This window comes from Aegilops tauschii, chromosome 6, assembly GCF_002575655.3.
Source record: "Aegilops tauschii subsp. strangulata cultivar AL8/78 chromosome 6, Aet v6.0, whole genome shotgun sequence".
In the NCBI taxonomy this organism is placed as follows: domain Eukaryota; kingdom Viridiplantae; phylum Streptophyta; class Magnoliopsida; order Poales; family Poaceae; genus Aegilops; species Aegilops tauschii.
Genome location: NC_053040.3, coordinates 104,022,727 through 104,094,303, shown reverse-complemented (window position 1 = coordinate 104,094,303; position 71,577 = coordinate 104,022,727). Strand labels below are relative to the sequence as shown.

Sequence of the window (71,577 nt, the reverse complement as noted above, 5' to 3'; positions counted from 1 at the left end):
TCACGAATTTGGCACACACTTAAGGAAATGTGGAATAGTTTCACAACTCACGCCGCCTGGAACACCTCAGCGAAATGGTGTGTCCGAACGTCGTAATCGCACTCTATTGGATATGGTGCGATCTATGATGTCTCTTACCGATCTACCGCTCTCATTTTGGGGCTATGCTTTAGAGACTGCCGCATTCACTTTAAATAGGGCTCCGTCGAAATCCGTTGAGACGACACCGTATGAATTATGGTTTGGGAAGAAACCTAAGCTGTCGTTTCTAAAAGTTTGGGGATGCGATGCTTATGTCAAGAAACTTCAACCTGAAAAGCTCGAACCCAAGTCGGAAAAATGCGTCTTCATAGGATACCCTAAGGAAACCATTGGGTATACCTTCTACCTCAGATCCGAAGGCAAGATCTTCGTTGCCAAGAACGGGTCCTTTCTGGAGAAAGAGTTTCTCTCAAAAGAAGTAAGTGGGAGGAAAGTGGAACTTGATGAGATGACCTCTCTCGAACCAGAAAGTAGCGTAGCGCAAGAAAATGTTTCTGTGGTGCCTGCACCGACTAGAGAGGAAGTTAATGATGACGATCATGATCAAGTTATCACTGAACTTCGTAGGTCCACAAGGACACGTTCCGCACCAGAGTGGTACGGCAACCCTGTCTTGGAAATCATGTTGTTGGACAACGGTGAACCTTCGAACTATGAAGAAGCAATGGCGGGCCCAGATTCCAATAAATGGCTTGAAGCCATGCAATCCGAGATAGGAACCATGTATGAAAACAAAGTATGGACTTTGACAGACTTGCCCGATGATCGGCGAGCGATAGAAAATAAATGGATCTTTAAGAAGAAGACGGACGCGGATGGAAATGTTACCATCTATAAAGCTCGACTTGTCGCTAAGGGTTATCGACAAGTTCAAGGAGTTGACTACGATGAGACCTTCTCACCCGTAGCGAAGCTGAAGTCCGTCCGAATCATGTTAGCAATTGCCGCATTCTACGATTATGAAATATGGCAAATGGACGTCAAAACGGCATTCCTTAATGGTTTCCTTAAGGAAGAATTGTATATGATGCAGCCGGAAGGTTTTGTCGATCCTAAGAATGATGACAAGGTATGCAAGCTCCAGCGTTCAATCTATGGGCTGGTGCAGGCATCTCGGAGTTGGAACATTCGATTTGATGAGATGATCAAAGCGTTTGGGTTTACACAGACTTATGGAGAAGCCTGTGTTTACAAGAAAGTGAGTGGGAGCTCTGTAGCATTTCTCATATTATATGTGGATGACATACTATTGATGGGAAATGATATAGAATTCTTGGGAAGCATAAAGGCCTACTTGAACAAGTGTTTCTCAATGAAGGACCTTGGAGAAGCTGCTTACATATTAGGCATCAAGATCTATAGAGATAGGTCGAGACGCCTCATAGGTCTTTCACAAAGCACATACCTTGACAAGATATTGAAGAAGTTCAATATGGATCAGTCCAAGAAGGGGTTCTTGCCTGTATTGCAAGGTGTGCAATTGAGCACGGCTCAATGCCCGACCACGGAAGAAGATAGAGAAAAGATGAGTGTCGTCCCCTATGCCTCGGCCATAGGGTCTATTATGTATGCCATGATGTGTACCAGACCTGATGTAAACCTTGCCGTAAGGTTGGTAGGAAGGTACCAAAGTAATCCCGACATGGAACACTGGACAGCGGTCAAGAATATCCTGAAGTACTTGAAGAGGATTAAGGATATGTTTCTCGTTTATGGAGGTGACGAAGAGCTCGTCGTAAAGGGTTACGTCGATGCTAGCTTCGACACAGATCTGGATGACTCTAAGTCACAAACCGGATACGTGTATATTTTGAATGGTGGGGCAGTAAGCTGGTGCAGTTGCAAGCAAAGCGTTGTGGCGGGATCTACATGTGAAGCGGAATACATGGCGGCCTCAGAGGCAACACAAGAAGCAATCTGGGTGAAGGAGTTCATTACTGACCTAGGAGTTATTCCCAATGCGTCAGGCCCGATGACTCTCTTCTGTGACAACACTGGAGCTATTGCCCTTGCCAAGGAGCCCAGGTTTCATAGGAAGACCAGGCATATCAATCGTCGCTTCAACTCCATTCGTGAAAGTGTTCAAAATGGAGACATAGATATTTGTAAAGTACATACGGACCTGAATGTAGCAGATCCGTTGACTAAACCTCTCCCTAGAGCAAAACATGATCAACACCAGAACTCTATGGGTGTTCGATTCATCACAATGTAACTAGATTATTGACTCTCGTGCAAGTGGGAGACTGTTGGAAATATGCCCTAGAGGCAATAATAAAATGGTTATTATTATATTTCCTTGTTCATGATAATTGTCTATTGTTCATGCTATAATTGTGTTATCCGAAAATCGTAATACATGTGTGAATACATAGACCACAACATGTCCCTAGTGAGCCTCTAGTTGACTAGCTCGTTGATCAACAGATAGTCATGGTTTCCTGACTATGGACATTGGATGTCATTGATAACGGGATCACATCATTAGGAGAATGATGTGATGGACAAGACCCAATCCTAAGCATAGCACAAGATCGTGTAGTTCGTTTGCTAGAGCTTTTCCAAATGTCAAGTATCATTTCCTTAGACCATGAGATTGTGCAACTCCCGGATACCATAGGAGTGCTTTGGGTGTGCCGAACGTCACAACGTAACTGGGTGGCTATAAAGGTGCACTACGGGTATCTCCGAAAGTGTCTGTTGGGTTGGCACGAATCGAGACTGGGATTTGTCACTCCGTATGACGGAGAGGTATCTCTGGGCCCACTCGGTAATGCATCATCATAATGAGCTCAATGTGACCAAGTGTTTGGTCACGGGATCATGCATTACGGTACGAGTAAAGTGACTTGCCGGTAACGAGATTGAACAAGGTATTGGGATACCGACGATCGAATCTCGGGCAAGTAACGTACCGATTGACAAAGGGAATTGTATACGGGATTGATTGAATCCTCGACATCGTGGTTCATCCAATGAGAACATCATGGAACATGTGGGAGCCAACATGGGTATCAAGATCCCGCTGTTGGTTATTGACCGGAGAGTCGTCTCGGTCATGTTTGCATGTCTCCCGAACCCGTAGGGTCTACACACTTAAGGTTCGGTGACGCTAGGGTTGAAGAGATATTAGTATGCAGAAATCTGAAAGTTGTTCGGAGTCCCGGATGAGATCCCGGACGTCCCGAGGAGTTCCGAAATGGTCAGGAGGTAAAGATTTATATATGGGAAGTCCTATTTTGGCCACCAAAAAATGTTCGGGATTTTTCGGTATTGTACCGGGAAGGTTCTAGAAGGTTCCGGAGTGGGGCCCACCTGCATGGGGGGACCCACATGAACGTGGGTAGTGGGGGCAAGGCCCCACACCCCTGGTCAAGGCGCACCAAGATCCCCCCTTAGAAGGAATAAGATCATATCTCGAAGGGATAAGATCAAGATCCCTAAAAAGGGGGGATAACAATCGGTGGGGAAGGGAAATGGTGGGATTTCTTTCCCCCACCTTTGCCAACGCCCCAATGGACTTGGAGGGTAAGAAACCAGCCCCCTCCACCCCTATATATAGTGGGGAGGCGCATGGGAGACGTACCCCTGCCCCTGGCGCCTCCCTCTCCCTCCCGTGACACCTCTCCCTCTCGCTGAGCTTGGCGAAGCCCTGCCGAGATCCCCGCTGCTTCCACCACCACGCCGTCGTGCTGCTGGATCTCCATCAACCTCCCCCTCCCCCTTGCTGGATCAAGAAGGAGGAGACTTCTTCCCCAACCGTACGTGTGTTGAACGCGGAGGTGCCGTCCGTTTGGCGCTCGGTCTAGGTGATTTGGACCACGACGAGTACGACTCCATCAACCCCGTTCACTTGAACGCTTCCGCTCGCGATCTACAAGGGTATGTAGATGCACTCCTATCCCTCTCGTTGCTAGAAGACTCCATAGATTGTTCTTGGTGATGCGTAGAAAATTTTAATTTCTGCAACGATCCCCTACAAAACATTCTCTGAGTGGACATGGCAAAAAGACACAACGAACCATAGCAAAAATTGCATTTAGTTGCCATGGAAAAAGACATATCTATAAACAATACTGATGTTGGTTGCCATGCCACATTTGCCATGTTTTTAAACATCTACTGACATTCCATGTTATTTTGAACATCTTTAGTTGCCATGGCAAGTTTGCATATTTGTGAACATGTTAATTAAAAAGAAGTTTGTTATGTTTTTGAACAAACTTAATTAAAAGAAGATACCATGTTTTTGCACATATTAAAAGTTTGCCATGGCAAGTTTGCCATGTTTTTGAACATTTTAAAATGCCATGGCAAATTTTTCATATTTTTGAACATGTACAAAATGTTGCCATGTTTTTGAACATCGTAAGTTGCCATGGCAAACTTTGCCATGTTTCTCAACAATTATAACTTTGCCATGGCAAGTTTACATGCTTTTCTCCAAAATCTCAAAAAATAACTAAATAAAAGAGAAGGTGAATCTTCCATCACTCTGTAAGCCAGCTATAAGCGGTGCGGTCCTTAATCTGTGTGTGTGCTGAACTATGAGCAAGTGCTAGTTCACCATGTGGAACGATTGCATATATATAGATGGACTCCGGACCAGCGTAGCATCTGCGCGCGTACATGCAAGACGCATGCATTCTAAAAGACTAAAACCGAAGTAAATTCACATATTTGTGGTGTGGGCTGCACAAAACACCAATGACCCATCCACCCAACATCTAGTTTGCATGCTGCCCTCGCTCATCCGAATGAGATGTCAAGAAAAAAGTGCTTTCAGGTTTTCAGCGAAGGGGACATTGCAATGCTTTTTTAGGGAAACTCTAACCGATCCCCAATAACCGGCTTTACTCCTCTAACCGGTATCTAACCGATCCCCAATCGGCGTTAGCGAAGGAAAATTTATCCTCCACCGCTCGGCGGCCGAGTAAAATTACATGCTCTCTAGCCGCCTTCTTTGCCTCTCATTCTCCCCCTCCCCGCCGCCGGCGCGCGCCCCCGCCGTTCCCCGGCTGCCCCCTCCTCCCAATGGCCGGACCTCCCGCCACTGATCCGCAGCTTGGATCCACGCAGCCGAGCCACATCCTCGAGCCGCGCCCCGCAACCCGAACATCTCTGACTGCCCGGACCTTGCTCTACCGCGGAAGCCGCAGAGGAAATACCTCGGCGTCCGCCAGCGCGCGTGGGGGACCTGGGTGGCGGAGATCACCGAACGGGAGACCCACACGAAGAAGTGGATCGGGTCATTCCACACGGCGGAGCTCGCCGCCCTGGAATATGACCGGTGGCAGGTATGGTTCCACAGCACGGCGGCGACGCACAATTTTCCGTTTGAGAAGGCACTCGTCCACCTCGTCTCGTTGGCGCCGGGGGTGGTGGATGCGGCGACGGCTCGGGGGGACTCAGAGGTGAGGGAGGGCCTCACGACGGAGGCTGCCGATGAGGAATACATGGCGGACCTCCGTCGCCAGCACCCCGAGCATGTGGAGGCAGAGCGGGCCATCTTCGCGGAGCAGGCTATCGATGGCGAGGTCATCACCATCTCCGATGGCGAGGAGCAAGGCGGCGGCGACGACGGCAGTGCAGAGAAGGAGTTCGACGCCGAGGAGTGGCGGCGCATCTTCCTCAACTCCGGCGACGACGGCACCGCCCGGACCCAATGGGTGGTGGCATGTTGAGGCAAGATTGGCTCGATCTCTACTATGGCAAGGATGACGATGAGTATGAAGATTAGATTAGTTTTAGTTTATGTTTAGTTCTAGTTTTAAGTTTAAGTTTAGTTTAAATTTTGGTAGTTAAGACAATGAGTTAAATTTCGGTTGTTTAAATTTGATTGTTAAGACAATGTGGTCAATTCCGGTTGTTTAAATCGAAAATAGGTTGAACTATTGTGCAAATTTGAATTTTACTTCGTTATGTATAGGAGATCGGCTAGGTCCGGCCAAATCCTAGTGGAGTAAAAATACTTCAGTAAGGTTTTGCTCCATCGAATCCTCTGTTATATAATGGGGATCGGTTAGAGTTGCCCTTATGGTGTGTAGGAATTTTTAACCACTAAAGCATTTTAGTTAGAGTGATTGACAGTAAGTCATTTATTACTGTTTAATGTTTGAGAACATGGAAAAAAGAGAAGGGAGCTGTTGGGCCCGTTGAGCTGAAAATTGTTGACTCTGACGCCATGCTCGCTGGACTTGGCACAAGAACATTCACAAACAAACCGTCAGGCCAGATAAATGTCCACACTGTGTGGATAAACTAGCTGGCTGGTTCAAGCGATTCATCTAGGCGAGTATATGTAAGCTCAGGATGATGACGATATTCTTGAGAACAACAGAATCATACAGATCACTACCATGGTCTAAGAAGTGTCTGCTATGAACTGTATATATACAACGTTGGTTTCTGCTTAGAGGCCCCCGCATTGCTCCTGCAGGGGAGACACGGGCGGCTCCTAGCCCTAGCCGCCGCCGGCCCTTCCCCTCCTCCCCATCTCCCTCGTCGCCTCCGGAGGGGGCCGCCAGCTCGCCGCGCAGCCGCTAGTGAAGGGGGCAGCGAGGATCTACCCGATTCGCTCCTGCTGGTGACGAAGGGTCGGGCTCCAAGGCGACTTCCTCGACAGTGAGGGCGGCGTCCTTCCTGCGGTGGGAGGCGCCCGCCGGGCGGCTGGCTGTGCCCTTTAGTGCTTGGGCTTGTTCTTTTTGGAGTACATTTTTTGTATATGTGAACAATATTTTTCTAATACACATCTAACATTTTCCAATACAAATTATAGATTTCTGTAATACATGGTCAATATTTTTTATACATATTTAACGCTTTCTAATTGATTACATTTTTTAAATACTTGTTCAACAATTTTTAAATGCTTGATTAAATTTTTTTATATACGTGATCAACAAAAATTCATCATTTCTCAATACATGGTCATCATTTTTCAATACAGGGCCAACATTTTTCTATACACATTTAACATTGTTCAAATGCGTGATCAACATTTTTCAAATACTTGTTGAACACTTTTTTTCAAATGCTAGATTAACATATTTATATACATGACTAAAAAAATGCACCATTTCTTAAATGTGTGGTCTGTATTTTTTTTCTATAGACATTTAACATGTTATGTTTTGATCAACATTTTTCAAATACGTGTTCAATACTTTTTCAATTGCTTGATTAACATATTTATATACATGATAAAAATAATTCATCATTTTTTAGTACATGGTCAACACTTTTTCTACACATTTAACATTTTTCAAATACTTGATCAACATTTTTCAAATGATTGATTAAGATTTTTATATAGTACATGATAAACAATAATCTTTTTTAATATTTGATCAACATTTTTCAGTTGTTTGATCAACATTTTTCAAATACTTAGTCAAGAAAAAAATCAAATGATTGATTAACATTTTTTAAATATATGATCAAAAAATTTATAAACATTTTTAATACTTTTTTCATATATGTGACAAATATTTTCTCTATACACATTCAACATTATTCAAATGCTTGATCAACATTTTTTCAAATATTTTTATAAAGTATTTTTTGTAATATATATATTTAGAATTTAAAGTATATATATAAAAAAGCAGAAAACGTAAACAAACCAGAAAAGGAATGATCTTGCATCCCCCGTTCTTGGGCCGGCCAACTCACCCTCCCCTTCAGCGAGGTTGCCTGCCCATGTCGCTGAAGGCGAGACATAGTCGCGCCCGAGGTCCTCGGAGGGGGAGCTCCTATTTGGCGCGTTCGACGCCGTGGAAGCGAACGGGCGCCTACAGGCAAAGCTAGTGGGCCGGCCCACCGACGGGAGTAAACGTCTCGCGAAAAAAACATAAGAACCACGACTCGTACCCACACCTCTTAATTACAGGATTGCTCAGATAACCACTACACCACATGAAGATTAGCGATTTATTCCAAACACGAACGCTTTAAGAACCACCAGAGCCGCGCTATTCATTACGCATTTGTGAACTATTTGTTTTTTTTTTGGAAAAGTCGATTTTAATGAAAATAAGTTCATAAATTTTGAAAAAAAGCTCATCAATTCTGACAAAGTTCATCAAATTTGAAACAAAAGTTCATCGATTAGAAGAAAAGGTTCATCAAATTTGTAAGTAGTTCAATGATTTCGAAAAAAGTTCATCAAATTTGAACAAAGCTCATAGATTTTGAATTTTTTTTATCTATTTTCAAGAAAAGCTCATCGAATTTGGAAAAAAGAGTTTATTGAAACTGAAAAAAGTTCACCAATTTTTAAAAAAGTTCATCGATTTTGGAAAAGTTCATCAAAATTAAAAAAGTTCATCGAAATTGAAAAATGATTATCAAATTTGAAACAAAATTCATCGATTTTTTAAAAAAGATTTAAACTTTTTTAAAACAAAATAATCTAATTTTAAAAGTTCATCAATTTAGAAAAAAAGGTTCACAGAATTTGGGAAAAAAATCGAGCATTAAAGAAAACATAAAATAATGAACAGATAAGGATAAAGGAACTAAACGAACTAAAGAAATAAATAAAAGAAAGAAGGGAAGTAGATTTGCACATGATGGGTGGTGGCCTGGTGGTTAGCGCATAACCCTCGCAGCGAAGGGGTCGCAGGTTCGATCCCCGAGAGATCCTGTTTGGCGCCTTAAGCGCCCGAACACTCGCATCGCTTGCAAGTCAAGCCTTGTTCGAGCTTAGCTAAACACCACAACAATTGGACAAATGTGATTTTAATAGCGCTAGCAGTACATAAACTAGTATAACTGCTATTTATTTATCATTTAGATTTTTTTAAATCGTTCATTGATTTTGAGCCAATGTTTCACAAACTTAAAAAACATCATCGATTTTGAGAAATAGTTCATCATTTTTGAAGAAAAGTTCACAAACACAAAAAAGTTTAAAGATTTTGGAAAAAGTTTAAAAAGTTCATCGTTTTCAAAAAAAAGTTCATCGGTCTTGAAAAAAGTTCATCGAGTTTGAAAAAAATATTCACAAATTTGAAGGAACAGTTCATCAATCTTGAAAAAAGTTCATCGGATTTGGAAAAAGTTCATCAAATTTGGAAAAAGGTTTATCAAATTTGGAAAAAGTTCATTCAATTAGAAAAAGTTCATCGAATTTTAAAAAAGTTCATCTACTTTTAAAAATGTGGATGGATTTGAACAAAAACATCGAACGAGGAAGAAGGAAAAATAAAACAGAAGAACGAAAATAGAAAACGAAAAAAAAAGGAAAGAGAAGATGATAAGTAAAAGAAGTGATGGAACTTAGCACATCAAGGTCCTTTGGCGGGGTAGTTACCACTGCGCGCCCTGAACTACCGAGTCGTTGGTTCGATCGCTAGATATCCCGGAATTTTTGTGCTTTGAATTCGCGAGCGAAAGAGCCAAACGGGCCGAGCCCACGTAAAGCGCCTGCAGGCTTGGGATTCATTCTGCACTTGGGCCAAGAGTGAAGATGTGGGCGACCGAGCGAGGACGCGTTTGTCTAAAGAAATCAAAAAAGAGGGTGACTCTACAAAACATTTGAAGAAAGCGGATGAAAATTCAGAGAAAAGGATGTGCATGCACGAGATCAGAATCGAATTAAGCATGTAATGTGTGCCACAACAGCTCAGAGGTCAGAGTGCAAGTACCAGATGACTCACGTACATGATTTTTCACAACAGAGAAAAAAACATCTCAAGGAGAACATGACACAACTCTATATATCCTTGGCTTCTGACGGATACCATAGGAGCATATTCTCCTCTACATCACCAATTTTTCTTTGTGAATTGATACGCAACATGTTCTAATTCAACATATTACATATATTATAATGAATCTGTGATTCATCCAAAAATATGCAATGTAGTGTTTTTCTTCTAGACCTCCGTTCATCATTGACGGGTAGTTTTTAACACTGACATAGACACGATTGAAGCATCTTCTTCTTCTTCTTCTTCTTCTTCTTCAAAAGGAACATTGAAGCACCTGCTGGTATCCTTGTTGCACACATGGCATTTCTGTTTCAAGTTACAAGGTACACAAAATATATCAAGATGGCAATAATTACTCTTATAAATATTAATATAACTAAGTACCTCTAGATTGTACAACAATGGAAAAATATATGTCACTCAAAATTCAAAATTGTGCATTTGTTCTAGAAAAGGAGATTAAACGCTCCAAAAATATACTTTTGTTTAGATCTACGCTTTCATATACAAGAAAACATATGTAACACAACTTCTATATATTCTACTAAAGTAAGTATGCGGCTACATGCCAACCAAGTACAAAGCCAATGATAAAGCACAAAAACTCACTGATATTTGTTGTGCTGCCGGATTAATTTGGATTACAATAATGCTAGACATGTGGGTAGTTTCTTATGGATTAAACTTATGGTCGCGTAGAGAAGTCATATTGAGGGGAACAGAGAAATAGGACACATAGGGTCCATAAGTTTAATCCATAAGAAGCGTCTATAAGTCTATTATTATTGTTTGGATAATGAACACGATATATTGGAGGAAAATTTAATCATGATATAAGTAGATGGTTAGGAAATAAACACAGTGCCATGATTAAAATTATGAAATTTGTTAAGAACCATGAATAGTTGTGAGGTTCGCAGTAAAAAAGGAGCAAACTCATCATGTCGGCATCATAATCATCATATAATGTAGCTAAATATGGGTCTGGCGACTCTAACAACATAATGAGATAAAGGTACAAAAGAAATAGCATCTTCTAATTAAACCATGTAAACTAGAATTACTGCTTTCATTCTCAAAAAAAAAAATTTACCGCTTGCACTAGCTAGCAAGCATCAAATAAAAAAAATTGTAAAGAGCACCCAACAAGCAATGTGATAATTACAAAGGAAGGTGATAATATAACTAGGATGTAATAGAAATGTTTACCACTTCATATTTTCGATGGTGATAACAATGATGGTGGATAATTAGTATATACGTGTGTCCAGGATATGCCAGAATCGGTTTGTTTCTTCGTGCACATCCTGTCAACCTGCAATGTCTTGACATCTAGTGCGAAACATTCATAGCCCGGGCACTCCAATGATGAGCTGTCATATGATTTGTTTTCTTCCCCTATCAATAACATGTACTCCCTCCGTTCCCAAATATAAGTCTTTCTAGAGTTTTCACCAAATGACTACATACGAAGCAGAATGAGTGAATCTACACTCTAAAATATATCTACCTACATCCATATGTTGTATTCCGTTTGAAGTGTCTAAAAAGACTTATATTTAGGAACGAAGGAAGTACCTCTCAGTTGCACCCACGATATACTGTTGGCACCTTGAATCTACTGAGATTGTCTTCTCCAACCGCCACTCGTTTGATGTGGAATCCTCACTTTTACTTTGCCTAATGCTATAACAGAAGTCAGATGTGCTGTTCCCTTCATAATTGAACATTCCAAGTCTGCCTTCCCCCGCCTCCACAATGGTATACCCAATGGTTTCAGGTGGTAGTCCAATCGTGGAGAACACCATACCTTGGGTGTTAAGCACGAGCATGACATTCCAAAACTCTATCTTCCAGGAGAAGCATCCATAAGCGTAGTGGCGCAGGGATAACATAGGAGGTCTTGAAGTTCTCAAGAGCACACCTTTGTGGACTAGCAAATCGCTCCAAGCATGGCCCCTAGCCGCTCGCCATTGCTGGGTGCTCGAAGAGAAGACGAGGGCAACTGGTTTAGTCTGGCAACTTGCTAACAAGATCACTTGGAATGAAATCTTTTCATCTGCCACTGCTGCCAGCTCCTCCTTGTCGTGGGGAGCGAGGAAGGGATCACTTAGCACACAAATTGGATCCTCCGGCGATGCAGGTAGGTTGTCGGGAATTGGAGGAAGCAAGATGTATCGCTGGTGCAATGGGTCGCACACCACTCGATCGTTGAATATTTTGTGGTCTTTCTCACCAGTGTGGCGGCGGTTGAGGAGGACACGGCCATCACGGATGTCCTGGACAATCCAGCGGGCGGGAGGAGGGAGAAAGGAGAAGGAGGCAGTGAAGGCGATGCCCCGGGCAGCACATGCAGAGGGGTGAGGTGGGACGACGGGGTAGAACCCGGTCTCATCTAGGAAGCCTAGGATGGACGGGGTGTGGAGCTTGCCGAAGCGCCGAAGGACAGAACGGTCGGTGATTAGTCGGTGGAAGGACGTACAAGTGGCGGATGCACGGACAAGATCGGCTGGGGTTGGTAAGCGGAGGAAGATCTCCGGCAAGAGGTCGGCCAGGCGGTCATCGGTGATCTTTGTCGCTGTAGAGACCACCATTTTGCAAGGAGGAGAAGGGTTTTGGTGATCATCCATGAGTGACCACTTCATGCGGAGGGAATTAACGGGGTTGGATGATCTCGATCGAAGCAGGCAGTTGATGTTTCGTTGGTTGAAGAAATTTCCCGTGTTGCAAACATATATAGGCACCAGTAGCCAGTAGATGGTTGCTCCACATCGAAATGCAGTCAGCCCAGCTGTCGTTTAAATTGGAGGTTTTCTTGTCAGCGTGCGCTTGTATTTCGATATAACCAAAGAGTGCAAAATCAAGTGGCAACCTCCGCTTGTCTGCCCGGCCGGCACAATAGCGACGTGTTTACTGCTCCGTATTTTCTAATGAACTCATACTCGATCCGTCTCCGGGCAGCTCGCGGCCGGCGTCGACCGGCGCCGGCTGCTCCTCTCCGCTAGTGGAACCATTTGTTGTATTGCATGCAGCGAAGAATCGTTCCTAGGTCTGTCCTCTTTTTTTATTCTACGAAAGCTTCCTCGGACACAACGAGCAGTAGGAAATAGCACTGTAGGCTGAGGTAATAATCTATATATGTGTTCACATAGATATGCAGAAAAAGATTTTAAAACAGCTACGGATAGTGTCACAAAGGTAAAAACACAAAGAGACAGCGTGCTGACGGTGGAGGTTGGGCCCTCCCGCGTGCTGACGGTGCTGCTGCTCCGAGTCCCGGCTATTCTTCTTCGTTATGCAGGTCCCACTTCGGGGTGTCGTGGTGAGACAGCGTGGGAGACTCAAGACCGTATTGGCGCAGGGTGATGGACGGTATGGTGGCGTGCTCCGGAGCGCTCGGGGTGATGGTTGGGATCGGAAGAAATCCCTGTCGGCCTGGCCGACTCCGACGCGGTGGCGCCTGAGGATGCTGCCGGACCTTCCTGGAGGGCGTTGGGTGTCACCCTTCCTTTCTCCTTGCCGTGTACTGGGGAAAACCCTTGCAACAGCCTCGTCATCGTCGCGTTCTTTCTTGGAGGTGTTGTGTGGTACCGGCGCTTCGGAGTCGGAGCTTGGTGGAAGATCCCCGGTGGGCGCAGCGGTCGCGATGATTCTTCATTTTTGTTGATCCGTCGTTGTCGGCATTTGTGTGTTTTATATATTTTTTCGTTTTTTTTGGTGTGCATGTGTTGCTTCCGCCCCGGCACATATCGTGGGTTGTATCGGTGATGGTTGCTTTTATATAATACAAAGCGGGGAAAACCCTATTTCGACAAAAACACAACGGACAAAATATTATATAGTATATTATTCAGTTTGTTTGATGAGTTTCTCTCTGTGTGTAAACTGAATTTTGATTTGAAATTCTGTTGGGTTGTAAACACATAATTTATTGACACATATTTCTTTATGGATTCATTTAGAACTTAGTGGCGTGTGCAAGATCTGCAAGATCTGCAACTTCTGCGAGGATCAAGCTAGCAGCTAGTCCCGGTAGCACTGCAACTTCTGCGAGGATCAAGATCTAGTAAGCAGCAACAATACATGATATTAGGAGTATTCTCGGCCCCAAGATCAGCTGGAGATTAGGCAACTTCGCCGCCGATCAACTAAGCGCTCGTAAATGTTCGGATGGTCTAGGCTTTTAGTCATCCAACATGGCTTACCAAATCCGTCCGGACCAGAGTCCACCAACTCAGGCTTGGACTCCACCACAAGCCCACTTTTTCCGAGTAATTGACAAAAAACTACCACATTTTACATTAGTGTCTCACAGAACTACCACATTTTAAAAACTGATCAAAAACTTTAATTAGTGCTAATTTCGTGACAAAATACTATTTGAAGACAGATCTAACTGGTTTAAACGCGATTCTCACAGAGCTGGCCCACCGGTCATGACGGCGGCCGCGCTAACGGCTGACGGCGCTCGCCTGCCGCCCGTTAGCGACCGCGGGGCGGTGTCCACGAGCAGCGCGCGGAGTTCGTCGGCGCCGGCGCGGGAGAGGTCGATGTCGTAGATGTCGTACCTGAGGAACCTCGCCATCGCAGCGGCGAACGTGGACTTGCCTGTGCCGGGCGGGCCGTAGAGCAGGTAGCTCCGGCGCCAGACGCGGCCCAAGCAGTGGTAGTAGGCGCGTCCCTTGAGGAAGCTCTCCAGGTCAGAGCGGACGCGGGTCTTGAGCTCTGGGTCCATGGCGACCGCGTCAAGCGTGGCCAGGTGGGTGAAGAGGGCCGACGCCCAGCGCGGCGCGAGGGCGCCGGTGTTGGCGTAGAGCCGCAGCTCGCGGCGGCACAGCTCCATCACGTCGGCGACGGACACGACGTGCTGCAGGTAGGGGCGCAGCATGCGCGAGCGGTCATGGCGGCGCACGCGGAGGACCAGGCGCTCCCCGCCGTTGGTGCACGCGAGGCACGCGCCGAGGAAGGCGTCATGCGCGGTGTGGCCCGGGCCGAGCTGGAGAGAGAAGTCGTTGCTCTTGCGGGCGGAGGAGAGCACGCAGGCGACGTCTGCGTCCTCGAGCGACGGCAGCGACGCCACGTAGGCCGCCGCCTTGCGGAAGAGCGGGTTCTCGGCCCCGTCGCCGCCGCCGAAGCACGGCACCTTGTAGTACTGGTTCGCCTGCGCCCACTCGTCCGCCCACTGCCACAGCCGGCGGGCCGCGCGCGCCACCAACTTGTACGACCGGGTCCGACCGACGCGCGTGGCTAACGGGCGGCAGGCGAGCGCCGTTAGCCGTTAGCGCGGCCGCCGTCCTGACCGGTGGGCCAGCTCTGTCGGAATCGTGTTTAAACCGGTTAAATCTGTCTTCAACTCGACCTGGTAGTTTTTTGTCACGAAATTAGCATTAATCTGGAGTTTTTGGTCAGTTTTTAAAATATGATAGTTCTGTGGAATGGTAACGTGAAATGTGGTATTTTTTGTCAATTACTCACTTTTTCCTCTCACTCCGTTTTCTCTCCTCCATCTCCTTCTTCATTGGACAAAGGCATTTAGCAGATATGGTTATTCATTTGCTAAACTGTTTTAATATTTTGCGGGGAATGCTAAACTGCGTTGGAGATGCATGCCAACAGCCAACCTACATGTTCAGACACCCCAAGTGCAAGAGCATACCGGGAAAATTCCCTAAAAGAAAAAGGAAGAAAGCCATGTCTCAAAGATTCCGAGGTCCCTGCGAACCAACATGTGGTTTTGGTTTTGAATGATTAGATGGACTGTGGTATACTCAGCCCACCAAGGTTCAAATCCTAATGCTCGCATTTATTTCTGAATTTATTTTAGGATTTCCGACGACGCGCATTCAGTAGGAGGAGACGTTCACGTCGACGACGGGGTGTTCAGTCTTTCGAAGATGCTCATAGGGATAGGGTGTGCATTCATAGGGGTGAGTGTATGCGTGTGTATATGACCACTCGTATTTGTACCGTGTTAAAAAAAGATTCCAAGGTCCCAAAGATAATGAACTTGATTAAAAATTTGTGTATATAAATTCATTCTTTTTAGATAAAAGTTTGAATTTAATTTGGTTGGTGTGCGCCAAACCTAGGCTATAGTGCAACGCCTAGACGACACATGGGAGCCTCAGCAGCAAGCCACTGTGATGGACTCTTCCCCACAAAAAATAAATCTAATATCGTTGTGAACATATAATCCACATATCAGATATTAAACTGATAATAACAGATAGAGGTAAATACACCACTGGTGCTAGAACTTGCCATGAATGTGCACTTTAGTGCCTGAACTTGCAAAATACATTTAACTGGTTTCATAACTTGGCATGGGCGTGCATATACGGTTCAAATGGTGTTAGTATACGTCCGCGAAGCTGAGGAGGCACGCTAGCATCCCATGGGGCCTGCTGTCGATGCCAAAGGTGCGTGCCCTGGTATTTTTTGCGAAAAACCTCTGAAATTGTTTTCTTTCAATAAGACCCTCGGGGAGAATCTGACAAATTATAAAATAAAAATTAGGTGTATAACTATAAGATAAAAATTACAACTCGTGTACTCGATCGAACCAGCAACGTACCAGTCGAGTGCATGCGGCTAGCCACTCGACAACTTCCCATTTGCTAATATTCAATGAATCATAACCTTTATAAACAGTTGGCCGAACAAAATAAATAAAAAGAGTTTAATAATTCAGCAAAAACAGCACCAGATCTGTGACCGAACATGGGACCAAAGCTTGTAGACCAGGCACGGATGCCACTCCAACCAATGAGTTGTCATGTATCAAAAGTACAAGTACTTTTTATGACGGTATAACAAACATAATTTCAAAAGAATGCAAAAATCTTCATGTCATTTTAAAAAGAATTCACGTGTTATTTTAAAACATATTCATAAAATTGGAAATATTTATGAATGATTAAAATAAGATTCCATATTATTCATGTGAGTATTTCAAAAAAAAAGTATTATTCATGTCAGGATCCGCAGTCTAATGGCGCACTAGGCTTGTATTTTTTTATAGAAAAGACACAAACTTATATACTATATACACTTTTCAAAACAACATAGTTTTTTGCTAAAGAATGAACACATTGATATACTAAATAAATAGTTTATTAAAAATGTAGAAATTTTAAACTTATATGAAAATTTATTTAAATATATGAACGTTTCTAAAATTACTTCCATATTTTTTTAAATGCGAACATTTTTTAAATTATAAAATATATTCTTAATTCATAATTTTATTATGTGTATTTCTGTTAAATTATTGCATAGGTATTTGATGAAATTATATGAAATTTTTAGCGTAATTTGTTATATATATATATGTACATTGTTTGCAACGCGATAATAATTTATGTATTTTTTAAAATGAAATAAAAAAGAACAAACCCGTTGAAAATTGAGCCACACTGTGGTTTGTTTTAGCCACACGGGCTCGTTATGATATAAAGCTAAATTTATCATTTTGCCATTCGGTGTTGTCGGTTGGAGTGGTATGTGCGGCCGCCATATAGCCCCTGGTTGCAGGTTCAAATCAATGCCACTATTTGCTGGAATAAATATTTTTAATTTATGTTGTTCTTTTTTTAGAGAAAATTTCCGATCTATTCATCTTCAATCAAGGAAGTACAACGAATACCAAAAATAAGAAAAAATAACATCCAGATCCATAGACCACCTAGCGACGACTAACAGCACTGAAGCGAGCCGAACGCACGCTGTTGTCATCGCTCCTCCATCGCCGGAGTCGGGCACAACTTGTTGTAGTAGACAGTCGGGAAGTCGTCGTGCTAAGGCCCCGTAGGACCAGCACACCCGAACAGCAACCGCCGCAGATGAAGAATAACGTAGATCAGAAAGATCCAATCCGAAGACACGCGAACGTAGACGAACAACGATGAGATCCGAGCAAATCCACCAAAGATAGATCCGCCGGAGACACACCTCCACACATCCACCAACAGTGCTAGACGCACCGCTGGAATGAGGGCTAGGCGGGGAGACCTTTATTCCATCTTCAGGGAGCCGCCGCCGTCTCGTCTTCCCGAGCAGGACACAAACCCTAGCAAAACTGAAAGAAACGACTAAAAACGAAGCCCTCCTGCCGACCCTTACCGAGATCCACCGCGCCCCCATGGCCCTAGGGCCACCGAAGAGAAGGCGAACCTGCGGCGGCGGCGGCGGGAGGCAGAAACCCTAACTTTTTTGTGGAGGAACGAGGATAATCTACTATTGTGAATTTTAATTTATGTTGTTCAACTTTATGTTTATAAAGTATATGAATCCTTTCTTGACACTAAATTTGAACGGGTTGACTGGCTAGCCATGCACACATGTGCGTGTGGTTTGAACCCTGGACCAGTTTTAATTATTAATAGATTAATAGATACCACATGACACATGTGATAAGCAATCCAATCAATTCAAAAATATATATAGATTAATATTTTTTTTCAATTTAACAATTTCTCTTTGAGGGCCTTTTTGTAAGGACAAATTATTTTAGGAGGTTTTTCAAAAAAACAGGCCACACGCCTTATCCCTTACATCCTGACGTGCCTCGTGAGCGTCATGGACGTATAAAAACGAGATTTGAACTGTATATGCACGTCCGTGTCAAGTTATGAAACCAGTTCAATGTATTTTACAAGTTCAGGCACCAAAGTGCACATTCGTGGCAAGTTCAAGCACTAGTGATGTATTTACCTCTAACAGATACTACACTTGATCTTAGCCAAAAGGTCGAGAAAGGTATACTTTGAAACGATGGCTTCTGCCTTGTTTTATACAGTAGCTTCCCTCACCGCCTCATCCACGCTCCATAAACGAGGTGGTACTAAACCCAGCATGATTTTTGTTTTGTTTGGGTCACAACCATGATTTTGGGCTGAGCTTTCACCAACCGGCCTCCTTGTGCGACCGTGTTGTTTCGGGCTCCCAGGCCCAACAAAAAGTAGCAGCTCCAGGGTTTTTAAATGGCCCAGCAACGTGGCTTGGCATTCATGACTGTTGTCTTTTTTTTTTGTGAATCATGCATGACTGTTGTCGGCCCTGATTGTTGTAACCCTGGCTTCTCCATTATCTTTCTTGATCTGAATTGATCTAAAACAATAATCTTCTCACCCACAAAAAAAAAATCTTCTGATCTAAAAGAGATGATAAAAGAAAGAAAAGAAAAAGGTATCTTCTGATCTAAGAAAATTGCTAGCTGCTGAGCGTCTCCTTCAGAATCTGTTTGGATACATTTTGGTAGGAGCTGCACATCTTCCAAGGTAAGCGAAGATACTCACCTCGCAACTAGAGTTGTTAGGAGTAGTGCTACTTTGCTGACAAGAAAAAGACTAGTGTGGTATTCTCGAGCTCTCAACGAACTTTAAAGGAAAACTACTTAACGCGGCAGAAAAAAGGAAATCAAGTCATTGTTTAATTAACGTACATATAAATAATCATGTGATTCGATATGATTACATTACCTAACACAGATTGTAGACATGCTGATTTGCTTCGTTGCTGTTGACAAAACCTTTTCTCTAAAACTGTTGACAAAAAATATCCCAGCAAAGTTCACCAGTTGAGTAAGAAACGCATGGTATGTATGGTGTTGTATAGTATACATTAGTGCTCCTATCAGCAGCAGACGCCGACCGGGTTGGTCCGGAAAATCAAGGTAGTTAGGCATTTTCCGGCAGCTAGCTAAATCAACCCTTTCAATCCCCCCTTTAATTCCTTTCCTAATCACAAGCAAAGTCAAGTTGGAAGAAGAAAGAACGATGCAATTAATCATGCACGCAACACAATCATCCATCCCCAGGTAAACTAAGTGGAGTAACTGATTAAGTGGTAGTAGTAGCCAGAAAGGTGATCCGTGTTCAACCTTTGTGTCCTCCCTTTTCTCACAACAACCCAAACTTTGGGGTTTGAATATGCACGCACTCATCTGTCTCTCCGTGTGACCATACACGCATACACTTTCCTTTTTCTCTTCTTTTTGGGACAGTGTGATCGACCATACCATACGCTTATACTGTACTAGAAACTTCTCCTACGTGCACGTACGTGCAAAGTCCCAAACAGAGGAGTAGTAGAAGTACTACTAGTAGTGCTCCTGCTTTGTTGCCATGGAATTCAAGCCAATTCAATCAATCAGACGCTTTGCTTCGAGACTCCGTTTTAGAAATTGATTGTAGCATTTATTTCGTTGTTCTTCTTTCTCTTTATCAAGCCATATGACCACCGTACTATTAAGAGGGGTATAGTGTTTGAAACTTTGATTATCTGATGCTAAACCCAATCCTATGTGAGTTGAGAGAGAAATCTCTTTGTGTTCCGAATGAATACTCGCCAGCCAGAGACGTCGTTCTTCCTTACTGCGAGAGATTCGATTCAGACCTAGGAGTTAGCATTACTTTTTCCTCAAGTAATGTTACCGTTGCTTCCAAAATTCGACCGTTGTGAACGTGTCGATTGGCCATTGGCTGGACCACGTGTTCAAAATGGTAATTTCCCATCAGGGAAGGCTGTGGCTATAAATAGCCATCCCACACCAACATTGTCCATTGGTTGCTCCGTTTGATCCCGAGAAGTTTGTGTGAGCAACCCTCTCTCCTGAGTGATTTGAGTTTAAAATCCACCGAGAAAAAAAACCCGGAGCCGAAAAAATAGATAGTGGTTTAGCATCACTCGAATCTAAGTCCACTATGCTCCATCTAGTACTCTTGAGAGCTGCAAAATCTCTAGATGGTCAGGTGTCAATTTCTTCAGAGACCAATAGTGATTGTGGTTCTTGAAGAAGTTTGTAAATGTTCGGAGATCACCTCAAGTATCTACCACGATTGATCGGCATTGGTTGACAAACCAATTGTCGAGGAGAATAGGGCGAAGAGAGTTTATCTTCTGTGTTGAATCACAACCCCTCCAACCAGACGTAGTCCTTTTGCAGAAGGGCAAACTGGTCTATCAAATACCTTGTCGTCATCGAGCATCACTGGTCACCTCCACTCCACGTATTTACATGTGCTTCAATCATGTGATTCCTTTCTATGCATGCTCTTATTTTTTGTTAGCTACTTTGTCTTCGCTCATTGTACTCTGTTTTTATTCGATCCGCTGTTGGGTTCCGAGAGTTTTGAAGTTTCCAAAAGAAATTTTAAAACTCCCTTTCACCTCCCCTCTAGTAGACATACTTCATTCCCACAACAACAATACATGATATTAGGAGTATTCTTGGCCCCGAGATCAGCCGGAGCTTAGGGAAAGTCCAACGCGGATCACCTACACGCAAAATGTCCTGGCACTTTTATTCATCCAACACAGCTCACCAAATCCGCTCAGACCACTCCGAGCCTTTAAAATCCTACATGTTGTCCTCGAACTAGGGGCGGGGGTGGGTGGGTGGGGGGGGGGGGTTGGGAGAGTTCAAGCGTCCGCGGGGAACGTCATCTCAGCCTCACCAAAAAACCATTTCCCCCTCTCCCCTCCTTCTCTCTCCTTCCTTTTCGGTATTGGACGCATCTTCCAAATCACACATCAACCAAGGAAGACCTAGTTAAGTGCTAGACAACATATTAATACTACATGCATGGCTCTCTCAGCCCTTCATACATTGGTTGATTCTACATTGAAAACATAAACTTGGCATTAAAAGAATATGGACATAGCTATATTTGCATGTTCCCAAGACAATGAGCCTTGCAAATTGAACTTTTCTGATTTTTGAGGTAGGCCCTTTAAACCATAAGGGATGGAGTATGGTTGTTTATTTGGTGATCCGCGCTGAAGATACCCTTACATGACAACTCATATGCAAGGCAACATACGAGAGAGCCAATTTTATCCATCTAAAATCTATATCTATATCTATACCTACTAATAAAGCAAGGTGCGTTTCGCCAATTTTTTCATCCGTTCACCATCAAAAATAATTTTTTTCTATCCGAGGTGCTACTAAATTCTTATGTGTTTGTCTGCTAGAAAAAGAATTTTCGTACATGGGCCGTGCGTTGTGGCCCAGCGATGCAAACCCCTTATTTTTCTGCCCACGCAGCTGAGAGAATTCTATTTTCCGCACAGGGCGATATATAGTCGGAGTTTCGCACTGGACAACCTATAATGGGTTGGCCCATTTTTCTTTATTTATGTGTTTTACTACTATTTTTATTCTCCTTTCTCTCTCTCTCTCTCTTTAGCTTACAAGTTTATTTTACTTTTAGAATTTATTTCGTAAATTAAAAATTCTCAATAAACGTTCAGAATTAAAGAAAACAGATTTTGGAAAATGTTCAATTTCAAAATTTTGTTGCTATTTTGAAAAATAGTCGAAACTTACAATAAGTTTTCAAATTTTCCCAAAACATTTACTGTTTTTCAAAATTATTCGAGATTTCTAAAAAGAAAATGGCATTTCAATAAATGCTCTAGATTCCAAAAATATTCCTGTTTTAGTGAAATTTTCACAATTAAAAATAATGTTTGTGTATAAAAGATACACATTTCTAAAAATCTTATGAATTTTCAATACATGTTCCCATTTTAAAAAATTGTTCATAAATTCAAATACTGTTCATGTCTTTATAAAAAGGTTGGTGTTTTCAGAAAAAGTTTGTGAATTTTATAAGATGTTCCCTTTCATATTTTGTTCGCGTTTTTCCAAAAGTGTACATAATTTTCAAAGAACTATTCAGGATTTAAAAATTTGTTCATGTTTCCTAGAATGTTCAGAAATTTTATACCTTAAAATCACCTCGATTGAAAGGATTGAAAGAAAAAGTAGATTAAATAACTCATGAGCCTTCTCTGGCATACGATGATGTAACAAAACTCTTAAATGCCCTCGGTCAATGACTGAAAAAATAGCAGGTTGATTCCTTCACACACTCCAAAACCGAGAAGCTAAATATTTCTTTTTTGTGTGCACACAGGATTTTGCTTGCGCATATAATTCTTCCTGACTTTAAATGCACATTATTATATCTCCCGTTGCAACGACATATGTGTAAAAAGAAACAAAGTCATGTATTGAGATTCCAATGTAAAAAAAATAACAACCTTGATTAAAAATTTATGGATACAAATTCAAAGAAAAAGTTCAAACTTAATTTGGTTGGGGCGCGCCAAGCCTAGGGAATAGTGCAACACTTAGGTGACACGCAAGCGCCCCAACGGCAAGCCATTGTGATGAAACATTTTCAAAAAAAACAAATATAATACCGTTATGGGCATATGACCCACATATCAGATATTTAATTGATAAGAACGAATACTAGACTTGATCTTAGCCACTTGTTTTATAGCTTTCCTTGTCGCCTCTTCCACGCTCCATAGACGAGGTGGCACTAAATAAACCCAACAGGAATATTTTTGAAATCACTAGTTAAGGAGTACTTGTTGAAAAGATCACTTCCACCTTTCCAGGTTGCGACAAGTGACGCGCTGCATGTGCGCCACTTGTCGCAACCTGGGAGTTTTTCCTTTTTTCGTAGATTCGTTTATTCAAAAAGTTTTATCTCTTAAACTATGCGTCCAAATCTCGAACCGTTTTCACCACTGGATTCCTCGCGTCTAGATCTTCAAAACTTGATCCCATGTTGATAGGTAACCGGACGAAAAAACCGAACCAGGAGCACGGGGTTTTTCCCTTTCCGAAAGAGGCACGCGCCCGTGCCTCTCGCGAAATCACAACCGTGCCTCTCGTGGAAGGAAAAAAAGAAGAGAAAACACATTTTTTTTCGTTTCCGAGGAGGTACGGTCATGCCTGTGGCGAAAGCACAACCATGCCTCTCACAAAAGCAAAACTGTGCCTCTCGCGAAAGAAAAAAACGCGTTTTTTCCGTTTCCAAGAGGCACGGCCGTGCCTCTCGTGAAAGGACAACCGTGCCTCTCGCGGAAGCAAAACCGTGCCTTTCTCGGAAGGGAAAAAAAACAGAAAACACGTTTTTTCGTTTCCGAGAGGCAAGGCCGTGCCTCTCGCGAAAGCACAATCGTGCCTCTCTCGAAAGCAAAATCGTGCCTCTCGCGGAAGAAAAAAAAACAGAAAACACGTATTTTTCCGTTTCCGAGAGTCATGGCCGTGACTCTCGTGAAAGCAAAACCGTGCCTCTCGCGGGAGCAAAACCGTAACTCTCACAAAAAAAACACGTTTTTGGCGTAAAAAATTTTGAATTTTTTTTTGTTCCAAAAGGTAAGGAAGACCCGTGAAAAACCGAAACGTCAAAAAAAAAACCGTTTAAAAAGCCGAAAAAGTGTGCGGAAAAAAAATCCAGAGGGAGCACCTAGAGCGCGAGACGTGGCGGGCGGCTGAGAGCGCACCAAATGACGCTGATTGTTATGAGCCTCCCGAAAGAAGCTCTCGTTAACTTGTTGCTCTCGAATATTTTGATGTAGCGTAACCATGATTTTGGGCTGAGCTTTCAGCAGCCGGCCTGCTTGTGAGACCGTATTGTTTGGGCTCCCAGGCCCAACAGAACGTAGCAGCTCCTGGGTTTTAAAACGGCCCAGCACCATGGTTTCGCATGCAGGATTGCTGTCGGCGCTGATTGTTGCAATCCCGTCTTCTCCACCATCCTTCTCGATCTAAATGATCTCACAAAGAAAAAACTTCTGATCTAAAAGAGCCACAAAAAGAAAGAAAGAACAAAAAAGATATTCAGATATAAGGAAACTGCTTGCCCCTGAGCGTCTCCTTCAGAATCTGTTTGGATACATTTTGGTAGGATGCAGCGGCACATCTTCCAAGCTAAGCCAAGATACTCACCTCGCAACTAGAGTTGTTAGGAGTAGTACTACTTTGCTGACAAGAAAAAGACTACTCGTATGGTCTTCTCGAGCTCTCAATCAACGAACTTTGGGTGGCATGGCAGGCCGGCTGAAAGGAAAACCACTTGACGCGGAAGAACAAAGTAAATCAAGTCGTTGTTTAGTTAACGTAATTATATATAAACATGTGATTCGATGTGATTACATTACCTAACACAGATTGCAGCCATGCTGATTTGTAGCCTGTATAAGTTTCGTTGCTGTTTTTTTTTGAAAAGGGGGATTCCCCCGCCTCTGCATCAGAACGATGCATACGGCCATCTTATTGAACAAATAAATAGGTTACAACAAGATCTTAAAGTCTCCAAATGAAAATAAAAAGGAGCTCACACAGAGCTAAAAGGGCTAGAAGCCAAACTAGCCAAATAAAGGATGCCACAACCGGCTGGCAAAAGAGAGATAGGTAAACTAATTGCCTATCCTATTACATGACCGCCATCCAAACCGGTTGAAGATATCCCGAGCTACCATCTCCCAGCGGATAGATCCAGTAACGCTCCCTGGCCTCCGTCGGAGTGAGTAGCGACCATGAACGGATCAACGCCGTGGCTCGAAAAATAACCTGCAAAAAATGAATGCGTGTTGTCATGTTAAAAACCAAATCATTTCTGCAATTCCAGAGTGCCCACAACAAGGCACGGACTCCTACGCGAATATGTCTCGCTAATTCGGGCTCTATCCCGTTAAGCCACATTCCAAATAACGTGTTGACAAAACTCGGTGGAGTAATATTAAAAGCAATATGAACCGTCCGCCATAAAACTTTGGCTAGCGGGCAATCAAGAAAAAGGTGTTTGATCGTCTCATCCCGATCACAGAAACTACACCTAGTAGGTCCTGTCCAATTACGCTTTGTCAAGTTGTCCTTGGTTAAAATAACTTGTTTATGGACAAACCACATAAACACTTTGATTTTCAAAGGGACTTTGACAGCCCAAACATGTTTGGAACTAGGAATCGAGCTTGAATTGATAACATCAACATACATTGATTTAACTGTAAATACTCCAGACCTAGTAAGCTTCCAGCGTAATTCATTGGGTTGTTGAGAAAGCTGAACCTCCATCAGTCTACTTACTAGAAGGAGCCATTTTTCCCAACGATTCCCCACTAGCGCCCTTCTGAACTGAACATTAAGGGGGATAGATTAAAGTACCGTTGCAACAAACACCTCACGTCATTGAACAATGCGATACAAAGACGGGTATTGAATGGCTAAGGGTGTCTCTCCGAGCCAAGTATCCTCCCAGAAACGCGTACTAGCACCGTTAACAATAATAAACTTTGTCCTATTAAACAGGGACAGTTTGACTTTCATAAGCCCTTTCCAAAAAGGTGAGTCAGTCGGCCTTACTGTCACCTGAGACAAAGTTTTGGTTTGAAGATACTTGCTACGGAGGATTTGCGCCCAAGTGGCATCAGTCTCACTTGATAACTTCCATAGCCACTTGCTGAGAAGACATCTGTTCTTAACTTCAAGATTCTCAATACCAAGACCCCCTTGGTCTTTCGGTCTACAGATGATATCCCATTTGGTAAGACGGTATTTTCTTTTAAGTTCATCACCCTGCCAAAAGAATATAATCGATAAAAGTCCATTCTTTTCCTAACTCCAACTGGGACTTCGAAGAACGACAAAAGAAACATAGGCATACTCATGAGAACCGAATTTATCAGAATTAATCGGCCTCCGTATGACATGAGCTTGCCCTTCCAGCAACTCAGTTTCTTTTCAAATCAGTCCTCGATGCACTTCCATTCTCTGTTTGTCAGCTTATGATGGTGGATTGGTATTCCTAAGTATGTGAAAGGTAAAGCCCCCAAATCGCACCCAAACAATTGCCTATAAGCCTCTTGTTCATCATTGGCTCTACCAAAGCAGAACAACTCGCTTTTTTGAAAGTTAATCTTTAACCCGGTCAATTGTTCAAATAAGCATTACACCAGCTTCATATTTCTCGCTTTGGCCAAGTCATGCTCCATGAAAATGATTGTATCATCGGCGTACTGAAGGATGGACACACCTCCGTCAACGAGATGAGGTACCAGACAACCCACTTGACCAGCCTCCTTAGCCCTTCCTATCATAATTGCCAACATATCAACTACAATGTTGAACAGGATAGGAGACATCGGATCCCCTTGTCTCAGGCCCTTATGTGTCTGGAAATAATGACCTATTTCTTCATTCACTTTAATTCCAACACTCCCTTTTTGCGTATACGATTCAACCTGGCGCCGCCAGGCTTCATCAAATCCTTTCATACGCAATGCCTGTTGGAGGAATGGTCATTTGACTTTATCGTACGCTTTCTCGAAATCCACCTTAAAAATAACTCCATCTAGTTTTTTCGAGTGAATTTCATGGAGCGTTTCATGAAGGACCACCACCCCCTCTAGGATGTTTCTGTCCGGCATGAAAGCAGTTTGGGAATGCTGCACCACAGAATGTGCAATCTCTGTGAGCCAATTAGTCCCAACCTTGGTGAATATTTTGAAACTAACATTGAGAAGGCATATCGGCCTGAACTGCTCGATTCTCACAGCATCCGTTTTCTTAGGAAGCAGTGTTATTGTTCCAAAATTTAAGTGAAATAACTGAAGCTGTCCAGAGAATAGATCTTGGAACATCGGTAGCAAATCCCCCTTAATAATATGCCAACACTTTTTGTAGAACTCCGCCGGGAAACCATCTGGCCCGGGAGCCTTATTGTTTTTCATCTGCGCTATAGCATCAAACACCTCCTTCTCCGAGAACGGGGCAACCAAAATATCACTATCATTAGCAGTTAGTTGAGGCACATCCTCAATCCTGGACTCATCGAGGGACACACAACTATCCTCTGGAGGTCCAAATAACTGCTTATAATACTCGGTTATGTAAAGTTTTAGGTTGTCCTGTCCTAAAATATTTCCTTCATCTTGTTCAAGCTAAAAGATTTCCTTCTTTCTGTGCTTGCCATTAGCAATCAAGTGAAAAAATTGAGTGTTCGCGTCCCCCTGGACAACTTTGCGGACCTTAGCCCGCAACGCCCACTTCAATTCTTCTTCGCAGAGAAGTTCTTTCAACCTCATCTCCGCATCAAGTTTATCCTGAAGCTCTGTGGCTTGCAAGATCGTGGATTCGGCTTTTAAATCTAGGGACTGAATAAGAGAAAGGAGCCTTTCCTTTTCAACCTTATAAATCGCTTAGCCAATCCCCGTAGGAAACTTCTCAAATGCCTAATCTTATTCTGCCAACGCTCAACAGACGTCGTACCTCCTGCATCCTTAGCCCATTCCCTGGCAATCAGATCCAAGAATCCTTCTCGTTCAAACCATGCCAGCTCGAAAGAAAAGGTGTTTTTGTTTCCCACGTGGTTTGGCTCACCTGAGTCCACGAATAAAGGTGTGTGATCTGAGATTCCGCGCGAGAGAGCCTAAACCGTTACGAGAGGAAACTTCTGTTCCCACTCGACACTCGCGAGGACTCGATCAAGCTTCTCATACGTCGGGTTTGGCAAAGCATTAGCCCAAGTAAACTTTCTACCGGAAAGCTCTATCTCTCTCAGATCCAAGCTTTCAATAATGGTATTGAACATAAACGACCATCTGCCGTCAAAATTATTATTATTCTTTTCCTCTCTCCTCCTAATGATGTTGAAGTCACCCCCAACTAAAATTGGGAGCTGCTCGGATCCGCAAATTTGAACAAGGTCCGCTAAAAACTCCGGTTTAAGCTCGGGCTGCGCGGCCCCATAAACCACCACCAGAGCCCAGTTAAACCCATCAGCTTTGGACCTGACACGTAACCTAACCGCGAAGTCATCCATCACTACACTTCGGACTTCCAGCGACTCGCATCTCACTCCAAGCAAGATCCCACCCAATCTTCCTCGTGGAGGAAGGCAATGCCAATCAAAATCGACACCGCCCGATAAAGTGTTGAGAAACTGGGGCGCAAAATTATCTCTACCAGTTTCCGAGAGAGCAATAAAATCTAATCTATGCTCAAGAGACGCCTCAGCAAGAAACCTTCTTTTAGCCAAGTCTTTCAGACCTCTGCTATTTCAAAAGATTCCTTTCATATTTCATCATGAATTTTTTTGGTAGTCCGAATCCTAGCACTCCTACGAACCGCTGAAACGGGATAAATCTTCCGCTTCCACTTGCGTTTGGGTTTACTTTGGTCCTCCGTCCGGTCCTCATAACCGGGCTCAGCGGATCTAGCAACTGCATTCTCTAGAGTTACATCCTCTTCCTCAGAACAGGAGTGGATGTTACAAGATCCGCACAAAAAATATCGAGCACTCTGACCCCCAACGCATCAATCTCTGCATCATTCATGGGTTTTACCGCTGCTAGGTTTCGAATTGTTTATAAAGCGCGTTCCGCTTCCAAATCTAGGAGATCATTAACCGAGTTGAAAATTTCACTATCATTACTCCCTAGCGAAACTCCTGATTGGTTTGCATTATTTATAATCTCCTCATTAGAAAAATTTCGTTGATGTTGACAAAACCTTTTCTCTAAAACTGTTGACAAAAAATATCCTAGCAAAGTTCACCAGTTGATGCAGATGCAGATATCCTAGCAAAGCTTTTCCCTAAAACTGTTGACAAGAAACGAATGGTATGGTATGGTGTTGTAGTAGTATACATTAGTGCTCCTATCAGCAGATGCAGAGATGCCGACCGGTTGGTCCGGAAAATCAAGGTAGTAAGGCATTTTCCGGCAGCTAGGTAAATCAACCCTTTCAATTCCCTCTTTAATTCCTTTCTTAATCACAAGCAAAGTCAAGTTGGAAGAAGGAAGAACGATGCAATTAATCATGCACACAACACAATCATCCAACACCCCAGTAAACTAAGTGGAGTAAACTAACTAACTGATTAAGTAGCCAGAAAGGTGGTGATGCGTGTTCAACCTGTGTGTCCTCCCTTTTCTCATAACAACCCAAAACTTTGGGGTTTGAATATGCACGCACTCACCCGTCTGTCCGTGTGACCATACATACAATCATACATACTTTTTTTTAGAAAAGGAGGATGACCTCCGGCCTCTGCATCTGGGTGATACATACAGTCACTTTATTAATTATTCTCACAAGACCTTATAAAGCCATACAACAGCAAGACTAAAGCCACCGTCTAAGCAACAACTGTCGCTACACCTATCCAATTGATGAAGGGGTGCAGATAGTCTGGGCCTAATACCAAACAGACATCGCAGCTAAACCTAAACATCTAAGACCTGAGGTCTCAACCAGGACGCCTGCCGGGTATGGGGCACCTACCAGTCCGGCGCACTCCTCAACCAGGACGCCTGCCGGGTATGAGGCCGCCGCAGCCACCTGCCACCAATCCATCTTCAGAGCTAAACTGTTGCATGTACCGTGCCAGGTCTCTCTGCCATCGACGCCACCACGACGCCCGACAGCGTCGTCTTCCTGCGCGAGTCCATCCTCCCAAAGTGAACTCCGAATCTGCACTGCGCCACGCCGTCAAGATCCGTCGCCATCAGTGTGTAGGATGAAGCACCGCTCAACCAAAGAATCCGTCCTCTGGTCCCTCGATCATGTGTGTACCTCCAAGAATGACGCCCCCAAAGGAGGAACGACCCCAGAGCGCCGCCGTCATCCGATCATCCGATCTGGGGTTTTTCCCGGAGGTAGCAGAGAGTGGCCTTGAACTTCTCCACTGCGATGCCTTCAAGAAGGGAACGACGCAGATAGTGCCGCCACCGCCGGCCTTAGCAGAAGCCGAAGGCAAGTTTTCACCCAGATCAGTTCGAAGGGATCCAACTCTCGTGCACGGGCCGCCGTCACCACCAGCACCACCAGGCAGACCCTGGAGTACCGGCAGATCAGTGAGCCGCCGGCACCACCGCATCTAGATCGCCGGCCACACCGGGCCGCCGCCATCCCCCGCGTCGTCCGGGTCAGAGACGGAGCCGCCGAGAGCCCAGCGCTCGCCACCGCTTGCCGAAGCCAACCGCCGCCCGAGCACTGGCGCCACCATGGAGCCATCAGATCGGGGAGGAAGACGTCGCGCGCCGATCACCCTCGCGGACCCCGCCGCACGCCCGAGCGCCGGCGCCACCGCGGCGCCATCAGATCGGGATGAGGAGGAGCCCGCGCGCTCGCCGCCCCGCGCAGACCACGCCGCCGCCAGCGCCGCAGCGCCACCAAGCAGGGGAGCCCCGCCCAAATCCGCCGGCGGCCCAACCTGCCGCCGAGCCGAGCGCCGGCCGTCCCGCGCCGCCCAGGAGCCTCAACGCCGCCGACGCACGCGCGGGCTTTGCCCAGCGGCGTCCCCTTGCGGCAGCGAGGGGGAAGGCGAGAAAGGGGAGCGGCGGCGGCGATCTATGGTTCCGCCCGGGCCGCTCGCGGGAGCGGCACGGGGGACGGGAGGGGGAACTTACATGCTTCCTTTCCCTTCTTTTTGGGACAGTGTGATGGATCAACCATAGCATACGCTTTCATACAAGAAACTTCTCCTATCTACGTACACGTACAAAGTTCCAAACAGAGCCAAGTAGTAAGTAGTAGTAGTGCTCCTGCTTTTTTTTGCGAGAAATCTTCTAATCTATTCATCTTCAATCATGGCAGTACAACGAATACCAAAAATAATAAAAATTACATCCAGATCCGTAGACCACCTAGCGACGACTACAAGCACTGAAGCGAGCCGAAGGCGCGCCACCGTCATCGCCCCTCCATCGTCAGAGTCGGGCACAACTTATTGTAGTAGACAGTCGGGAAGTCGTCGTGCTAAGGCCCCATAGGACCAGCGCACCAGAATAGCAATCGCCGCAGATGAAGAATAACATAGATCGGAAGGATCCAATCCGAAGACACACGAACGTAGACGAACACCAACGAGATCCGAGCAAATCCACCAAAGATAGATCCGCCGGAGAAACACCTCCATACGCCCACCAACGATGCTAGACGCACCACTGAAACGGGGGCTAGGCGGGGAGACCTTTATTCCATCTTCAGAAAGCCGCCACCGTTTCGTCTTCCTGAGCAGAACACAAACCCTAACAAAATAGAAAGAAACGACTAAAAACGAAGCCCTCTCGCCGGCCCTTGGCAAGATCCACCGCACCTCCATGGCCCTAGGACCACCGAAGACGATGCGGACCTGCGTCGGAGCCGGCGAGAGGCGGAAACCCTAGCTGCTTTTTTTAGGAGGAGGAAGAGGCGGCTGTAGGCATTCACATATATAATAGGCAAAAAAGCGTAGTGCTCCTGCTTTGTTGCCATGGAATTCAAGCCAACTCAATCAATCAGACGCTTTGCTTCGAGACCCCGTTGTTAGGCGACAATAATTGCAGGAACGATCTTGACCTGCTGATGTCTCTTCCTGCCTGTTGCTTGCTTTGTCAATTCAAGTGTTCGGCGTTGAAACTCTAGCCTGTTTGAACGCGATGCACACGTAGTATGTGTGTATGTGGTACGTGCCAAATCTTTTGACGTTTCGTTGTGCATGGATGGGGGACCTGAATTGACCAGTCGAGTTCGTTAACTAACTCGATTGCTGACGCGCGGGCGTGTCGTGTGACGACCGGATGACGCCCGTGTGTGCAATGCACTGACCAGCTAGTTTTTTTTTTTTTTTTTTTTTTTTTTTGCGAAACACTGACCAGCTAGCTACTCCGAGGAAACTAGGTACGTACTACCTTATTGAACCTTATTATAGGTGGCTAGTTCGTACGATATATGGAATCTTGATGAGGGTGCGTGTCCCCTAACGGTGGGCTGTGCAGCTAGCTAAATCAGCCTGTGCTGCTCACGCTAGACAGATATTGTGCACGCGCACGATCAGTCGATCGAGGGGTTGTTGATTATGACGATGATATACCAATCAGCTGCTTGGCTTGTTTGCCAAAATGGAATGTGGCTCCGGCGTCTCACTCTCCGTGTCCGTGGATCGATGTGATGTGATCCATGGCATGGAGCTCCATGTCGATCGGTCCCTCTGTGGGGAAATATGTTTTGTCCCCCCATGTATTGCACTTGATCAATGCTAAAATGCTTTGATAAAAAAAATGCTGGAATGCTTTATGCACGCTAGTTACCGAACCACAATCACATACTTAGCGAGGGAGCATCCTGAAGAAGTTCGAATCATTACATATTCTTCTCTCCAACGCAGCCAGACATACAAGGGAAGGGAGCACTAGAGTTTGAACGGACTTTGCTAGCTCAAGTGGCGTAAAGCAATGCGCTATACCCCCTCCATTTGGGTCATCAAGTTCAAACAAGACAACCAATCACGCACTACAGATTCTTGAAAAAGGAATTATTCTCATGTCACTATTCTTTATAAAAGCTGGGGGAACTTATATTCTTAATTAGTCCCTCGATTATGAACAAGTCTTCAATCTGGTCTCTTGATTCCAGTACCACATAGGGTGATAGAGATGCCACAGATTATGCTCTCAAGTCTAGAATATTCTTAACTCTAGAGAGTGGTTTTGCCAATCAAGTAGCCATGGTCTCGTGCACGTGGCAGCCCAGTCACCACATACAAAAACAATACATATGAAAAATAAGGGGAAATTAAATTAAACGGAGAAAAGCATAAACATTCCGAAAAGGCCACTCGAGGTACTAGACATTTTGGAAATGCAAACTATGCGAGAGTACTCTCCATAAAAACTCAAAAGCTTTCTTTTCCTCAATTTGTGGTTTTTTCAGTTTAAACTTTTAGATTAGTAATAACTCCCTTGGATATTAGATTTTTTAAATTCCCATTTTTACCACATTTTTATGTCTTATTTGTTATATTACCTATGTTTTATTTAAGTATATTAAAAATGTGAGATTTTATCCTAAATTCTCTTCTTCATCTATATTTTATTGTTTTAGTGAACATTTCAATGCGTTCTTGTCCTAGATATTTCTACAATGTATAGCAAGATTTTTCCAATAAATCATCAGTTCCTTTTTTTTAATTTTTTTTATTTTCCTAGATTTTATTGTTTCAGAACAATATTTAATGGACGGGCTGCCACATGTGTGGAATGCCAGCCATCAATTTTCTTTTCAAGGTTTTCACACGTTGCCATCTTGCATCAGCATCCTAAGAATCAAGAAATTCCAGGTTAAAAGAAAGAGCATCAAGAAATTCCTGCCGTGGCATCATCGATCATCACATTATCAGAAATGTTTGTCAAAATAATATCAGAAAGAAGTGTCACCTTTGGGGAACCAACCATCCAATACATGATTGATTTTTTTTAGATGATGGAAGCTTTATTTGCCCCCAGCCTCTGGATCCTAAGATGCATATAGCATCCGCGGTCGGCTCCCTTCTGGAGTTGAGGTCCGCAGGCGCAATGGCCCGGGCTCTGGCCTTTGCCCACTTTGTGATACCCCCGAAGAGTCGAACCACATATTCTTCTCCTGCGTGTCTGCTCAGTTCGTGTGGAGCTGCTTTAGAGAGGCGGTTGGTGGGGATTGGTGCCACTCCAACTTCCCCGACCTCTTCGCCGAACTACAGGCCTCCCCGCTGTCCTCTCGCCACATTAGGTGGCTTGAGATTGGGGTCCTCGCGTGGACGCTCTGGACGATTCGCGATAAGCTTGTGATTCAGCCCTCCCTTCTTCGACGATCTACTGACGCCCTCTTCAAACTGTCTGGTTACTTGCAGCTCTGGCGGCCGCTTAGCCGTCCTCGGGACCGGGACGCCATCTCCGCCTTCATCGCCGACCTCCGCTTGATGGCCGTCCGCCTGTCGCCGCCCCCACCGCCGCCTCCACCAGAGCCTGATTAGTCGTCTGTTGCTCTCCGGCCTTGGCCCCGGCTGAGCCTTGTCTCTTATTTCGTGTGTGTTTTGGGCTTGTTGAGTTGTGCCCTCAGCAGTACCTCTGGATTTATTATTGTGAGACTTGGGTGTGTGTGTTCTGAACTAGTCCTTGTATGTGCTCTTGGCGGTTTGCTTTATTTATAAAGCGGGGCGAAAGCCTTTTTCGGTAAGATGCATATAGCCAGCATAAATATATTGTTTATTATAAAGAGATCAAAGTTTAATGTTGCCAAGAGGAGAGAAACAACAAAAACACGCACAAACTAAGACGAAGATGCCAACAAAAAAGTCCAATCTAAACACTAAACACTGAGAAACGTATCACTCGCATGCTGTCCAAACCCGAACGTTAATTCTCCGGTGATCCACTCGAGCTTCTTTCATCACAATTTTTTTATCTGGACTAGAACAGGTAGACTCCATCTAGGCATTGCCAGAAATTTGGGAACTTCACAAAGAAATGCAAGAGGAAGGTTTATCCGAAAGGTAAAGAAGATGGCTCCAACCTCCAGCATTTATGTATGAGTTCATCAAAACTATCATCTCATTGCAGGGCCAGCAGCCGCTTGTATCCCCCCACCGTGTTGTTGTTGTTGTTGTATTTCTTCTTCTTCTTCTTCTACCTCAAGTGCACTTCCCTCTCCAGGACAGGTCAAATTATCATCATTCGAAGACAAGCTTCCTCTCCTCTCGCTGCAGCGATTCTCGAGCTCCAAGCACTCCTTAAGTTGTGCCACCACCTCCGCCATAGTCGGCCGCTCCCGGGAGACCTCTTGCTTGCAATGCAGCGCCAAGTCAGCAGCTTTCCATACAGAGTTGATGTCATAGTCCCCTCCCATCTTTGCATCCACAATGCTCTCGATGTTTCCATGGTCGAGGCTCTCGTGCACCCACTCGCCGATGTGGATGCTCATGCTGTCGCTAATCGGTATGACCGGAGCATGGCCCGTGATGAGCTCCAGGAGGACGACGCCGAAGCTGTACATGTCGCTTTTCTCGCTGATGTGATAACTGCGGAAGTACCTGAACAATTGGTAGACGAAGGGGTCCTTAATTATGACAAAGTAACAACACTTCAGGCAATGTTGAAGTAGAGTATACAGGAGAAGATATTGATGCTGTGCATGACGTACTCAGGATCTAAGTACCCAATGGTACCAGCTGGCTCAGTAGTTATATGTGTTTTGGAGTCGCTGAAAGCCTTGGTCAGGCCAAAATCAGCAATCTTAGCCCCAAGATCTGTGGTCAGGAGGATGTTCCTGCTCTTCACATCTCTGTGAATCAATGCTGGCTTACAGGCGATGTGCAGATACTCAAGACCTGCCATAAAATAATAATTATCCCTACTTTTTTGTTAATAGTCATGTGCAAATGAAATCACAGGACCTAGTAGATGGCAGCTATGTCCGAACCTTGTGCAGCATCAAGGGCGATCTGAAGACGCTGCTTCCAAGTGAGTGGTTTACTAGTAGAAGTGGCTTCGCATGTCAACAGAGATTAACATAGTTAGCTTAAAGAAGATTCTGGAAAACTTCATGGACTCGGTTAGTAATCACGGATAATTGAAGGTATATGCAGTTCTCGTTTGAATGAAATGTAATGTTTCTGTAATCCGATTTTCAGGAAACAGCACATATATAGCTGGTTTAGTGCGCCTAAAACTTTGATTAGCCAATATAAGAATCCACATTTGAATGGCCAAGATGAACCTCTCAGATGATCCTGCAGGCTCCCTTCGGGCATGTACTCGTAAACAAGAGCCAGATGATTTCTGTCCTTGCAGTAGCCAACCAAAGAAACTAAGTTCTTGTGATGAATCCTGGTCAAGTGTTGAGCCTGCAATATAGCATGCAGCACTGTCATTCAGATAATTTAAGTAGAACTCATGATGAGAATGATTAATAAGTGTAGTTTTGTAAAACTACCCACACAAAAAAAATCTTAAAGAATTCATTCATCAAAATTCGTACACAGATGACTACACGAAGAAATCTGGGGGACAGGCAGATGAAAGGATTACACATGAATAGTTTAATTGTGACATAGAACATTCACAGTTTTTACCTCAGCCAGAAACTCTTTACCCCCTTGGGAAGATGACTCAGAACGCACTTTCACAGCAACTGGGTTTCCGTTCTCCAAATAACCAAGGAAGACAGGTCCAAACCCACCCTTTCCAATCTCTTGGCTAAAGTTATTTGTAATATGCTTCAGTTCTTTGTAAGAGAACTCTCGGCTCCCAAGTAATGCTGATCCATCTTCATGACCAGTAGCCTTTCGCTTAGCTTCAACGTAATGGCAAGCATTTTATTTTATTTTTATAACAAAAGGCAAAATAAATGAAATACAAAATTGTGTAATGCACAAAACAGAAGCCATTATTTCCATCTGACTGTGTTACCTTTTCCTTTGAGCGCTTGGCGCAGCAAAAATAATATAACAAATAGTGTGATGGCAATAACTATTGGTACAACTATTGCAGCGAGAAGTGTCCCATTGATCTTCTTTCGAACTGTTCTGCAGGAAGTACCATTGCCACAAAGATTTGGATTGCCACCGACCCTGGCAATTATAAATATACTTTTTAGAAAAAGAATTATAAATATACACGATAGTTAAATTATAATGTGCTTCCATGGTGTTCCAAATAAAGAGAGATGACCAACTATAAATGCTGGAAGGAACCACTACTTCTCTATAAATACACTGATCAATCAGACCTAATAGTTAGCTAGTAAAATGTAATACTGACACTATTTTTAAAGGTGCTTTCGTAATGAATGCTCTTGAAGAAATGAAACTACCCATGAAATGCACTGGGACAAAGTAAACTGATATATAAGATTCTTTCCAACCGTTAGCATATTATTCTATTCACTAGAGTTACCGGTCCTTATTGAATTATCTATTACAGTTGATAAGTGATGATGATGTAACTTATCTTTCCAGCTAACCAGAAGTAATACACCTTACTGAATGAGCAGTCAAAGAAATTGAAAAACAAAAGGCCCAAATAGCAAAGCATACAAGTTAAAGCAGTTAGTATGATATTAAATCATCATTTTTTAAAAATATTACTCACATCATCCCAAAACGATGAGCATTTACTGATTTACATATTAGTGTGTATTTTTTTCTTTGAAAAATATATTCAAAGTTAGTTAAATTTTGGCAGTTGAACATACCTTAGTGATAGGGATCCATTTTGGGACCTTTGTAAAAGGCTGTAGGGAATTGGTCCACTCAGATCATTGCTGGACAAATCCCTATAAAGGAAAAACATGGTATATGAACCATTGCCAGGAAAAAGTTGTGCCCAGATTCAATAACGAACAGATAAGTAATAAAACTTACAGAAACATTAGTGATGAAAGTTCCCCGATAAAATTTGGAATAGGACCAGATAATTTGTTGTGTGACAAATCCCTGGAAGGAGTAACAGAACTTGTGAATTACAGCTAATAAGGAAAGCGGGAAATACAACGTTTTCGGAAGTGTTATTTTCAGCTTCACTGCATGACTGAATACAAAAGGCAAAAGTATGCATCTAGTCACTGCATGTGATGAATAAAGTTACGTTTGTCTCCCAAACTATATCATTAGTTTTCTGACAGTATATTTTTGGTGAACGGTGTAGAAAAACGAGGAAGCACATATCATGTAACCAGAGTTCCTATATGGAGATACAGACAGTTCTTTCTTTTTCCTGAAAACATGGAGACACAGACAATTTAAGAAATGTACTGTTATCCACCCGGAAGTTCAAGAGAGTTTCTCTGTACTACTGTGTAAATTGTTTCAGGTAATGCTCTCCATGTGTAAACAAGCTAATCATCTTAAGAATATCAGTACAAGCATTCCCTTTTTGGTAATTTTCAAATGTCTGCGAATTATGTGCATATAATTTAGCTTATACAAACCTTCGTGTTTTACTAAAAAGTACACTACTAGTTCCTACACATACCAGACAAAGCAGGTGGGGAGAATATCCATGTGGGTTTACTTTGAGTAGTATAAAAAAAGGCAGTAGCATGTTAAAATTCCACAGTAAGAAATGATTATGAGAAGTAAGAACCTACAGATACTGGAGTGCTTTGAGATCTCTAAAATTAGTAGAGATGGCACCAACTAACCCAAAGGAAGACAAGTTTCTGCCAAAAAGTAAACCCAGAACAGTTAGCTTCTCTTGTTCATTTGTCCTAAACGTTTCTTATAAATGTCAAATTATTCAGCGTATGAGAATGGGTTTTTCTTTATTTCATCCAAACATAGTTATGAAACTTACAGTCCCATTATTTCAGACGGATTTGCTGGTGGATATGAGCAGTTTAATCCTCTCCATATGAAAGTTTTCGGAGTACATGGATCACCCATCCAGTTTTTTACCACACCAAAATTGTCTTGGATCGCCATCATAGCTCTAGCTGCTTTGCAAGAACAAGGAAGATGGTTAATTAAACGAACAGACAAGCAGGCAAGCTTTAAGATGCTAATACACCTCAAATGTGATAAAGGACAGTCTAATCCAACCCTCTCTACTGCTAAGAAAAAAGTCTACGTCACAGTCTTGAACTTACACCACAGCCATGAACAAACAGACACCACAATAACAACAAACAATCTAAAACAAGCTCCACCATTTGGATAAAAAAACCTCCACAAAAAAATATGCTAAAAACAGAAGAAAAAAATGGTAGAAACAGATCAATAGACGGAACTTAGTGGCATGGCAACGGCATGGCAGTAATGTGGTGGACATGTGGCATGCACGTCACACTAAATCACTAGTGAGACTACCCGAGGTTGTCAATCGAACGGTTTTAGAATTCAGGGTTGAAAAGTGAATTGTCAAGGTTCAGAGTTGGAAAGTGGACTTTGGTCTATTGCAAATTAGACAGGACCCTTAACATAGTAACTGTAGCTGGTTATACCCTCTCTAGTCCGTTTTTTTCTTTCGAAAAGGGGGACCCTCTCTAGTCCGTACTAATACTGCATCACTAAATCCATACCGTCTTCAGGATCAGTTGCAACCGCAGTTATCGGTTTCACCAAGTACATCTCCATGGCATTGAGGATAGGTGGAAGTGTTGCATTTTTTGTAGCAACAAGTGAGACACTATAATTTTCCATCCCTTGCACAACACCGGAAAAATAATTGGCGAATAGGAACGTTGGGGTGTAAGGTCGACTGTTCCATGTCTTGTTATTGACAATGATATCAAACTGCCGCACCGCTTTGCTCGGTACATGCTGCAGCTCAGCAAAGTAGAAAATAAAGAAGTATTTGGAGTTTATGTTCGCCGATGGATCAGATGGATTCCATGAGAAATCAATTCTTGAGCTATTAACAGTTGCTGCATTTTGCATAACAGATGGTGGCACATCGTAGACATCCCTGAGGTTATTATGCATTGGAGATGTTGCAGATATCTTAGTACAGTTCGGAATTGCATTATATGTCGTCCAGATGCGATCTAGGGGATCCGAGGGGTACCTGTTTAGACCAATGAAGTATATGAATTAACTAGAGTCAAAACAACCATCTCTCTGTCAAAAAATACACCTTGCAGATAAAACTGATGCAGTATAAGGCTAAAAGCAGCGGTTATAGTCTACAGTCATTTATAAATATATTTTTCCGCAGGATATTCAGCGACCAAAATTTTACTTCTGTTGATCAAGATGGTGCTAATGCGGATTTATGTTAAAATTTGATAACAACAATTCTAAGTCGAAACTAACCTGATTATTGAATTGTCTGTGGGCCCCATGTGGAACCGATTAGAATTAACCAGCACGAGCGATTGACTTGCATTTACCTCTGGGTAGAGGGTGGTGTTCAGTGGCCTCAAATCCAGCCCAGAAATAAACGGATTACCCATACCTTTGTTCACCAAACAAACTTGCAAGTAATCAGTAGGAACCACAAGTATGATGTCCATCCAGTTGAATGCTCCTGCATCACTGTAGTTAACTTCATGCCAGTAGTTTGTCCCCAGGTAAAGATCAAAGACAGGAGGTTTGCCCAGGCCATCATAGTTTCCATAGTAGAAGGAGGCACGAACAAGGTACTTGTTTCCCATCACCAAGGATCTCAGGGTGTAGCAATTCCTTGGACCGTGTGGAAAGAACCGGAGATTGGAATAGCGTTTCGCTAGTGATGGCTCCATGTAATCTGAGGAGATGATGCGGTTTTCTCCCGTGGTGATGAAACCATAGTCTGATACATATACTATATTTGTAATGGAATCTTGGTAGGTAGAATTCAGTGGGATACCACAATCGATGCTTATGAAACCTGGAAACAAAATACAAGTCAAACAGATTTATATCACCATTGGTTATGCACTTATGCATCACGGATTTCTATCATCGACCTTGAATAAACTTTTGGCTATGAGCAACAGAGGTGCTTCTCAGTGTGCATTTTCTGAACTGAAAGAGCAGTAAGAAATAAGAATTGAGGGGCAACACACCTTGATAATCAGGCTGTCCATGGATCACCTGGAACATGTAGAAAAGGAGAACTGCTACACATAGTTTCATGCTTATTCTTCACTCTTGTGAGCAAACTAGAGCCTTCTATATGTGTGTGTGTGTGTGTGAGAGAGAGAGAGAGAGAGAGAGAGGAGAGAGAGATGAGGGGGGAGAGACTGGCATATATATGCATATCCATGGGAGTAGCAAATGCTTTCACATGGTATTACGGTTGTCCTATTCATAATGATAGATCAGGAGCTAGTGCGGCTGTTTCGAAACAGTTTCGTCATGATAATGAGGTAACTTCCACCAATAGAAAGCATACAGCTGCGAAATAATTGCGCCTTTTAGACTTGACTCTATCATCCCTTTGTTTGCATTAGAAAAAGACTGTCCTCCCATGTGGCTTGGTCATCTCAGTAGAATAATAAATCAGAAGGTCAAGTAAACCCCATGGCTCAAGCATTTCAGTATTAATCTCCGGAATGGAACCAGCCTGAAACAGTGTGGAACTAATTGCATTCCAACCGATATTGTTGTCGTGATCTTGTGGCCGTGGACTTGTGCATAACTTAACTGCTAAAGCTTGTGCTCTAAACTAACAAGATGATCCTAACGAATCTTACAAGTGGCACACAAGGATAAAGTTAGGGAAGAATAAGGTGCCTCATTGCTTACTTATTAGTATTAGCTTATAACTAGTTAATATTTTTAACAATTGGCATTACTGCAGAGAAGTCCTGATTTTTCACCCGGATTTCATGCTCTGCCAACAGCTTCAGATGGAGCCCCGCAGCTGCACAGCGACCACGTACCGTACCTGGCCACGACAAGGGCGCGCGCCGCATTCGGAGACCCTGAGGCGCGGTCGGCACGCGCAATCCGTACGTCCCCCGGGGCCCCGACGGCGACGTCGCGTGTACGAGCCCACGGGTGCGGCCGCGTCAAGACACCACCGCGCCAACTACTCGGCCAGTGGATGGCAGCGAGCAACCAGATAGTGGAGTCGTCCCTCTCGGTCTCCTCTCCTTCACTCCTTGACCTCGGTCTCAGTGGGCATGTCGGCACGCACTGCACTGCCCCGAAGGAGATGCAGTGCAGGCAGCCGAGGGAGCCATTACGCCGAGCACCCTGCGCGCGCGGCGATCGGAATCGACCCCGGCACGCACGCGCCGGCAGGAGAAGCACGGCGTCAAGGACGTCGGTTCCCCCAGAGTGACGCGCACGGGGGCGCGACCATGGCAGCGCTAGCTCTGGCGATGACATTTCGCCGAACATACATCGGGCATTGCTTCTCGAGCATTACCACCACCACCACCCTCTCGGTGGGCAGCGGGGAGTCAACATGGAAATTTCGCGGTGCCACGGAGGGAAACTGGACTGCGGGGCCCGGTGTCAGTGATGGAAAAACCTTTCCCGCCTTTCTCTTCCATCTTGGTCAACTCAAGGTCAACCATCAATCTGGTCATGTTTTATTCTCTTTTTTATCGAAATTTCATTCCTACACGAATGAAACAAAGTAAAACCTATACGAATTAATCAACAAAAAGAATGTACAAATCGCCTTTTCCCACTCTTTCTTTTTCCACATTTTTTTCTCAGTTATTCAATTAACATTCCTACAGCTGAACATATTCACCGGCCGGCGACGAGCCGCTTCTTCACAGGTCTCGTTGCTCCCGCAGCCGCTCCTCCGCGTCGAGCTCCATGAGCCTGGAGAAGACGCCGACCATGGGCGCGGTGTTGTACGTGCAGGCCTCGGTCTGCATGTACGCGCCGCGCTGGTCGTTGAACCGGTCCTCGCCGTCGGGCCCGCCGACGACGGCGCCGACGAGGTCGTGCGGGTTCTCCTCCCCCGCGCTGTACCACGAGTCGAACCCCTGCGCGCACCCGATGAACCCCTTCTCGTCCGCGAACGACGCCGTCGACGCCGCCCGGTGGTGCACCCGCCGCGGGTACTTGTCGCTGTACCCGACCAGGTAGCTCGTCTCCATCGGGTTCGTGCCCAGGATGTAGTCCGCCTGGGTCTTGGCGAACGCCAGCACCTCCTCGGCGCGCACAACGACGTCCGCCGCCGTCTCGCCGCCCGTGTCCGAGGTGTCGGCGTCCTCGTCGACGGTGCAGCGGAGGGGCTCCCCGAGCGCGGCCAGCAGGTCGGAGTGGACGGTGAGGAGGAAGACGGCGTTGGTCACGTACTGGAGGTTGTTCCAGGGCCGGATGAAGATGAGCCCCGCCGGGGTGCGGGGCGCGTTGCGGGCGGCGCCGCCGGGGTTCTTGTTCATGTTGGAGCACACGTAGAACTCGGCCTTGGCACGGTACTTCTCCAGCACCGCGCGGTACTCCGAGCTCAGGTCCTTCTCCTCCAGCAGCAGCTGAACGATGGGCCACAGAGAGAGAAATGTTAATCACACGGATCAAAAAAAAAAAGTACTGTGAGCAGCAGCTGATCGATGGCCCAAAGAGAGAAATGTTAATACCAGTTAAACAGCTGATGCATGCATGGCTAATTTCGTTTTTAATTGACCGCTAATTTGCAAATAACCTTTGACCTTTTGTAAAGAAAACCGTTGACCCTTTCTAAAAAAATGTGGACCTCTATGCTCTAGAGGCGGCATGTCGATCAGGAAGACTGTGAGCACCTTCTAGTAGTCAAACCATGTGCCAAACTTAATACTAGCAGGGTTGACTTGAGCAGCGATCGCTGGTAGTCAAACTATGTGCCAAACTTAATAGCAGGTTTGACTTGAGCAGTGATCGCTGTCAACCTGTCCTCGTTTGTCTGGTATATGTGAATGCAGAATCTTGAGACATCAACTGACAGACGCCATGGCCGAATGGTACCCATCGTTAGACTAACCACAATGAGTAGTAACCACAATTCTATGTTACCACCTCTATAGTGGGGAGTAAAATGCAACACTTTATTTATTAGACTATAGACTCATCTTGCCTTGATATGTGTGATGTTACTCATCCTAGTAGTAACTAGCTATGTTACCACATGCCTCTCTTTCTTCATTTATTGCTTGCCACATCATCTATTTTATCTAGATATGTGTGATGTTACTACCTATGTTACTCTCATTATGGGTAGTCTTATGAAACTTAATTTCAGTACCGTGCAGAATTTATCAGGTCATAAACCAACCCGGCCGAACATCAAAGAAAATGGGCCGCATGGGCCACATGATCCTTGTGGGCTCAGTTACCAGTGCTCTGGTTGTGATCCAACCGCTTTGCTTCTCCCAGACATGTACTCTACTTAATCCAAAAAATATATGCAACTACTGTCGGTTGAATATATTTTTTGTCTCATGTGCTTCCACTCTTTCCTTTCTCCCATCACCAATTGAAAAGACTATACACATCAGTAACAACTGCTCATGTGTTTTTCATTAAACAACTGAGGAAATGACCACTCGGCCCCTCCATTCCACTTGGGCAAGTAAGCTGCCCAGCCAGAGTAGGTATCCATCATTAGTTGAATCGCTTGCTTCAAACATCACATCCCAAGTGACCATGCCAAAGACAAAAACAGCTTGTGGATGACCAAAGAAGCAGGCATGTGATCGATGAGCCTTCACCCTCATGGCAAGAGGAGCCGGCCGCATGCTGCCTTGCGTTCTAAGCATATGCCAAGCAGAAGGTGCGGTCAAAGGAGCTATGATTAGGAAGGCAGTCCATTCCTACAAGACCTCAGTGACAGTGCAGCCGTCGCCTCACAGACGATCCAGGATTAGGAAACCGGTCTGTTTCTGGAAGGTTTTTATATAAATAAATGGCAGCTGCCAGGAGGAGCACATGTGAAAGGAAGGCATTAGAAATGGTTACCCACAGGACAAAGGCACAGGTTGAGGTGGGGTAGATCAAAAGATCTCTCCTAGTCTCATGGCCGGCCCCATGTTTGTATAGTATGAAACAAATTTGGGCATCTCTCAACTTTCTTGACCCTCTTGGTGGGCTGAGCATCGTCTGCTCCCCATGCATGATTAGCTTTTTTGATAAGAAGAATCATCAATCATCTCATATGCTTGCTTAACTAGGGTTTGCACATGGGCGCCCCTCGACGAAAATCAACCTCTACGCAAAAACCAACGTTGCAACGTACCGCACCGTGTTTGTATTATCGAAATTCGAAAGGCGTTAGGGATATGTATATGCATTCTCCTAGAAGAAGAAGTAGAATAGATAGCCGGGCGGGCGGAGTTGTTGGGCATGGCGCATCATCCATCAACTCCAACGGAAGCACCCCAGGAAAGCATGCTAGGTAAGGTAGGGGTAGCCATGCTTGCAAGCTAGAGAGAGAGGGTAGCTAAGCAAAAGCTAGGGTGCACCAAACACGCGGCTTGCTCCTCATGCTAACAATATATACAAAACCGGTGGCACAACCAAATCAACAAAGTTATGCTACGCCTGTCGATTAACCATATTGATCCCATATAGTAACACCCTACTATTTTTTCCCCTACTATTTAGTTACTACTAGTAATTTTTTAAATTTTCTGCGAACTAACTACTGATAGTAATTTTTAAAATTTGGACTAACTAGTGAGTAGTAATTGACGTGTACCTTTGACTAATTTACAGCTGCCGCGATCGGCGGTGGAATGATCCTATTTTTTGCGTGGAAATCATTCTGATGATGCATGCAGCGATGGAAAGGTAAACAAGTTTGACCAGCTGAAGGAAAGGTCGCTAGGTTGGCGCAGTGCATGCATGCATGGGCTGCGTGCATGCGTCAGCAATGGAGAGACACAGAGAGAGATGGTGATGAGTGGTACTGACCTTGGAGGCGAGGATCTGGAGGCCGGGGTACTTGATGTCCCAGCTGAACTCGGAGACGCCCCAGCCGGTGCCGCCGAAGTCGTCGGCGTTGGCGACGGCGTAGTCGAGGTACTCGCGGCCGCCGGTGGCGCGGTGCAGCCACAGCGCCGCCCACAGCAGCTCGTCGTTGTACCCGCTCGCCGACGGGTAGTAGCTCTTCACCACCCGCACGCTCGCGTCGTACCGCCCCCGGTACTTGTCCGCGAACTCGAACAGCTGCACGTATAATATACATACGTACGTACAAATTAGTTAGCAATACGCGTACGTATAAGTAAATACGACGACACATATACGTAAAAAATACTACGGTATAGCCGAAGCGTCAAGCGTGTGCGTGTGTGTGTACGATGGACGTTGAGCTGCTCGCTGTCACGTACCAGACCCAGCTGCGGCTAGTGGATCGAGTGTCGTATTTTTTAATCGTGAATTCTGTGTAAAGGGCGCTGACAAAAGCTTAAAGGGAAATTAAGCTGGTGCTAATCTAGTCTGAATTTTCTGCTTTACGTTGATTAATTAATTTTGTGTGACAAGTATGTAGTACGTGACAGCGTACCTGCTGCGCGTGGTGGAGGAGGAGGTGCGCGTAGTGCGCGTCGCCGGCTCGCCGGAACACGATGGACGCGGCGGCCATGGCGGCGGCGGTTTCGGCGGCCACCTCCGAGCCGGGGTGCTCGGCGTCCACCTTGTAGGCCCGCCGCGACGTCGTCATGTCCTCCGGCCGCTGCCAGCAGTAGTGGTCTGAGTCGCCGTCGCCGACCTGTACGTATGCGCGATCGGGTCAGAAAAGATGCAGCGTGTGTACGTACGTGTTTACACTTCACATTCTGCGCGGCCGGCCGGTCATGGCGATGGCGGCGTCGATCGATGACTGACTGACCTGGGTCCAGAGCTCGTTGGGCGCGGTGTGCGCCTTGATGAAGTAGTCGGTGCCCCACTTGATGGACTGCAGCGCGTGGGCGCCCTCGCCGGCGGCGGCGATCTGGTCGCCGTACTCGAGGACGGCCCAGGAGAGCATGGTGACGGTGAAGGCCATGGGGAGGCCGAACTTGACATGGTCGCCGGCGTCGTAGTAGCCTCCCACGAGGTCCACCCCTTGCTCCAGCCCGTCGGTGAGCCCCGAGTGGCCGCGCCACCGCACCCGCTGGTTGTACGGCAGCCGGCCCGACCGCTGCGACTCGAAGTAGAGCAGGCTCTTGGACAGCGCGTCCCCGTAGTCGTGCCGCGCCGCCGCCGCCATCACCAGCGACGCCACCGCGACGGCCGCGGCCAGCACGAACCTGCCGGTGACATCGCTCATCTCAGCGACCGCCCGCCCCGCGCGCGCGCCAAGAAAGAAACCCGCGGTCGGTCGATCGGCCTCCCGTACGAAACTCCAAGCCAAGCGCCGACGGTGCGATCGACCTTGCTCGATCCCTTCGACCGATGCCCGCTCGAAGAATGGCCACCGGCGGCCGGCCTCGCTCGCCGGAGTAACGGGTTTCCAAGAATGGAAATGGGTCAGCGCCTCCTCCGAAAAGTGAACCTCCTCCTCCTCCTCCCTGGTAACTTAAGCTCGAGACGGAAACTGATAGATGAGATAACCGACGGAGTAATTGACCCCCGGCCTGCCTAGCTCCCGAGTAAGTAGTAAATAAATGGCTAATGATCGACTTCCAGATTTAGCAGCGGACCTCCTGCTCCTCGCCCTCGCCCTTCTCGACAATATCTTCGCTGTACATGGCCGATGCTGCGTTTATATATGGGCGCGCAGATATACAAAGTAGTAGGAATGGATTGCGATGTTGGGTTGGTGGGCTGTGTTGAAAGAAAGGGAGGGAGGGAGGGAGGGAGGAAGAAGGCTTTGGGGCTTGGCATGCATGGCGATGGATGGCGGTGGCTTGGGAGGGGGAGGACAGCGACGTCCCGAGAGAAGTCAGTACGAGCTACTACTCCAGTTCAGGATTTTTCTTCTTCTTCTTCTTCTTGCTCAACTCATGCAGGCGCGCGCGTGAGTTCCTTTCGTTTCCTGCGTTTTTTTGGGGTTGCTCTGCTTGGTCCACGCGGGCCCACGCCTCCGGCTGCTGTGGTTGGTCGGTCCAGCCAGCCCACCGGTCCTCGCGGCGGAACGGGGAACGCTTCCCGCGTTCCATCCGACGTACGATCGCCCCGGTCTACGGTCCAGATCGAGTATGGTTCTGCCGTGCCCCGTGCGTAGAGAAGAAAGAAGTAGCGTAATTACAGTACAAACTATATATTCCACCTATTGGAGATGCCCTAATGTCATCGTCAGAATATGATCTTTTCTAACACAATGAGTAATACTCCCTCTCCTTTCCAAAATACTTGTTGTGTTTTTAGTTCAAAATGAACTAAAACCAACACAAGTATTTTCGAATAGAGGGAGTACTTTTTCTACTAGTTGGAATGCTGCATGACATGATCGAGAAATTTTGAGCGTCCTCCAGGTCCACAACAGGATCGGTAATAAAAGATAGACAAACTTAATCATTTAATCCCAGCCACTTAAAATTGTAGTACATCATTTATAACCAGCCTAAAACTGAGTATGGTGCAAGTCTCCAAATTTAGCAAAATGTAACTGCAATTATTAGCATTTATTAAGTTCCACAATTTGTGCCACCGTGATGGCTTTTCCCTAAAAAAGTTTTACACAACTAATAAACACGTCACAAGGACAATGCAAATATATTCAAGGAAATGCGTCCCAAAGTTCAAACTGTGCTAACCGGGCCGGTGTAAGGAAGGATAGACCAATTAATCTTTTTCGGCATTTCTCGATGGTTGGCCTGGAATTGTTGCGATCTCATCATCGCACACCTCCCAGCACAAAAAATGTGGAACTGCAAGTGAGCAAATTTAGCAAAATGTAACTGTAATTATTAGCATTAATTAAGTTCCATAATTTGTGTCACCATGATAGCCTTCCCTAAAAAATGTTCCGCACAACTAACAAACATGTTTTTTTTCTGGAATACTCCCTCTGTAAAAAAATATAAGAGCGTTTAGATAACTACTTTAGTGATCTAAACACTCTTATATTTCTTTAAAAAGGGAGTAATTGGTAAACATGGCTATTTCGATACATTAAGCTTCATATTATGTATTACTAAAAATCATTTTCGTTATTTGTTGTTGGGTCGATAAGTTGTCGATTTTTCGTTGTCTCTGGTTTCTACAGGGATTGGCACGCATCACAAGGACAGTGCAACTATGTTCAAGGAAATGCATTCCAAAGTCCAAACTGATCGACCACCGGACCGGTGTAAGGAAAAGATATGCAAATGAATATTTTTCTTCATTTCTCGGCGGTTGGTCTAGAACTCTTGTGATCTCATCGTTGCACACCCCTTAATCAGCACAAAATTTGTGGAACACAAGTGCGCAAATTTAGCAAAATGCAACTAGAATTCTTGGCCTCAAACTGAGTTTCACGCAACCTACGAATAGACAAACCAGCTGCTTTTTGTTCCCATGAGAAGGAAGGAAGGTACATGGAGGGAGGCCACATACTACTCCTACTAGGTTCTTTGATTTCTGGCAAAGCTAGTGTGTACTTTGTGTGGCTAGCTCTTTCTGTTGTAGGTGAGCCGGGCCGTTGCGGCGTCGCCGTCAGGTGGTGTGGTACATCGTTAACCAAATCGTGTGATGGGTCCCGTCCGCGGCAAGCGAGCGCGCGCGTCGGCGTGCGGCCGGCCGGTGCCCATCGCCGGACGATGCTTCGGCTGGAATCAAGAAACGAAAATACTATTGTGGCTAACCCGCTCCATTGACACGGACTTGCTTTCAAAAGTACCAGTACTATTATGCGACTAGCTTCATTGACACTTGCTCCACCGTGTTCTGGTGGGCAGGCGGCCCACGTTTAGTATTCGGGCGACCCACGTTTAGAAGAAGAGTAATACTGGAATATGCAAACTGTTAGGCGCGGGGGAGAAGCTAATCTGGACCTTTGACGAGGAGAGGCACTGGAAGCTGCCACGATGCAACAGTACCGGTAATCGGTACGTGTGGGTGTGGGGAGAAAAAGAGTGCTCACCGGAAACACCAGGTGTTGCGTAGCTGAACGTCAACGATCGACGTCGCGCCTCGTTCGACCGATGACCTGTTCCCGGCGTTACATTACATTACAAGCATATAATATATGTACACACGCATGTAATGGTATACGTATATAAGAAGGGTGTGGCTAGGTCTCAGTCGACTAAGATTTAACCAAGTCTCAATCAAGTAACATAACATAGAATAAAGACCACAAAGCGGCAAGAAAATAAAGGTCTCAGTTGTCTAAACCTTCTTCCTTAATCAATGAAATGGCAAATCTTTTGCCTTGTTTTAAAAAAAACATAGAATAAAGAAAAAGAAAAATTAAAAAGAAAATTTTGCGTGAATCTTAATGTAAGATTTCACGGATATAGCATCGTCTGAGACTTCATTAAGTCTCATTCGATTGAGACTTAGCAAGACTGATATAATAATGCACTAATCGGGTATATGTTTGTCCTTTTGAGATTTTGACTCACTTTTCAGTGCAAGACCCTGTCAACTGCTTTCCATTGTTTTAAGTTAAAAAATTAACTTTGAAAATATTTTTAATGATAAATCTAGTGATTCGAATTTTATTTGACCGATCAGTTTCTTTTAGCATGACGAAAGTGAAAATTACAATTGTGTTCTCACTACAAATAAGAAAAACTAGTACTACGGGTGCTCTAGGACGTTATTTATTTGTTAGTGCTGCTAGTAGGTGCTTACATGAATATGTTTTTTCTTGCTAGAATGCTTATAGATAAATAATTGAGGAATCATTTCTCCTGATGCAGTGGTTGTATCTTGCAAAAACTGCGTGTGATGCCCTACTTTGCTATCACGTTTGGTGAGTGCTGTGCTACACACTTGGGCTACGACAGCACCCTGGATGCTTGAGAAAAAAAATCCATTTTTGTCCCTCCACTATAGCTAAAGTTCTTTCCCTTAAGTCTGAAAATCAACGATTCTTGATCTTTAAAGTGTCAAAGCCATATTGACGGCAACGTGTTGGCAATTTCACACATGTGGGCAGCCCACTTGCCAAATGCTGTTATGAACAAGAAAATCAAGAAAAAGAATCAAAAGAAATATCCGAAAATTGATGGTTTATCAGAAATTTTTTGTTATACATTGAAGAAATATTGAGAAAAAATCCACATTAAAATATCCACAATTTTAAATAAATGTATAGATGAAGAAATCGGATTTCAAGTACAGTGCCATTTTTGATATATTTAAAATAAAAAGGATAGGAAATAACAAATAAAACATTTAAAATATGAAGTATTAGAGGAAACATGGAAACTTAGAAGAAAAATGAAATATTCAACGGGTTTGCTGTTGAGCAGGCGTCAAAGGGGTGGTCATTTTTCTAACCGTGTTTGCTCTATTTCATTTTTAGTCATTTTTTTTCTTTTCCTATATGGGTATGTGTGAATGTTGTGTGTGTGTGTGTGCGCGCGCGCGCGTGCACTCATGTGTGTGTGTGTGTGTGTGTGTGTGTGTGTGTGTGTGTGTGTGTGCAAGTATTCACATAAGTATTACGTAATAAGTCTATAAATCATACTAGAGTGCGGAATTTGCATAATTATCTGTTTATTTTTATGTACAAAAATATATGCAATTTCAGTATAAATTGTGCGCGTTTTTTGTCATCTTTTATTACTAGTTTATTTATTTTCTTTCTTCTTTAATGGTAATACCAATGCTGCCATTAATTAATTCTTTCTTAGAAATAAATCATTTGTGTGGACATTTCACTATATATGCTTATTTTTTGAACTTACAAATTTATTTGCAAATTATGTGCAATTTTTCCATTATTTGTTTTAATTTCTTCTTCTTTAAAGTTAAATACCAATACACTAATTTATTCTTCTTAAGAAATTTTTTATTTTATTTTATTTTAGCATGAGTGTAGGGAGGAGAAGAAGGCTAGAGGAAGAAGAAGAAGGCCAGCCTTTGAATTTTTATCAGGTGGTGCATGGTGGTGGAAAGCAATTTGACTGAATGGCCAAAAAAATCAGCCACCTGTGTAATAGTTGCTTCCAATATTCAAGGAAGTTGCCGAAAAACTAAAAATTGAAACTAAGAAAATCATAAGTTGAGGAACAGAAAATCGTTTGCATTTGTAAAATGTCTAGTACCTCGGGTGACCTTTTTTAGTTTTAATTTTGTAGATGGTGAATGGGTTTCCACGTGCACAAGACCATCGTTGCTTGATCGTCAAAACTACTCTTTAGAGTTGAGATTGTTCTAGACTTTTTCGACAAAGGATAATATATTGATGTCAAGAAGATGGCAATTATATCCGGCCTTTGCAACGATACAATATCAAGAACCAATCTAGACACTGAGGTTGCACACAAGCAAAATGATAAAAAAGAAGGAAAAAAGAGAGCTGGCATGACAATGACACGTGACAAGCAAACAAGTAGCAACATCAACCACTGTCATTTTAGAACACATGGGCTACAAGAAAGATTCTCCGTAAGCAACACCATTAGAAAGGGAACGATGCACAAGCGCCTCCGCAGCCAAATCCAACAACTGAAGGTTGGATCTTGGGTTTTCACCTGAAATGGTACACCTGAAGAATCTCCAAAGCAATGCCTTCAGCAATGATGCAAAAACACTGCCATTGCCAGGTGCGGCCATTATATTGAAGGCTGGATCAAGGATTTTGACCCTAGAGCTTGAGACCCGGTACTAATAAGGCACCATGTGTGCCACCACCACTTGTCGAAGAAGACAATATTGCCTAGAGAGGCACTTCCACACACCATGATCACGAGAAATTTGGCAATGTGTCAACAATTTCACACGTGTGGGCATCACGCTCATCAATGTTGTTATCAAATGAAAAAAAATCAAGAAAAAACAACAAATAAAAAATTAAGAAAATTGATGGTATATTGGAAAACTCTTGTTATACATTGAAGAAATATTGAGGAAAAGACCACATTAAATGTTCATTTTTAAAAAAATAAACGAGTAATTTATTTTTATATAAAAATTGTTTTAAATATATTTAAAAGAAATGATAGGAAATAAAAAATAAAACATTAGAAAAATATGTAGAACTACCGAAAACATGGAAATTTAGAAGAAAGTGGAATATTCAAGGAAGTTACGAAAACCAAAATTTGAAACTTAAAAAATCATGATTTGAGGAAAAGAAAACCTTTTGATTTATTCAAGAATATTCGTGTATTCCTAGTACCACAGGTGACCTTTTTTTAGTTTTATTTTGTACGTGGTGACGAGACTTTCTTAGGTTCCTTGTGGTTGAAGCAGTCCACCAAGGTTATAGTTCTACACTTAGCACGGGTGTTTGCATTTTCTTGGATTTATTTCAGACTCTTTCCGCCGATGTTCATTTGATGTAGGAGACGTTCCTATAGACTACAAAAATGCATTTGATGGCTTCGTCAATCTTAAGATATTATGTCGGATCATTATCTTGAAGGTGCTACGACGATATGACCGAGGTGTGTAACTGTGGAGGGGGGCACCGCACTTGGCTAAGAGATTGTCTGTTGTGCTATTGGGGTGCCCCCTGGCCACGTATATAAAGGAGGGAGGAAGAGGAGGCCGGCCTAGGAGGGGCGCGCATATAGGGGGAGTCCAACTAGGATTCCCAATCCTAGTTGGAGTCCCCTTCCTTTTCCAAGAGGGGAGAGAGAGAAGGAGTAGGAGAGGGAGAAGGAAAGAGAGGGGGGGCGCGCGGGCACCCTTTGAGGCCCTTCTCTCCTTTCCCGTATGGCAGCGAATTCCCGTAACTCTCTGGTACTCCGAAAAATACCCGAATCACTCGGAACCTTTCCGATGTCCGAATATAGCCTTTCAATATATCGATCTTTACGTCTCGACCATTTCGAGACTCCTCGTCATGTCCGTGATCTCATCCGGGACTCCGAACAACCTTCGGTACATCAAATCACATAACTCATAATACAAATCGTCATCAACGTTAAGCGTGCGGACCCTACGGGTTCAAGAACTATGTAGACATGACCAAGACACATCTCCGGTCAATAACCAATAGCGAAACCTGGATGCTCATATTGGCTCCTACATATTCCACAAAGATCTTTATCGGTCTCAAACCGCATAACAACATACGTTGTTCCCTTTGTCATCGGGATGTTACTTGCCCGAGATTCGATCATCGGTATCACCATACCTACTTCAATCTCGTTACCGGCAAGTCTCTTTACTCGTTCCGTAATGCATCACCCCGCAACTAACTCATTAGTCACATTGCTTGCAAGGCTTATAGTGATGTGCATTACCGAGAGGGCCCAGAGATACCTCTCTGATACACGGAGTGACAAATCCTAATCTTGATCTATGCCAACCCAACAAACACCTTCGGAGACACCTGTAGAGCATCTTTATAATCACCCAGTTACATTGTGACGTTTGGTAGCACACAAGGTGTTCCTCTGGTATTCGGGAGTTGCATAATCTCATAGTCTGAGGAACATGTATAAGTCATGAAGAAAGCAGTAGCAATGAAACTGTAACGATCATAATGCTAAGCTAACGAATGGGTCTTGTCCATCACATCATTCTCCTAATGATGTGACCCTATTCATCAAATGACAACACATGTCTATGGTCAGAAAACTTAACCATCTTTGATTAATGAGCTAGTCTAGTAGAGGCATACTAGGGACACTTTGTTTTGTCTATGTATTCACACATGTACTAAGTTTCCGGTTAATACAATTCTAGCATGAATAATAAACATTTATCATGAAATAAGGAAATAAATAATAACTTTATTATTGCCACTAGGGCATATTTCCTTCAGTCTCCCACTTGCACTAGAGTCAATAATCTAGTTCACATCGCCATGTGATTTAACATCAATGGTTCACATCACCATGTGATTAGTTCACATCGCCATGTGACTAATACCCAAAGGGTTTTACTAGAGTCAATAATCTACTTCACATCGCTATGTGATTAACACCCAAAGAGTACTAAGGTGTGATCATGTTTTTCTTGTGAGAGAAGCTTAGTCAATGGGTCTGTCATATTCAGAGCCGTATGTATTTTGCAAATTTTCTATGTCTACAATGCTCTGCATGGAGCTAATCTAACTAATTGCTCCCACTTTCAATATGTATCCAGATTGAGACGCAGAGTCATCTGGATCGGTGTAAAAGCTTGCATCGACGTAACTCTTTACGACAAACTTTTTGTCACCTCCATAATCGAGAAATATTTCCTTAGTCCTTTAAGGATAATTTTGACCAATGTCCAGTTATCTAGTCGTAGATCACTATTGTACTCTCTTGCCAAACTCATAGCAAGGTATACAATATGTCTGGCACATATCATGGCATACTTTATAGAACCTATGGCTGAGGCATAGGGAATGACTTTCATTCTCTTTCTATCTTCTGCCTTGGTCGGGCTTTGAGTCTTACTCAACTTCACACCTTGCAACATAGGCAAGAACTCCTTCTTTGACTGTTCCATTTTGAACTACTTCAAAAATCTTGTCAAGGTATGTATTCATAGAAAAATCTTATCAAACATCTTGATCTATCTCTATAGATCTTGATGCCCAATATGTAAGCAGCTTCACCGAGGTCTTTCTTTGAAAAACTCCTTTCAAACACTCCTTTATGCTTTCCAAAAAATTCTACATCATTTCCGATCAACAATATCTCATTCACATATACTTATCAGAAAGGCTATAGTGCTCCCACTCACTTTCTTGTAAATACATGCTTCACCGCAAGTCTGTATAAAACTATATGCTTTGATCAACTCATCAAAGCGTATATTCCAACTCCGAGATGCTTGCACCAGTCCATAGATGGATCGCTGGAGCTTGCACACTTTGTTAGCACCTTTAGGATCGACAAAACCTTTTGGTTGCATCATATACAACTCTTCTTTAAGAAATCCATTATGGAATGCAGGTTTGACATCCATTTGCCAAATTTCATAAAATGCGGCAATTGCTAACATGATTCGGACAGACTTTTAAGCATCGATACAAGTGAGAAAATCTCATTGTAGTCAACACCTTGAACTTGTCGAAAATATTTTTGCGACAATTCGAGCTTTGTAGATAGTAACACTACTATCAGCGTCCGTCTTCCTCTTGAAGATCCATTTTATTCTCTATGGCTTGCCGATCATCGGGCAAGTCAACCAAAGTTCATACTTAGTTCTCATACATGGATCCTATCTCAGATTTCATGGCCTCAAGCCATTTTGCGGAATCTGGGTTCATCATCGCTTCCTCATAGTTTGTAAGTTCATCATGGTCTAGTAACATGACTTCCAGAACATGATTTCCGTACCATTCTGGTGCGGAACGTACTCTGGTTGACCTACGAGGTTCGGCAGTAACTTGATCTAAAGTTTCATGATCATCATCATTGACTTCCTCACTAATTGGTGTAGGCATCACTGGAACTAATTTCTGTGATGAACTACTTTCCAATTCGGGAGAAGGTACAATTACCTCATCAAGTTCTACTTTCCTCCCACTCACTTTTTTCGAGAGAAACTCCTTCTCTAGAAAGGATCCATTCTTAGCAACAAAGATCTTGCCTTCAGATATGTGATAGAAGGTGTACCCAACAGTTTCTTTTGGGTATCCTATGAAGACGCACTTCTCCGATTTGGGTTCGAGTTTATCAGGCTGAAGCTTTTTCACATAAGCATCACAACCCCAAATTTTAAGAAACGACAACTTAGGTTTCATGCCAAACCACAGTTCATACAGTGTCGTCTAAACGGAGTTAGATGGTGCCCTATTTAACATGAATGCAGCTGTCGCAATGCATAACGCCAAAACAATAGTGGTAAATCGGTAAGAGACATCATAGATCGCACCATATCTAATAAAGTACGGTTACGATGTTCGAACACACCATTACGCTGTGGTGTTCCAGGTGGCGTGAGTTGCGAAACTATTTCACATTGTTTCAAATGAAGACCAAACTCGTAACTCAAATATTTGCCTCCACGATCAGATCGTAGAAACTTTATTTTCTTGTTACGATGATTTTCCACTTCACTATGATATTCTTTGAACTTTTCAAATGTTTCAAACTTATGTTTCATCAAGTAGATATACTCATATCTGCTCAAATCATCTATGAAGGTTAGAAAATAACGATACCCGCCGCGAGCCTCAACACTCATCGGACCGCATACATCAGTATGTATTATTTCCAACAAGTCTGTTGCTCGCTTAATTGTTCCGGAGAACAGAGTCTTAGTCATCTTGCCCATGAGGCATGGTTCGCAAGCATCAAGTGATTCATAATCAAGTGATTCCAAAAGCCCATCAGCATGGAGTTTCTTCATGCGCTTTACACCAATATGACCTAAACGACAGTGCCACAAATATGTTGCACTATCATTATCAACTTTGCATCTTTTGGCATCAATATTATGAATATGTGTATCATTACGATCGAGATTCAATAAACCATTTATATTAAGTGTATGACCATAGAAGATTTTATTCATGTAAATAGAACAACAATTATTCTTTGACTTAAATTAATAACCGTATTGCAATAAACATGATCCAATCATATTCATGCTCCACGCAAACACCAAATAACATTTATTTTGGTCCAACACTAATCTCGAAGGTAGAGGGAGTGTGCGATGGTGATCTTATCAACCATGGAATCATTTCCAACACACATCGTCACCTCGCCCTCAACTAGTCTTTGTTCATTTTGTAACTCTTGTTTCAAGTTACTAATCATAGAAACTGAACCAGTATCAAATACCCAGGGGTTACTATGAACACTAGTAAAATACACATAAATAACATGTATATCATATATACTTTTGTTCACTTTGCCATCCTTCTTATCCGCCAAATACTTGGGGTTGTACCACTTCCAATGACCAGTCCCTTTGCAGTAGAAGCACTCAGTCTCAGGCTTAGGTATAGCTTTGGGCTTCTTCATGGGAGTGGCAACTTGCTTGCCATTTTTCTTGAAGTTCCCTTTCTTTCCCTTGCCCTTTTACTTGAAACCAGTGGTCTTGTCAACCATCAACACTTGATGCTTTTCTTGATTTCTACCTTCACCGATTTCAGCATCACGAAGAGCTCGGGGAATCGTTTTCGTCATCCTTTGCATATTATAGTTCATCACGAAGTTCCAGTAACTTGGTGGTAGTGACTAGAGAACTCTGTCAATCACTATCTTATCTGGAAGATTAACTCCCACTTGATTCAAGCGATTGTAGTACTCAGACATTCTGAGCACATGCTCACTGGTTGAGCTATTCTCCTCCATCTTGTAGGCAAAGTACTTGTCAGAGGTCTCATACCTCTCGACTCGGGCATGAGTCTGAAATACCAATTTCAGCTCTTGGAACATCTTATATGCTCCGTGGCGTTCAAAACGTTTTTTAAGTCCCAGTTCTAAGCCGTAAAGCATGGTGCACTTGTCGGATGTGGGGTTCCGGCAAACCCTTAAGGTTCAAACACTGGGGTGCGCGCGAAGTCTTTCCCTCCAATCGATCTACGCCTTAGCTCGCTAAGATCTCGCGGACGAACTCGACGAACTCGCAGCACAGAAAGACACGAGATTTATACTAGTTCGGGCCACCGTTGTGGTGTAATACCCTACTCCAGTGTGGTGGTGGTGGGTTGCCTCTTGGGCTGATGATGAACAATACAAGGGAAGAACAGCCTCCTGAGGTTGAGGTGTTCTTGTGGCTAGGCTCTCGATCGGGTTGGGCCAAGCTCAGATCATCTCATCCACTGTGGTGGCTAGACCTATATATAGAGGCCCTGGTCCTCTTCCCAAATATCGAGCGGGAAGGGAGCCAAAAACGGCTGGCAAATTTGAAGGGGGACAACTAGTACAAGCTATCCTGACAAAAGAGGTCTTCGCCTACGGAAAGCTTTGGTGGTAACACCGTCCTGGGCTCCACGATGACCTCCGTCTCGCCGTCCTCCTGGTCTTGGTCTCGTTGCACCAATATAGCAACCTTTGCCTGATGCCTCGGTACTCTTCGCCTGCGCTGGCCTCCTTAGCACCAAAGAGGAAATAAGGACGCTGCACGCGCTGGCGCCTACCTGGCGCCCGCCTGGTGCCGTTCGTCATGGCTCACGTCACGAGAGCCCCGTGAGGTTTGCCCCGCCTTGATACACTACAAAAAAAGACACATCCGTGACATTTTGGGCCGAACAAATTTTTTTTCTGTCATACATATGACACTTCTATGACGATAATTGTGACAAAACCCGGTATCATCATAGATGTGGTGGGCTCCTACTTCTATGACAAAAAATCATGACAGAAAATGGGCTTTTCATCCTGGGCGGGCCGGAGACGCAGTTGCATGACATTCTTTGGGCCGTCCATGACGGAAAAAAACCGTGGTAGAAGCGAGGGCGAGGAAAATTTCGGGGAGTTCCCGGTTACGGTGGGAGGTTGGGGGCCGAGCGATGCGCATTTCTCTCATACACGTACGCGCGTGTGTGCGAGGCGTTGGCTCTAACTGAACCCGAGCAAGGCGTTGGGCTCTAACTGAACCCGAGCGATTGCACTGTAGGCTACGCGTTACTGAACCCGAGCGATCGATCGATGGCTGTTAACTGAACCCGATCGAGCGATTCCTTCGCTACTGCTGCTAACTGAAGCCGATCGATTGGATGAACAGTGAGCGTTGCGGGGGGGGGGGGGTTGGATGAACAGTGAGCGGTGGCGTTGCCTCTGGATGAATAGGACCCCGTGGTGTGGTGGAGGGCTGGATGAACACTAGACGGTGGAGGGGTGCCCATGGAGGGGTGGTTGAACAGGACCCCGTGGTGTGGAGGGCTGGATGAACAGTAGACGGTGGAGGGGTGGTTGAACAGTAGCCGGTGGAGTAGCGCACGGTGGAGGCTGGACGAACAGGAGCCCGTGGAGGCTGGAGGAGGTCGACGGTAGCCCGTGGAGGCTGGAGGAGGTCGACGGTGGAGATGAACAATATCCCGTGGAGTCCCGTTTTGCGGTACGCCAAACCCCTCCCGATGAACAGGACCCCCGTTTCGACCGTAGGAGGTCCGTTTCGTCCGTTTTGCAGTACGCTACACCCCTCCCGATCAACAGGACCTCCGTTTCGACCGTAGGAGGTCCGTTTCGTCCGTTTTGCGGTACACCACACCCCTCCCGATCAACAGGACCCCTGTTTCGACCGTAGGAGGTCCGTTTCGTCCATTTTGCGGTACGCCACACCCCTCCCGATCAACAGGACCCCCGTTTCGACTGTAGGAGGTCCATTTCCTTCGTTTTGCGGTACGCCACACCCCTCCTGATCAACAGGACCCCGTTCCGAACGTAGGAGGTCCGTTTCCTCCGTTTTGCGGTACGCCAGGCCTCGTTTCCATTGCCTGTTCCGTCCAAGCCCTCCCGATGAACACGACCACGCATTCCGTTCCGACCCAGCCGGTTGGCTCCCACGCGTTTCGTTGCCTCCCGATGAACACGACGCATTCCGTTGCCTCCCCATGAACACGACGCATTCCGTTGCCTCCCCATGAACACGACGCATTCCGTTGCCTCCCCATGAACACGACGACGACGCTGTTTCTCCGTTCCGACCCAGCCATGTACACGAGCCCTGGCCGTATGTATGCGCGAGTAGGCGTTCGAGACCTTGCCCGTATGTACACATATGTGGCCGTATTTTCTTTCTTGCACCCTGGCCGCTGTACGTACGTGTACATGCTACGTGCGCGCCTCTACTACGACATGTGCGCGCCTCTACTACGACACGTGCGCGCCTCTACATCGACCAATATGTACGTACACGTTCGCGACCAGAATGACAACGCTACGTACGCTTCGACCAGGTGGGTCCCGACTGTCAGGCACTTCCTTGCCTGCGAAGATGTAGCTGGTGGGTCCCAGCAGTCAGGGGGGCGAATCGTTTGTTTTTTTGCCCGGACGCACTTCCTTGCGTGCGAAGGTGTAGCTGCTGGGTCCCAGCAGTCAGGGGGGCGAATCGTTTTTTTTTGCCCGGACGCACTTCCTTGCGTGCGAAGGTGTAGCTGGTGGGTCCCAGCAGTCGGGGGGCGAATCGTTTTTTTTTCGGACGCACCTCCTTGCGTGCGAAGATGTAGCTGGTGGGTCCCAGCAGTCAGGGGGCGAATCGTTTTTTTTCGAACGCACTTCCTTGCGTGCGAAGATGTAGCTCGTGGGTCCAAGCAGTCAGGGGGCGAATCATTTTTTTGCGAAATACGGTGGCCCGTCCGGTGGGTCCCCGCTGTCAGGTGGAGGAATAACTATTTTGCGCGTAATAAGGAGGCACTTCCTTGCGGCTGCCGTGGACCAACTGTCAGCCTCTCCACGTACAGTCCACGTCCAATGGAAGTCGTTCCTTGACCACGTTGACCACGCCGCGCCGAGAACACCAGGGCGGTGGACGACGGCGATGCCTAGGAAGGGGACGACGCGGAGCCGGGGAAGACGCGGCAGTGGATGCACACGCGGAGAGGAGTACGAGGGTTCACCGGTTCGGCTGCGCTGCCGTCGCCGCAGAATAACATGGGGTGTGGATGAGTGGAGGGATGGCCTGGCCAGCGGTGGGAGTAGTAGGGGGCGGTGAGGCCTCCGCGGCAGCACAGCCGGCCACGGGAGGCAGGAGCAGGCGGCACGACCGGCGCTGCTTTGGGCGGCTGGAGAAAGAAGACCAGAGGTTGAAGAAGCACAATGGCCGTTGGATGGACATCGTACGGTCACTGCAGCTAGAATCGTTTATATTGACTAAGTTCACAAAGCCCTTGGTACGTCAACTTAGTAGGCCCACAGGTCAGCTTCCGAAACGGTGCGCCCCAGATGTCAGGGGGAGGAATCATTTTTTGGGCGGGTGAAGCTAGAATATCCGAGATTGAAGAAGAAGCACGGCATCCGTTGGATGGACATCCAACGGCCACTGCTGCTAGAACCGTGTGTTGACTATAAGTTGACAAAGCCTTGCATACGCGTCAACTCTGTTTTTTTAGGGGACGCGTCAACTTAGTAAGGCCAGAAGTGTGTGGCAGAGAACTTATAGCCCATTTGAGATTTGTAAGAATGTGTAGCCCATTTTTGAATTCTAATGGAATTTACTACAACCCATTTAAAGTTTGTAAAAGTACAACCCATTTCAACCAACCGCTCAAAACAGAATTCAATAAAATTTCCCACATTTTGATGGGATCAGAAATATTTTTATCCCGAAATTTCTAGTCAGATTAAATACAATTTCAATATAAATTTATATTACGTAAAAATCCAACAAAACATTGCGCTCGGAACAATTAATGAAATTAAAATTTTCAATATCCAAAAATAATATTTTATAAAGTAATCACGTGTTTGGTGCATTTTTTTATAGTTACTGCCCAGTTTTTATAATTACATCCCATTTATTATTTCTTAAAGCCCATTTTCTTGTTAAGCCTAATGCATCCCTCCTAGGAAAGATTTGCAGCCTAGCGGGGCGGAGAATTACAACTTGACCTTGCCTGGGTATTCCTAAGAAAGTATAGCTGGGCTAGCCATTTTCAGCTTGAAAAAAATTAATATCTGGGCTGGATATCTGGCCTAGGCAAGACGGGCCACAACCCGCCCAGTTAATACCTGCAGCGATGTTTTCGTTGTTGTTCAGAGGAGAAAAATTAATATCTGGGCTAAACATCGAAAAACTCTGCAGTGCTCACACCTCAAAAACACAAATACTGCTCGAGCTGCTTGGTCCCAGCTGTCGGCCGCTTCTTGTGCAATTCTCTCGTTTAGTGACTACTACATAGGTTGACAATGGTGTGGGACCGTGATGTCAGGAAACCAGGAGGAAGCAACATAAATTATAGTTATATATATATATATATAATAAGGAGGCACTTGCGTACGTGAGGCTATGGACCTGGTGGGTCCCCATTGTCATCCTCTCCAAGTAAAGTCATCTCCTCGCCCGCGCGCGCTTTCCGCCCGAAACAGTCAGCGCCGCTCGCCCCGCTTCCCGGTGCAGGCGATTGCTCCGCCTTCAAACGACACAAGTGCCGTCCGTCCGTCCATCTGCCGCCCACATTAATGATACGCGGTTGCCGAGGTGGCTACTCCGGCGCCACACGTCCGTCCCTCCGCCCGCCCACCATTGCTATATAAACTGCTGCGCCGGCCATAGCTGCAGTCATCCGCATCCGTTCCCTTTCTCCTGTCCACACCACTACTGCCCACCATGGCTTCCTCGCGCTCCAGCGCTCTTCGGGACGGGCGGACGACGGACCACAAGGAGATGGCAGCCATTGCTGCCGACCGGCTGGCCGGCAGGCAGCCAGAGGACGACGACGTCCCAATGGAGAACATGGTAGTCGACGATCCGGCGCCAACCCCCTCGTCCGCGCCATCCTCGCCGGTGCATTGCACCATGACCATCGGCGAGGCCCGTGCCCAATATATGGACAGGGTGAGGCAGATGCGTGAGGAGCAGTTCCGGGAGGCGCAGGCCGACGCCGCCCACAACCACCATCTCCTCCAGGAGCACCTGCAGGCGGAGGAGCAGATCACCGCGGAGCGGGCGGAGCAGGAGGCGCTGCTCGACTCGTACCGCTCCGCCCGCAAGGGCCGCCTCGAGCGCTGGCGGTACCGCATGCGGGTGGCGGAGGCTGCGGGCGCCTACAAAGAGGCTAGCAAAGAGGGCGATGAAGCGGGCGATGCGCTGTTTGGCCAGACCGAGGACGAGGCAGAGGAGAATGCTGGCTCCGACGAGTCCCCGCTCCGCTGGCGTCGACGAGGCCCTGCTCTGCCGAGGCCCCACGGCGCCAACAATGAGGCAGAGGACACCGCCGGCTCCGCCGAGGCCCCGCCCCGCCAACAACGAGGCATAGGACATCGCCGGCTCAGCCGAGGCCCCACCCTGCTGGCAACGCGGGGGAGAATTTCCACGGCTCCACTGAGGCGCCGCCCGCCTGCAACGAGACAGAGGACATCGCCGGCTCCGCTGAGGCCCCGCCCCGTTGCCAACGAGGCCGCGCCACACAGAAAACGAGGAAGAGTAGAACACGGTAGGTCGCCGCCGCTCGGGTCCAAGTAAGGCCACCGCTGCTACCCTCCGGTTGAAGCCAAGCTAGGCGGGTTGACCATTGACGGCCGATTAGCTTCTTGGCGGCGACGTGGAGTCAGAGAGCTGCGCTGGAGAAGAACGCTGCTTCTACTTAACTGCTGGTGCAGTTGGCTGACTGACACATGGGCCCAACAGGCCACATGTCAGTTACGCAACTGCACCTGCAGTTAAGTCACTGAAGCTTCTATTCGGCTCAGCAGGACACATGTGGGTAGCTTCGGTTAATTAATTATACCTCCAGCGCACCCCTTTTTAGTTGAAGAATGTATGAAATGTAATGAAATCCGGCATGTTTATATGAAATCCGACCGTGTATGAATGAATTTATTTTGATTAGTTCGAATTCCTGTATCACTGGCATTGGATGAACATGCAAAACAATACGTACTAGCATTATTCCCAGGGTGATCACCTCGTTTGCAGCAGTTTCACATGTACTCCCTCCGGTCTTTTCTAGTCGTGCATACAAGTTTTGTCTGCAGTCAAAGTATCTCTACTTTGACCAATCTTATACAAAAAAGTATGCACTTTCACAATGTGCGAAGTAAAAAGAACAGAAGGAGTACAAAGAGTTTGAGCAGCTTTTTAGCGTTTCTGTACATTGCAATCAAACACAGATGCCTGGCAATTCATAGAGAACATTCAAAACAATCCATGATTATGCATCTCAGCGACTCACATGTCAGAGGCAATATTTAATTCACAACTAAAGAATAAAGAAAAATTGATCGACGCTGCTGACAGCAAAGGGCGTCCCATTTGAAAATATCAAACGCATGTCTTGCTAAAATCAATGAGAAAAATTTGACAAGGTTGTCCCATTCCAAAATATCAAATTCCTACGATTGTGGAATGGGCAGGGTTTTCCATCAGTTCGGACATTGACATGGCACCTCGTGCTAAATAAACCAGCTGTTCTTTTTGTGCAGTTCCACCAAAATCAACCAAATTCGTGCGTAGCTTGTATGATTTCGCCCTTATATGTTGCAACGCCTTGAACTTATCGGCACCTCCTTTCTTGTGGTGGAAATGAATGATTCGATGTATTCATGAACATTTTGTGCAGTTCCCATTGAAATCAAGTTGAGCACCCATGTTTGCACAAATACAAAAAAGTGATTAGTATAAAGCAAACTGTACTATGAATTGACAGTTTCAACAGGCACATACATGGTCCATGTATAGCACACTTATAGAAAAATGGAACTCACCAGAAAGAATCCTAGAACAACATTGTACTCGCGCATCACAGCAAAAAAATGGAGATTTGTCAGTCCTTCTGAGCTGAAGTTAGTTTGGTTTTGTGGGGAGTAATGTAACCATCCTTCAACTGCTCCTTCTGATGAGAAGATAGACAGGGCTTCTTCATCCTGGCATAATCGGAACTAGTCACTTCACGTACTCCATATTCTTCTTCATAGGAAGATGATCCTGTTGTGCAAAGACAAGAGGACTACTAAATGCTAGCATCCCTGTTTGCTCGAAAAAAAGGAAAGGAGATATTTAAAACAACACAGATGAAGCACTTCTCAAGGACAATACCACTTTTTCATGACAGTATCTAAACAGTAGCATAACACCAATAGAGATGACAAAGCTCAATCATATGGATGAAATCAGTGGGCGAGTACCAACCTTTGTCAGGAGGCTTATTGTGTAGAGCATACAGATGAAGCACTTCTCCGGAATCATCTGTTGCTATCTACGGTGGTGGCCATGCTTACTATATACTCCTCGATTAGTTTAATGTTTCCAACATCTTCTTGTGCAGTTCCACTAAAATATATGGTATCTTCAAAGAAGATCCCTGTTTGCACAAGTAGAGATAATTACATATTACATTAAGAGTGGCATCAAATCAGTGGCAAAACAATTGCTCGTTCCAGCCATAGCAATAAATTAAGATGCAAAACTATATCATTACTTGTGTCATCACAATTCCAGTGCTTCATTACAGCACCGAGAGTTGATTTTTGTTTTTCTTCCGCTTGTTCTTCCCCTTCATCACTTGGTTCAATAACAGACAAGCTTCGCCTTCAATGTAAGATTTGGCATGTCAATTAGGGAGCACAAGTATAGTATTAAACTTAATTTTATGATGAAAGTGGCAAAATACAGGCCAGCAGTTGTGAAATATCCTTATCTTACCTCAATGGGATATTACGGTGCACATACAGATTGGAAGTCTTGTCTCCATTTGTGCAGTTCACTAAAATCAAGCAACATTATCGTACAAGTAGCACAACATATGAAAGCACACTGCAGAATCATGTGAAAGAAGGCTAGTACTGACCTCTCATGATGCGGAATTCAAACAACTCACAAGGAAGAAGATCTCAACCAAATTCGCCTTAACGGATAGGAAGTAAGATCTCCTCTTGTGCAGTTCCACTAAGATCAAGCAATCAAGCAACGTTGTCGGTGTGACATTTTGGTTGAACTACACAAAACACTCTTAAAACAAAAAGTGTTTTGTGCAGTGCAACAAAAGGTCACAATGGCAACGAGGTGAAGTAGATAACCCTGTTTACACAGAGGTGCAAAGGAAACAATTAGTGGTCAATAACGGTGGATGACACAGAAGCCAACAAAAAGAAGCATCTACCTTATCTAAATGGGAAAGAAAGCAAGACAGTAGCATTTCTCAAACGGTGGCATTGATTAATATTAACATAGAGATTATATTAACAATAAAATTCGTTAACATGTAATTTGCTTTTAACTGTGGCATTGCATCAATTTTCTAGCGGCATTATTAGAGGGTGTTTGTTTACAGGGACATTTTGGTGTAGGGACTAAAAAAACTCCGTGTCAGTCCCATCTAAACCAAACAGGAGGGACTTTTAGGGACTAAAAGTGGGCATTTGGGACTAAAGAAAGAAGACCCCGAGGGAGTCTTTTTGGGACTTTTTCCAACAGTTGCCCCTGCCACGCATCGCACCTTGTCTCTATTAGTTCATTACTAGGGGTAACATGGTCTTTTAGCATGTCATTTAATAACCTATAGTCCATGTTTAGTCCCTGGTGAACCAAGCAGGTAGGGACTAGGGAGTTTTTAACCAAACAGGGCCTTAGATTAACAACAGCTAATGAGTTGCACGGGACAGTGCACGCACCAGCACCATGTGCATCTATCGATGTACTGTGGTCATGCACAGTCTGTTGCAACAAAGAACAAACAACCAAGGAGCATATTTGTGTTGGTCCCAGTTTTGTTATCTTTAGACACCTTTCCCTATGTGAGCGCAGCAAATCTAGTCCTGCTCAAACTCTACAGCCTTGTCCCTTCCTTTCCTTTTTGAACTAGTACTTTCGCCCCTTCCTTTCCTCTTTGAACCACGTCCTAGATTTATGCGATACAACTTTCCCCACTACTTTCCCCCATTCCTTTCCTCTTTGAACCACGTCCTAGATTCATGCTATACAACTTTCCCCCTTCATTTCCTCTTTGAACCACGTCCTTGATTCATGTTGTATACAACTTTTCCCACTACTTTCCCCCACTCCTTTCCTCTTTGAACCACGTCCTAGATTCATGGTATACATGCAGCTAGAGCAATGCATGTGGAGTAAGTAAATTATACCTTAAGGTTCTTGGGGCGAGGTTCGATGGGCGACGGGACGGCAGCGAAGAAGAAGGGGTCGGAGGCCCTCCCGCGCCGCCGCTGGGTGGAAAGTGAACAGCTGCGCCGGTAGTCCCTCGCCGACGGCGACAGCGTTAAGCCTCCTTCCCTTCCCGGCGGACGGATCCTGCCGGCTCTTTGAGCAGCAGTGAGGGGAGAGAGAGGCCAACGAAGTCTTGTTTAGATCTGGAGAGGGCGAGAGAGTGTGAAGAGAGCAACTACAAGCGCTGAGGCTCCAGCGGGAGAGGGCGAGAGAGTGTGAAGAGAGCAACTACAAGCGCTGAGGCTCCAACGTGTATATATATACTGGAGAGAGAGTGTGAAGCGTGCAAACCCTAGAAAACATTTTGACCAGTCAAAGAATCCTCCTGGCACAAATTATGCTCAAGTGTAGTTATCGAACCCGAGACCTCAAGTTTGATGAGCGAACAGGCTAACCAGCTACACAACCCTCCCGTTATGTTCAACGAAAGAGAAATAACCTTTTATACATTCCTGCATTCGTGTGACAAGCATGTCGTGTTTTTTTTGTGTGTGTGGGAGTCATTGGGATTTCAATCATAATCGTGTCATGTGGCTTTGGTGGTAAGACTATCCACAGTGGTGCAGAAATAATGCAGCCTTAGTCACCTTACCTCTCTCCACGTAGTACGTTGGGTCCCACCAGTCAGAGGTGAAACAAACAAATTAATAAGAAAAATTAAAAGCGCCAGCGGTGTATCTTACCTCACACATCTCGCTACTGCTCGGGAACACTGTCCAATTGATCCCTCTGTTCGCTCACGTACTATTTTAAGTGAATCCTTATTATAACATGCACACAAATTTTGGGCACTTGCATTTGACTTAAGTTAGTGTGCCACCGTATCTCGTATACTTACTACTCCCTTCGTCTAGGTGTAATAAGTCACGTTAGAAGGTGCAACGGGACCAAGGTGCGTGCGTGTGCGTGTGTGTGTTTAACAGCATGTGTGTGTTAGAGAGAGCGACAGATCGACCTACTCCTACAGAGAGATGTTGTGTAGTGTACGATTTTAGCCGCGAGAGTCGGTGCATCCTCTCGTTTCCGGGCGTGTCCGGTAGGGACATGCGGACAGCTGCCACGCCCGCTCCTGACCAGCCTAGCCCACCCAAAGCCCCTCCATCGCCCGTGCGCGCTTCCCGCCCGAAACGGTCAGCGCCGCTCCAAAGAATCGGTGCCGCATTCATGCCCGGGCAGAGCGGACGCGACCTCTCACTGGCGCAAGAGTGATGGTTGCTTCGTCCGTCCAACTTACTGCCGGGTCTATGTGATTTGACGGCTCATTGGTCTTTATTACTGAGGTGGTAGGACTGCTGGATGTCCCACACTTTCGGCGAAAGGAGGTACTACTACTAGATTACAATTTTCTCCATTCTTACAGCGGAGGCGTGCAAGAGCAGTGAAAACACGCAGGCTCAGTGATTACATGGCCCACCTCACACTATCACCGTGCGACACCTAACTCTTTACATAGTACTCCCTCCGTTCCTAAATATTACTAGATGAGTCCCCGCGCGTTGCCGCGGAACAGCGGTATATCTCTCTGCGCAAAATTATCGATTTCATAGAACTAAAAAAAACTCTATAACCACATGACAAATGTGGTAGCCAAACTAAATAAACTCCCATCATCATTTAGATCATCCCACGTAAGGAAAAAAGATCAGCCAACTCCTACTGCATAATGGGATTATATTTTTCTTTTTGACATGTTAATGAGACTTAAAAGCTCACTTACATGCATGCTACCGGTGCATGCTTGCATGCAGACATGTTGATGTGATTTAAAACCCACTCACATGCATGTGCCACGGTATTTCTGCATGCTTGCATGTGGCTTAGTGCGGAGCCTCTGAACGTCTAGATCAGACGGCTATTATGGACTGATTTACTTCATCTAGCGGCTACATCAATTTTGATGATGTGGCTCAAGGAGAGGATAGAGAATTCCTAGTAGTGGGGGCTAGCTATTACTAGTAGATAAGTCTTTGTAGAGATTCCACTACATACGGAACAAAATGAATGAATCTACACTTAAAATGCATCTATATACATCTGCATGTGGTTCATGGTGAAATCTCTACAAAGACTTATATTTAGGAACGGAGGAAGTACTAGTATAGTACGTACTGTAATTTATCAGCGAGATAAATTTGTACAATGCTATGAAGCTTCCAGCTTCTGTTACATGTATCTTGCGTCCAAGGTTGCCCATTGCAACATTTCATCAAATACAAAGGAGACTAACATGCATGCTATTGCATCTCAATGATTGACAGATCATAGCAAATATGTACTCCCTCCGTTCCAAAATAAGTGTCTCAACTTTGTGCAAACTTTAGTACAAAGTTGTACTACTACTAAAGTTGACACTTATTTTGGAACAGAGGCAGCTAAAGAAAAAAAGATCCATGCAATCCCTAGCCCTTGAACCGTGAACCCTGACCAGGCTTCAATTTGCTGGCAATGTTCGAGCTTCCTAATAAATGAAGTTTGCAACCTTTTGACCATCGGATCATTTTGTGCAGTTTCACCAAAATCGGGATGAGCATCCCTGTGGCAAAGAAATTGAAGAAGCGTGATTAGAATAAGATTACTGGGACTAGTTGATGAGACATAAACTCATCACAAATACAGTATGTAGAAGCCAGTAGAGGTATGTGCGGGGCAAAGAAGTAGAGAAATATCCACAGGGAGTGATGTGGGCAGCTGGAGCAGTGGTGCAAGCCGGCTGTAAAGGGAGTTGTACCTGAGGGACGTAGCTCAACCTTGAGGAGGGCGGCGGGAGGCGGCAACTGCCCACGTCGCGGCAGTGAGCAAGGGACGAAGGCAACCTCACCGGCTTTGTGAGAGAGAATGGCGGGGACCCCTGATCGGGACGTGCCGACAGTGGGTTTTCGCCGTCGGCGACGGCCACCGCATCTACACTAAGCATCCACCCCTTCCCCAAGCGGACGTGATCCGCCGGGATGTTAGAGATGTGGCCACAGTCATTTTGTGTGAGAGAGTGTGAAGAGAGCAACCCCAGCAAGCAACCGTGTAGGCTGGCCCGTCCTGACTATGTATATAGTGGAGCGGTTTCCTTTTCTCTCCATATGAACATATCATATTGCGTACGTGCCACTGAAGAAAAAAAAACTTTATTTATAAATGACGCGGCACCTACTACTCGTTCTCCTATAACCTTGCGCTTGGCATCTTCAAAATATTAACCTTGCGATTGGCTCTTCGCCTCTTCGGGAAGTCAAGCAATAATGGTAGTGCAGTATATATCGTTCTGGCTATATGAGACCGAATGAATTGCTGCACGTCCACCACGTGGGCGAGGGAGAGTGCTACATACGGAGCAAAATGAGTGAATCTACACTCTAAAATACGTCTATATACATCACTGTTTGGAGTATGTACTAGTAGTTCATATTGAAATCTACTAAAGGACATATATATTCCAAACAATATGATATAATCTCTATAACCAAGGTAGTAGGGACGAGGAGTAAATGGAGGGAGTAGTAAATTTTTCTCCTCGTCCTGCGAGCCACCGCGCGCATGGGCGAGGGAGCGGGCGTAAGGCGGAGCAAGCTTCACCTCATCCTGCGAGCCACCGCACCCGTGGGCGGGGGAGACAGCGTACTAAGCAAGCTTCTCCTCGTTCTGCGAGTTGACGGGACACATTGAAAGTACTCCAGTGTATAGAGCCTTGCCTCTAAGGTAGGCCCCACATGGTTTGCCTCTTTTTTAAACATAACACGTCAAGTCGCAATTTGTTTGTTCACCCGTGGTAGACGATCCTCCCTCCACCAAGTGGACAACCAGTACACGTGCCAAATTACCACGTGGGCTGCATTTTTCTTACAGAAATGAGCTCCACCGTGTACCCGCGCAGGTGTGGTTGGGAAAGAGACGGGAGTACGTGCGCCGTGCATGCACCTCTTCTCTTCGTGCACGTCCCCCACCTACGTGGGTGTGTGTGAGAGATACAAACCGCGTTCATGAGTGTTTTTTGTTTTGGGGTGGGGGTGGGGTGGGGGGTTGATTTCGTGAACAATTTGTGGGAATATGTGTCGATGACATCTCAAACAAAATTTTGCATGCAATGTGTGTGAAATGGAGTCCTATCCATACCA

At 45.0% G+C, this 71,577-nt stretch overlaps 3 protein-coding genes, 2 non-coding genes and 1 pseudogene across 5 annotated transcripts; all 6 read right to left on the bottom strand.

Moving 5' to 3' along the window:
- Window positions 1-14,172: 14,172 nt before the first annotated feature.
- LOC109742909 (AAA-ATPase At2g46620-like) lies at window positions 14,173-30,445 on the bottom strand. Its single transcript, XM_073501791.1, has 2 exons — window positions 30,142-30,445; window positions 14,173-15,005 (listed from the first exon to the last, which is right to left on the bottom strand). Exons 1-2 carry the CDS (start codon window positions 30,443-30,445, stop codon window positions 14,173-14,175), a joined length of 1,137 nt encoding a protein of 378 aa, XP_073357892.1.
- On the bottom strand, window positions 15,828-16,012 carry LOC120967501 (U2 spliceosomal RNA; annotated as a pseudogene).
- LOC120967507 (U2 spliceosomal RNA) lies at window positions 18,331-18,519 on the bottom strand. The gene has a single exon (XR_005761259.1). It is a non-coding gene; the product is annotated as a U2 spliceosomal RNA (small nuclear RNA).
- LOC120967503 (U2 spliceosomal RNA) lies at window positions 22,864-23,057 on the bottom strand. The gene has a single exon (XR_005761258.1). It is a non-coding gene; the product is annotated as a U2 spliceosomal RNA (small nuclear RNA).
- A 4,122-nt stretch (window positions 30,446-34,567) lies between the features above and the next one.
- On the bottom strand, window positions 34,568-41,007 carry LOC109742729 (probable LRR receptor-like serine/threonine-protein kinase At1g05700). The gene is made up of 13 exons (XM_020301828.4): window positions 40,849-41,007; window positions 40,115-40,670; window positions 39,382-39,866; window positions 38,658-38,796; window positions 38,452-38,523; window positions 37,727-37,798; window positions 37,558-37,638; window positions 36,774-36,934; window positions 36,437-36,657; window positions 36,082-36,208; window positions 35,785-35,850; window positions 35,506-35,692; window positions 34,568-35,395 (listed from the first exon to the last, which is right to left on the bottom strand). The coding sequence occupies exons 1-13, from the start codon at window positions 40,916-40,918 to the stop codon at window positions 34,912-34,914; spliced, it is 2,721 nt and encodes a 906-aa protein (XP_020157417.1). The 5' UTR covers window positions 40,919-41,007; the 3' UTR covers window positions 34,568-34,911.
- A 1,307-nt stretch (window positions 41,008-42,314) lies between these two features.
- LOC109742604 (endoglucanase 5) lies at window positions 42,315-47,616 on the bottom strand. Its single transcript, XM_020301707.4, has 4 exons — window positions 46,557-47,616; window positions 46,233-46,436; window positions 45,638-45,892; window positions 42,315-43,224 (listed from the first exon to the last, which is right to left on the bottom strand). The coding sequence occupies exons 1-4, from the start codon at window positions 46,974-46,976 to the stop codon at window positions 42,514-42,516; spliced, it is 1,590 nt and encodes a 529-aa protein (XP_020157296.1). The 5' UTR covers window positions 46,977-47,616; the 3' UTR covers window positions 42,315-42,513.
- Window positions 47,617-71,577: the final 23,961 nt, after the last annotated feature.

Bases quoted from the DNA above. Each gene is read 5' to 3' on its own strand.
- LOC109742909 (XM_073501791.1), bottom strand. From the start codon at position 30,445: ATGCGGTGGTGCCGGCGGCTCACTGATCTGCCGGTACTCCAGGGTCTG. The intron at 15,006-30,141 runs GTACACACATGA...GCCGCCCGTTAG, and splicing joins TGGGGGCGTCATTCTTGGAG to CCACGCGCGTCGGTCGGACC.
- LOC109742729 (XM_020301828.4), bottom strand. From the start codon at position 40,918: ATGAAACTATGTGTAGCAGTTCTCCTTTTCTACATGTTCCAGGTGATC. The intron at 39,867-40,114 runs GTTAGTTTCGAC...TGGTCTAAACAG, and splicing joins ACAGACAATTCAATAATCAG to GTACCCCTCGGATCCCCTAG. The intron at 35,396-35,505 runs GTACGTCATGCA...CCAATTGTTCAG, and splicing joins ATTGGGTACTTAGATCCTGA to GTACTTCCGCAGTTATCACA.
- LOC109742604 (XM_020301707.4), bottom strand. From the start codon at position 46,976: ATGAGCGATGTCACCGGCAGGTTCGTGCTGGCCGCGGCCGTCGCGGTG. The intron at 45,893-46,232 runs GTACGCTGTCAC...TTATACGTGCAG, and splicing joins TCCTCCACCACGCGCAGCAG to CTGTTCGAGTTCGCGGACAA. The intron at 43,225-45,637 runs GTCAGTACCACT...CCCATCGTTCAG, and splicing joins TCCAGATCCTCGCCTCCAAG to CTGCTGCTGGAGGAGAAGGA.